The sequence below is a fragment of the Capra hircus genome, chromosome 5 (genome assembly GCF_001704415.2).
Source record: "Capra hircus breed San Clemente chromosome 5, ASM170441v1, whole genome shotgun sequence".
Classification (NCBI taxonomy): domain Eukaryota; kingdom Metazoa; phylum Chordata; class Mammalia; order Artiodactyla; family Bovidae; genus Capra; species Capra hircus.
The window spans coordinates 21,240,844-21,312,932 of NC_030812.1; positions in this window are offsets into that span (position 1 = coordinate 21,240,844).

The window sequence follows — 72,089 nt, forward strand, 5'->3', positions numbered from 1 at the left end:
GCGTTAAATGTAGGAAGATGCCACAGTTATTTTTTTGTAAGTCTGTTCTCCTGTTGATGGATACCTGAGCTATTTCCAGCTTTGGGGATGTTGTGAGTAAAGTCATCATGGACATTATTGCACAAACAGCTTTGTGTCTATATCTTCATTTTTCCTGGATAAATACCTAGGAGAATTCCTAGGCCATAGGATAGAAGAATATTTAATTTTATTAAAAACTACCAAGTTTTTTCCAAAGTAAGATATATCATTTTATAACTCCATGACAGTATTTGAGAGTCCTGATTGCTCCATATCCCTGACATTAGACAGCTTTTTTTTTTCATTTTATCCATTTTTAGGTGTTGTATTATGGTTTTAATTTTTTGCCTCACAGTAATGGAATCCAGACATCCAAGATTATTACAGTACTGGCCTCACACCAATTTTTTCTTCAGATAATTCAGTCCACAGCCACAGTTTTGCTCCTAGGAAAAATTATAAACACAGTATTCAGCAATATTTAAAAAATAGCAAAAGCCCTTTGGTATTTGAGTGAAACAAAGAGTAGATGTAGAAATTCTGCTTGTTTTTAAACTTGTTAGGATGTTAGTCAATCTAATCCACTCATAACCCATAACCTATTGATTTAATCTCAACTGGAAGAAATCTACCTTCAAGAAGCTAAATTAAATCCTAAGCATTTACTGTTTCTGGGGAGGCGAGAGCTACACATATGTTACATCTTAATTTTAATTTTACTTTTTAGTCCCATCATCTTCACCAGGTGGATCCCAAGGTTCCTTGTTGATCTGGCCAAACTAAGGAAGGGAAAGAAAGCAGAGAAAATGATATGAGAAAGGTTTGCAAGAGCCAAGTATAAAAATGTACACCATCACTTCCCCTCATAGTCTGTTAACTAAAACCTGGGCATAGGACTGCAAGGAAGACTGGAAAATGAGATCTAGTTGTTCTCTGGAAGAAGAGAAAATGGGCTGAGACTGAGAAGCATCTCTGGCTCCCTCGACCTAGCCTGCAGGGGCAGGTTATACTCTGCAGTGTCTCACACCCTGAAACTGCTTGCAACTCTGAGAATAGCCAGCAGTTTGCTGCAGTCCGCTGGTCTGGAGTTCTCTGACACGATCTAAACAGTCCTCAGACCTTTACTGGCCCTCCTGGCTGCACCTTTACCACCTGAGCACTTCTACCAGGACCCGAGTGCCTTTTCTGTGGTCTGAGTGCATTTTCTCAAGGCCCACATTTCCTCAGATCCCTGCCTCTTTGGAAACGCTTTATAGAAACCTGCCTGTGGCCAAAGCTGACATAGGCTGAGGTACCACACCAAAGTCAAAATACCTTTGACTCAGAGTTTTAAGCTTTTGTTAAAATCTGGCTCAATATAAGCTTCTGAAAGTGACTAAGGTTAAAATGTTTAACTAGCACATCAAATTCAAAGCCTAGAACCATATGCCTAGCCACATTAGACACTCCATCACTTCTCATGTATGTTTTACTCCCCCGAATTGCTCTTGTTTTATTTTCCAGTGTTTCCATTTAGCATGAAGAAAGATGCAGGATCTTAATGTTGTTCCTCCAAAAGCTACAGTCCTCAGTCCCTCACTGTGCAGCACAGAGCCTACCCCAGCACAAGCTCCAGGATACGGGAATAATGGAAAGCATGCACTGACTAACAGGGATGAAAAAGGGCAAAGCACAGCCATGTTTCCTCCTTACACATTTAACAATCGGATAAACTACTCATATCCCTTGGTATTGAGTGAGTAAAAGGGTTTCAGAGCCTGTGTTATAGTATTTGAGCTCCCATCATATGGGAAAAACATCATTTAAGAAGTGGGTCCCCACCCTTTAAAACAGTAGCCATGTCTGTTTCCCTAGGCCTTATGTCCTCTTAACCTCAACTACTCAGTGGATATCTTCATTTGCACATCCCAAGAGCATCTCAAAAGATGGTCAGAATTTCTCCTACTGGTTCCCCCATTCTCATAGTCATCCAAGCTTGGAAACTTAGAGCCAACTATGATCCTTCTAATTTTAGAAAATGTGATGTAGATACTCTTGCTCAAACTATTTCTCATAGAGGTCATGTTTTTTTACTTCCAATTCTCTAGTTTTGATATTTAGTGCCTCATTAAAACTTTGCAAAAGCCTCCTATCAGATTTGTCCTGCATACCCATTAGCCTGCATATAATTACCAAATTTTATCTTCCTAAAGTATAGCTCGTGGGTCTCTTTCACTTGCAAATTTTAATGACTTCTGCAAAATTGAATATAGACATTTTAATGGACTTTTACTTCTTTTTGGTTATCCAAGAACTTCAAATGCTTAGTTTATATTTGAGGAATTTCCCATCTTAAAAATTCATGTTTCTGTAAGATATGTGACCTGTCTGACACACCCCTGGAGATTTCAATTTAGAAGGTAGTAACATAAAGAGGGAGCATTCATTCTGAAGAGAAGGAAGAGCAGGGTAGGCAGCACTCTCATTTCAGAGACAGCTCCTGTTGTGGTCTACTAACAGCATCCTGTAGCCAACATCAGTGATGAAGTCTGAGCTCTTTTCATAGCAACAAGGGTGGCAGTAGGGTCTGTCATACAGCAGCCTTCTAGCATCTGGCTGTGTATTCTAATTCTCTTATCCTCGTATCCTTCAGTAATTTTACTTTCTGTTTAAAGTACTTCATATTTTTATTCTGTTTTTCTGTTAAAATTTAGTTATATCTTTAGAAATTTTTCTAGTTAACCTAGATAAAGTAGATTTCAGTGTTTGCAGTTGAACACCCTACTTGATATAGTATCTCTACCCTGCTGACATCCCCTTTTAGAATCATTCAATGGCTTTTTATTGCTCTTAGAGTAAAGGTCAAAATGCTTTCAGTAGATCCCAGGACCATGCATGATCTGATCCTAACCTGGCCCTGGATTTTATCTTTTTCTATTCACCCTCTTCATTACCACTCACCTACTTCCTTGATTTTCTTTCTTTCTGTTCACCCTCTTCACTATCAGTCATCTGCCAAATAGACTTTCTTTCAGGTCCTTGAATTAATTAAGAAGATACCTACCCCAGGACCTTTGAACATACTACTTATCTCTTCTGTCTCCTGAATTGGCAGGTGGGATCTTTACCACTAGTGCCGCCTGGGAAGCCCTGCAGCTCTTTTGGGCCTCAGCTTAAATGTAACTTCCTCAGAAGTGTCTTCCTTGACTCCTTAGAGGACATATCATGGTAGTCGCTTCATGGTGTCCAACTCTTTGTGACCCCATGGACTGTGGCTTCTCTATTATCCACTTTCACATCATTTTTTATTTTCCTAAAAGAATGTCTCACAACTAAAACTAATTACTTGTGTAATTTTTTGACTTACTGTTTCTTTTGCACTGAAAATAAGTGGTAGAGAATTGGTCTACTTTATCCATTCACTGTTGCCCTTACAATCCAAGAGAATAGCCAGTATTCAGTAGATGTTCACTAAATACTTTTTGGACGAATGTGCCTAAACTTCAGGATTCCCCACAGTATGACCCTAAACCTCCGTTAACAGTTTAGTTTTTCAAAAGACTAAAACTGGGTAAGTTTTCTCAAACCCGCTTCAGAGTTCTACTATAATAATGTGACTCATAATTACTCTGGTCCTTAGAATATCCTTGACATTTTGTCTGGGTTTGAAAGTCCTGTAACTATCTTTATATGTCAACTTATGAAATTACAGTTTTCTCCAAAAATCCATTTCTGATGTCCTTCACGAGTGGCCATGTGTCCCTTCTTTCTTTAAACTCAAACAGAACAACATAGTTCAACACATTCCTTGTAGAGTGGTGATTTGTCTTCCTGCCTTAAACCTCAGTATGACTGTAGATTTCTTTAGGGCAGAGAATTCTGCCACAGTGCCTAATACAAAGCCATTGTCCAACCAATGCTACCTGAATTTCACATCACAAGAAATAAAGCTAAACATCACTCAGTCCCAGACTTCAAAAGTAATTTAATGAAGTCCAAGATATAAAGCCATTAGCTTCAAGACTGGATTTATATCAGTCATTGACTGTGAACTGAGCCCTTACTTCTTTTGTGAAGGCTCTCCTTTCCTTTTCCTTATTTTTTCTCCCCATGTTTTTTAGAGTATAGACAATGATGGTGCAATTAAATAAGCACTTAACTTAAAGTAAGGAAAGTCTGTATTGGATGTTAGCTTTGTTCCTGACCAGGAGCTGACAGTTCCAACTAGATACTTTAAATTCAATATCTTGCGTTTCTAAAGCAAGATAAAAGAGTTGATACACTCTTTTCATTGACATTTAATGAATTCGTCCCTACATCCTATGAGGATGCTTTAAAAAGATCAAATTGTCTTTACCTCAGAACCAGCTGCCTGTACTTATTAACCTATTTTCTTTTTCAATTATTTCACTGTCTCTCAGGCACTGAAGAAGGAAAATCGGTGTCTCACAGTTAATGAGTACTCAAGTCCTAGAAACTGCTGTTTCATCATTTCTTCTCTTTCCACTTTTACTGTTATCCCTCCTGTTTGAGGTCTTTGCCCATTCAAATCTGAATAGATATGAATAATCTCAGCCAAACTACTATCTATGTATCTGGGGAGAAAATTATAGTATAATCTCTCTAATATCCTAAAACACAGTCTTCATTTGACCACTCCAAATGGAAAAGAACTTAGTGACTGCTCTCTGAGAATAATCTACAACCTGTGCCCTCTAATATGGAAGCCATTGGTCACAGGTGACTATTTAAATTGATTAAACTTAAGTACAATTAATTCAGTTCCTCAGTTGCATTAGTAACCACAATTTCAAGTGCACAGTAGTCAGGTGTGACTAAGGGCTACCATATTACACAGTGCAGATATAGAATATTTCTGTCATAGTAGAAAGTTCTATTGGACAGTGGTTATTTTCTCTAAACAGCTGTTGCACATATGAGTGTCTTTGCAGACACTTGATGACCTTAAACTTGTACTGATATTTGATCGGTGGTATGGTGTCATGGAAAAAAATTTTTTTTTCATTCAGAAAATGTGCTTTTACCTGTTGGCTCCACCACTTCCTAACCACATGACCTTGGGAAAATCACTCTGGTTTCTACATCTGTTCGGTTCAGTTCAGTCACTCAGTCGTGTCTGACTCTTTGTGACTCCATGGACTGCAGCACATCAGGCTTCCCTGTCCATCACCAACTTCCGGAGCCTGCTCAAACTCATGTCCACCGCGTCGGTGATGCCATCCAACCATCTCATCCTCTGTCGTCCCCTTCTCCCCTGCCTTCAATCTTTCCCAGCATCAGGGTCTTTTCCAATGAGTCAATTCTTTGCATCAAGTGGCCAAAGTAACTACATCTATAAAATGGAGTTAAAAATAGTACCAAGACTATTTATTCCACTGAGTTTTTCTAAAGTTTAATGTGTGTGACTGTGAATGTTGTAACACCTAGTACAAATAATGGTGGTAATAGAAGTCATAAATGTTTCTGTTGTTCCCAGTATGATATCATTTGCTTATCATTTTCATGTTGATTTGTGCATTCTACCACCAACAGCCCCATGCACAAAGCACGTTTTCAGTTCAGTTCCGTTCAGTTCAGTCACTGAGTCATGTCTGACTCTTTGCAACCCCATGAACTGCAGCACGCCAGGCCTCCCTGTCCATCAACAACTTCCAGAGTCCACCCAAACCCATGTCCATCGAGTCGGTGATGCCATCCAACCATCTCATCCTCTGTCATCCCCTTCTCCTCCTGCCCTCAATCTTTCCCAGGATCAGGGTCTTTTCCAATGAGTCAGCTCTTTGCATCAGGTGGCCAAAGTATTGGGAGTTTCAGCTTCAACATTAGTCCTTCCAATAAACACCCAGGACTGATCTCCTTTAGGATGGACTGGTTGGATCTCCTTGCAGTCCAATAGAGTCTTCTCCAACACCACAGTTCAAAAGCATTAATTCTTCAGTGCTCAGCATTCTTTATAGTCCAACTCTCACATCCATACATGACTACTGGAAAAACCATAGCCTTGACTAGAAAGACCTTTGTTGTCAAAGTAAGTCTCTGCTTTTTAATATGCTATCTAGGTTGGTCATAACTTTCCTTCCAAGGAGTAAGTGTCTCTTAATTTCATGGCTGCAGTCACCATCTGCAGTGATTTTGGAGCCCAGAAAAATAAAGTTAGCCATCTATTTGCCATGTTTCCACTGTTTCCTCATCTATTTGCCATGAAGTGATTGGAACGGATGCCATGATCTTATATTTATTGAATTTGAATATTAAAATATATCTATAGAGAATATATTAAATGTGTATATCTATGTTTTGTTGTTGTTCAGTCGATAGTCGGGTCCAACTCTTTGCAACCTCACAGACTGCAGCGTGCAGGCTTCCCTGTCCTTCGCTATCTCCCAGAGCTTGCTCAAACTCATGTCCATTGAGTCGGTGATACTGTCTAACCATCTCATCCTCTTTCGTCCCCTTCTAGGGGTACAAACATATTAATACATAACACAAATATATTTGCTGTTTTAAAATTCAGCCAAAATAAAGAATATAAATATTTTAAGTGTAAATGATTGAGAAGCAGTCATAGCTTGGAGTAATGGTTAGTAAAATATTAGTTTTTTTTATCTCTATGATGATAAGAAAATGTACAAGATAACTTATCTGGATAATTCTATCAATTCTTCCCATCTGTCCTTATTCCAAAATTTCTAAACTAACCAATGTGAGGGAAAACTGAACTCAAAATAGTTTGGGGAGGAGTTAACCAAATCTTCAATTCCATGTATCTTAACTTTTCATTTAGATTCATTCTATTCATTAATCTGGAAGGCTCATGATTATTGCCATTTTTCCTTCCTTTTCTGAATTTTGAAAGACTAGACTTAAAGCTGATGGTTAAAAACCCTACAGATTCCTTACCAACTGTTCTTTTTTTGGTTGCAGGGGCTAAAGAAAGTATTAAAACCACTTTCTGTAGGGTCAAAGCAGAAGGACATATTGTATGCATGCAAGTGCTCAAGGAAACATGGGGTCTGCTTCAGCAACATGACTCAACTTTATGGGACTCTTCTGGCAAGCAGAAGAACCCGTGCATACATGACAAGCTGGGATGAAGGCTTGCAGTTGAGAGTAATATTTGGACTGAGTAAAAATCATCTCCTGTGAAAGATTAAGATTGAAATCAACTCTGAGAGAGCCCTCATGGAACTTGGCAAAAGTTTGCCTCACACTCTCTCTCTGACTCAGAGGGCTGGGGAAGGCAAAATGAGAAAGATATATGTTTATGCTCCAGAGAGGGGAGAATGACCTAGATAGCATCCTTCACCTTCAAAGTACAGTACATTGGCTCAGCGTCAAGAATTAGTCTGCTACGCTATCCCTTATCAGAAAACAAAATTTTGAGAATCAAAGAAGGTAGCAATTCTAAGGGTTAATTGAATAGGCTGAAAAAGACTCCAAGGGCAGTAAGATTACAAAACCTCACCTTTTCGTCTTTTGACTTAAACCCTTTTTTCATGAATATCCATTAGGCAGCATGATTTCATGTTTGAGAAGTAAGTACTAACCAGAAGAAGAACAATTAGGCCCTCAAGAAATTCCTAATCTATTGGCTCCAAGGCCACTGATTGAACTCAGAGAGCTATAAATTGCTGCCTTTGTGAACTGGACAAAGTCTGATTGTGTCTGGTGTTACAGTTCCTTCTCAAAGGAAGCTTCCTCTAAAAAAGATTGGGGAATCAGCTTTGAAGGTGGGGGGAAGGGGTTACAATTCAATAGCTACATAGCTTTATGAAAAGAGGAGTACGTATAAATCTTCCCAGAAATGGAGGGAAAAAACGAAACCATCTTTCCTTGTCTCTGGGGAAAATATTCTGTTTAATTCGTAGGAATAAATGACACAGAAGCTGAAATAAAGTTTGGTTTGTCGTAAGTGGTGATCCCAGAAATAATCTCAGGATTGCTTGACATGTTGGTAAATGAATGATTGAGAACCAAATTAGCTAGAGCATGTAGCATCTATGTCTGCTAGATTCTTAACATCAAGTAAACAAAATGTTCAAAGATGAAATTAAGAAGGTGATGGTTTGCAAATGCTTCCCATATTGAAAGGAAATACCAAATATTTTCCTCTGGTAACTGTCTTATAATTTGATATTTTTGGCTACATACACACAAAAAGGACATATATACACACATGTATGTGCATCTATACACATGTAAGTTATGTAGTATGTATGTATATACATATGTACATTTGTGTTTATTACATACTTGACTGTATGTCTTTTGTAGATATTTTAAGTACAGATCATGTAACCAATGCAATACTACTATATATGATTATGATTTCTTAGAGTGGGTAAAATAGCATTTACCTCACCGTGTATCTGAGTTATTTGTTGTTCAGTTGCTAAGTCATTTCTGACTGTACACCAGGCTCCTCTGTCTTCTGCTATCTCCCAGAGTCTGCTCAAATTCATGTCCATAGAGTCACTAATGCTATCTAACCATCTCATCCTCTGCCGCCCCCTTCTTTTGCCTTTAATCTTTCCCATCATTGGGATCTTTTCCAATGAGTTGGCTCTTCACATCAGGTGGCCAAAATACTGGAACTTTAGATTCAGCATCAGTCCTTCCAATGAATATTCAGTTAATTTCCTTTAGGATTGATGGGTTTGATCTCTTTAGAGTTCAAAGGGTAATCAAGAGTCTTCTCCACTGCCACAGTTCAAAAGCATCAATTCTTCAGTGCTCAGCCTTCTTTATGGTATAGCTCTCACAACCATACCTGACTGCTGGAAAAATCATAGCTTTGACTGTAGAGACCTTTATCTGTGAAGTGATGTCTCTGCTTTTTAATATACTACCTAGCTTTGTCATAGCTTTTCTTCCAAGGAGCAAGTGTCTTTTAATTTCATGTCACCATCCACGGTGATTTAGGAGGCCTGGAGAATAATATTTGTCACTGTTTCCATTTTTTCCCTATCTATTTGCCATGAAGTGATAGGACTGAATTCCATGATCTTAGTTTTTTGAATGTTGAATTTCAAGCCAGCATTTTCACTCTTTTCTTCCACCCATCAAAGAGACTCTTGAGTTCTTCCTCACTTTCTGCCATTAGAGTGGTATCATCTGCTTATCTGAAGTGGTTTATATTTTTCCCAGCAATCTTGATTCCAGGTTGTGATTCATCCTACCCAGCATTTGCATGATATACTCTGCATATAAATTAAATAAGTAAGGTGACAAAATACAGCCTTGTCATACTCCTTTCCCAATTTGGAACCAGCTTATTGTTCCATGTCCTACTCTAACTGTTACTTGTTGACCCACATACAAGTTTCTCAGGAGACAAGTAAAGTGGTCTGCTATGCCCACCCCTTTAAGAATTTTCCAGTTTGTTGTGATCCACATAGTCAAAGGCCTTAGCATAGTCGAAAAAACGGAAGTAGATTTTTTTTGGAGTTCCTTTGCTTTCTCCATGATGCAATGAATGTTGTCAATTTGATCTCTGGTTGTTCTGTCTTTTCTAAACCCAACTTGTACATCTGGAATTTCTTGGTGCATGTACTGCTGAAGCGTGGCTTGAAAGATTGTGAGCATAACCTGGTGAGCATGTGGAATGAGTGCAAATGTTCAGTAGTTTAAACACTCTTTGTCATTGCTTTTCTTTGGGATTGGTATGAAACTGACCTTTTCCAGTCCTGTTGTTACCAAGTCCAAGCTCACTCTGTTAGCCATACAGCAGGTTAATGAATCTGAGAGTTGAGGGGTTGAGGCAAGGAAGAGACTTTATTCGGGGAGTTGGCTGACCAAGATGATGTCAGGCTAGTGCCTCAAAATAATCATCTTATTGGAGTTTGGATGCCAAGTTCTTTTATAGATCAGAGATAGGGGGAGTTGAGGAAGCAAAGTAAAAAGGTCATTAATCTTGCAAACATCTCCCAGAATGGCAAGCCTCCAAAGGGGATGTGTTAATTTCTTCCTTTCTGCTATCTACAGGTGGACAGGGTTCTGAACAAAGGCACTTTAGTTTAACAGTCAGGCAGAGGGGCAGAATTCTGAGGCAGGCATTCTGTATGATTATAATAACAAAAGCAACCAAAAGCAAGTCAAAGAAACAGTTCCAACATGGAGTCAGAATTGGCTTTTTCTGTACAACACTGTGGCCTCGCTGAGTTATGTGAGTTACAAAAACAGGCTAAAAATTTACTCTTTTGCCTGAGAAGTGTACAAGTCTTACACTGGAGAAATAGGTAGAATATAAATTAATCACTTAATAAGTCATAGATATTATTAATGTTTCTATGTTTATGTATAATGTACATGTGTGCATATAATGTATACTGTGTACATATAACACACATACATAAAACTGGTTATACATGTATATCTGTGGAGAAGGAAATGGCAACCCACTAGAGTATTCTTGCCTGGAGAATCCCATGGACAGGGGAGCCTGGTGGGCTGCTGTCCATAGGGTCACACAGAGTCAGACATGACTGAAGTGACTTAGCATTCATGCATGTGTGCATTGGAGAAGGAAATGGTAACCCACTCCAGTATCTTGCCTGGAGAACCCCAGGGACAGAGGAGCCTGGTGGGCTGCCATCTATGGGGTCACACAGAGTCCGACAGGACTGAAGCAACTTAGCATGCATAGCATGCGTGTGTCTGTGTGTGTATGCACACAGAGGCATGTTATTAATAAAAGCAATTTTAGCAATTATGGCAAACAAAACTTCTATCCTTGGTATTTCAATTTAGTGCATCGAAAATATTTTTCCCAATAATTTTCTCTAATGAGCCGTATTATCACCACTTGCTTGATTTTTATTTATTTACTTACTGGCCTGTTAGCATCTATTTTCCCTCTTCTGATATGTGGACTGAACTGACCCAAATCCCAACTTTTGGGAATATGACATAAGACAGTCTGTGTTGTTAGCAATGGTGACTGACTCAAATATTGACTCAAATATGGGCCTAGAATTCCACTTGGGACAGTGAATTTCAAGCCCAAGACTTAGGTCTAAGTGTTGATATTATAAGCCATTTTGCCTTCACAAGGAAATAAACTGGAAATGGCATCAGTTTAGGGAAAAGCCGAGCCAAGGGCTGGAGAGATCCCAGGGGCCAGTGTAGACTTCAGAGTGGATGCCCACAGATAAGTGAGGGGAGAAGTCTAAATTTGAAATATAATGTTGTCCAACCAATACAATGTGAACAGTATGGATCATTTACATGCTGTTGGTAAAAGATGGTTTAGAACTGTATCACTTGACTGGGCTTGTCAATATATATCTTAATGCATATTGAGTATGACATAATGACGAGGTAACTGATTTTTTTAAGGCACTTGGAAATAATTGAGTAGTATTGTGTCTATCCTAAACCCTCCTCCCCAGGTAAGGCCCCTTTAATGTCATATAATAAAGCTGTCAATAAAAGCTCAGAACAGTGATACAGTTTCACTTTCTTCCTGTCTAAGCTGTAACAGAGCCTGAGGACACTGAATCTCCCAGGAGGATGCAGGGAGGGATCATCAAAGTCCCTTCTTGCCCTCGGACCTCTCCAGTTGTGGGCAGTGTTAAAGAGGCAGCATTATCAAAACTGCCATGGGGGTTTGGAGCCTTCTCCTTAGGAGGGACATGGTCTTGGAGACGCAATAGAAGCCAATCTGTCATGTAACTGAGGTTTAGGATTTACTGTAGACCGGGGGCTCTAAAGGAGACAGTAAAAGAGAAAGGAGGTTGCCTTTCTGTTGCTTGGTTCCACTTAGCAGGATAGGAAACCATATCAAGAATCAGTGGATGCACTATTTTAGACATATTTGTTTACAAATAATTAAAGTAGATGATGACTAAGTGAAACCACCAAAAGGAATATATTGGAAGCAAGTTTGGATAGCTCATGGAATTTACACAAATATTGAACTAAATCACTGGCATAGTATGAACTAATATAGTTGAAGAAGTCTAATAATGGAAGGTTGTGAAACTTCTGTCTAGAGAACTGACATAAAGATGAATTAGTTGTTGCTTTTCCATTCAGGATTTTAAGTTCTTGGGAGAAAGAACTCGCTTCGCTCCACGTCTATAGAAGGAGGTCACAGTCACCTTGGAGTTAACTTTGGTTATTGGGGATGGTTGCATAGGTGAGAAATTGTAAACAGGGTCAAAATGGCTTAGATTCTAAGGGGTAAAATTTGATTTTAAAGAACAAAAAAGAATGTACATTTGCCTAGAACAATCCTGTATTATATCTGGGAAGCCTGAGAGAAGTGGTAGATAGCTGGATGCATTGCAAAACCAGTTAGAAAGGAACAGCACCTGACCCCCACCCCTCAGCCCCACTTTCCCACTCAGAGTGAAAATGAAAATGCTCATGTATCAGTCTTCAAGTCGCAAATGAATGGAGAGATTCTGAATTGATCACAACTTACTCCATAGGCATTCTTGAGTGGGAAACATATGCAAAGGATAGAAAAGTGTTTAATGAGGAAAATAAAACTTTAGTCCTTGACTGTAAGGTAGAGGTAAAAGAAAGGCACAAGATGTATCAGAGGTTTTGAATCAATTTGGGATTTAGTCAATAAAAAGTTTCTGACTCAGTTATGCTTATGTGGACAGCATCTTAAGACACAGTGCAAGCCAGAGGGATTTTTTACAGACTTCTTGGTAGCATCACCCCCTCAAGATCTTCAGGATCTCTTTGCACTACTCATATGTAGACCTCAAAACTTCAAGTGACTAATTCTGTCTCTCTTGAGACAATAATAGCATAGAAACAAAAAGGGCCTTTTAACATATACTAAGGGAATTCTACTCTGCATTGTATTGGTTGCTTTAGGACTCAGTGAGATAACAAATGAAAAATTCTGGAGATAGCACTGGCTCTCAGCATGTATTAATAACATTTTCTTTTCCTTGACTTTCCCCTGGTACTGTGAAAGAGATGCCCAAGAGAACAGATGTTAATATTCTGTGCCTGGAGTGGTACATTATCTATTATTGCATACTAGAAAATTTGGGAGTAAGTTTATAGGGAAATCTTTCCAGAATTTTCTTACTATGGATCAGTCTTGCAGAATATCTGAGGAATTAATTTCTTTTAAAAAAAAATTACTGGAGTATAGTTGATTTATAACATTGTGTTAGTTTGGGTATAAAGTGAATTAGTTATATATACATATATATCTACTCTTTTTAAAATTCTTTGTCTACATAGGTCATAACAAAGTACTCTGTAGAGTTCCCTATGCTATACAGTAGGTCCTTATTAGTTATCTATTTTATATATAGTAGCCTGAATATGTCAATCCCAAGCTCCCAATTTATCCTTCCCCACCTTCCTTTCTCCTCTAGTAACTATAAACTTAATTTTTATATATGTAACTCTACTTCTGTTTTGTGAATAAGCTCAACTGTATCCATTTTTCTAGATTCCATATATAAGTGAACTCATTTTGTGAATAAGTTCCATTGTATTAATTTTTTTAGATTCCATACTATTACTTATACATGGTATTTATATAATACATCACTTTTATATTGTATTTGTCTTCCTCTGTCTAACTTACATCACTCAGTATGACAGTCTCCAAATCCATCTATGTTGCTGCAAATAGCATTATTTTGTTAATTTTATGGCTGAGTAATATTGTGTATATGTACCATATCTCCTTTATTCACTCTTCTGTTGATGGACGTTTAGGTTGCTTCCATGTCTTGGCTATTATAAACAGTGCTGCAATTAACTTTAGGGTGCATGTCTTTGTTTGAATTATGGTTTTCTCCATATGTGTGCCCTAGAGTGGGATTCTGGATCATATGATAGTTCTTTTTTGTTTTTGTTTTTGTTTTTGTTTTAAGGAACCTCCATACTGTTCTCTCTACTGGCTTTATCAATTTCACATTGCCACCAACAGTGTAGGAAGGTTCCCTGTTTTATCTATATCCTCTCCAGCATTTGTCTTGCTGGGTAGCTCAAACAGTAAAGAATCTGCCTACAATACAGGAGACCTGGGTTCGATTCTTGGGTTGGGAAGATCTCCTGTAGAAGGGCATGGCAACCCACTCCAGTATTTCTTGTCTGGAAAATTCCATGGGCAGAGGAGCCTGGCAGGCTACAGTCCATGGAGTTCTAAAGAACTGGACATGACTGAGCGACTTCCACTTTCTCCAGCATTTCTTGTTTGTGGATTATCGATGATGGCCATTCTGACTGGTGTGAGTTGATACCTAATTATAGTTTTGATTTGTATTTCTCTAGTAAATGGTGATATTGAGCACCTTTTCATGTTCTTTTTCACGATCTGTATGTTTTCTTTGGAGAAATGTCTGTTTAGGTCTTTTGGCTATATTTTGATTGGGTTTGTTTTTGCTTTTATATTGAATTGCATGAACTGTTCATGTATTTTGGAGATTAATACCTTGTTGGTTGCTTTGATTGCAAATATTTTCTCACATTCTGTGGATCATCTTTTTATTTTGTTTATGGTTTCCTTTGCTTTTAAATGTAATTCTCCCATTTGTTTATTTGGTTTTTATTTTTGTTACTCTAGAAGGTGGATCAAAAAAGACACTATTGCAGTTTATCTCAGAAAGTGTTCTTCCTATGTTTCCCTCTAAGTGTTTTATAGTATCCAGCCTTACATTCGGGTCTTTAATTCCAGTTTGAGTTTAATTTTATGCACAGTGTTAGAGAGGGTTCTGATTTCATTCTTTTACATTTAACTGTCCAGTTTTCCCAGCACCACTTATTAAAGAGACTGTCTTTTCTCCATTGTATATTCTTGCCTCCTGTGTCATAGATTAGTTGACCATAGGTGCATGGGTTTTTCTCTGAACATTCTATCCCATTCCATTAATCTATATTTCTATTTTTGTTCCAGTACCAAACTGTTTTAATTACTGAAGCTTTGTAATATAGTCTGAACAATTAATTTCTAGATGTTAAGTACAACTAAGATCATCCCTCATCTTTTGAGGTTGCAAAAAGGTGTTGCACATCAAGCAAGCAGCAAGGTTATACCCTTCTTTAAACACATTCTAAAAGTCCAATGCACTATCCATTGCACCACAGAGCCACCTTAAACACATTTTTAAATGACACTATCCATGTACCAAGAGGCATTCATACTCCTGGATCGTTTGTTAATTTCAACCACTGATGAGATCACTTGAAAGCTAGGAAAGGCAGTGCTGTTGTGTATATTCTGACTGTTTTTAGCTTAAGTGAGAGTACTTGGCTTCTATCAAATAGAAGTTCCTTAGTTGTAAGCAATATTGCAGGGTCTCTTAAGTACTAGAGGTATCCAGATATGCATGTGTATGTGTATAATACACACCTGATGTATACTTAAATTTTTATTAGTAAAATTGAGTGGGATGTGTGTGTGATACATCAATTCTTGAAATGCACTAGGGTAGTTCATCATTTGAAGCCACCCACAAAAATACCCCTTTGTCAAATGATGATTGTAAATATTGATTTTTTAAAATATTGGTTTTTCTAAAATATATAACTGATGCTTCATGTGAACCTATAAAATCTAATATCAGAGGAAGGGCGGCTCCCTAGTGACCATCACTATGCATGCACACACACACACGCACACTCACACACATGCACTCATTCAGTCTCCCAAAATATCCACTAGTAATTGAACTAATGAATGAATTTAAAGCTCAAACAGTTTATGTGGCCACCGGTGAAGAAATTTGCTCTGCTACTTCAAATAAACACAACCAAACACCTGCCAGGGATTGTAGCAGACAAATAATAGCAACACTGTCTCTTGACTATAGACTCTGCCAGGCCTTAAGCTTTTAGGAGCCAAGCAGAAGAAAATCTTCACCAAGCCATGGCTCAGCCCCCAGAAAGCATCTTTGTTATGACAAATGACAGCTTGTATTCGTTTATCCCCACTACTGGTGGGAAGGAAAACAGATCATCCTCACCACTGGAAAATTAAAAATTAAAACTGGAAAGAATCCTATAGATTGTCTCACACAGTGCTTTTCAAATTTTTGAATCTCATGAACCAGAAGTGTTTAAAAAATATAAATAAATTTTTTAGAAGACAAAATAGGGAGAAAGAGGGCAGATACTGACATAGGACTTTTTTTTTGAAAAAAAGTTTTTAAAAATACCGCTGCCCGTTTGAAGATGACAGCTTAGATTAGCATCTCCCTCTATTTTCCTAGAACTCATTGAAAGCAGAAAGGAAACTAGGAAACAATAGCATAAAATATGCCTTTAGTAAAACCAGGAGACAGCTAGAGCCCCAAATTTTGGAGTAGGTGAGGAGTTTCCATTAGCATTGGTAATGGAACAGCAGTGTGACAGAGAACACAGAATCTACAGATCTCACAATATCAGAATGTTTTTCTGAAGTCATTTTCTGATCTTTGCATCATCCGAGTGGGTGTATGTATCAACAGTACTACCTTGCATATCTCAGTTTTGTTTTAAGAGGTAGAGGCAGGCTGAATGATATGCTCCAGTTGAAAATTGTCTGTCTCATGAAACAAAATAGGAGATGGGGGAAGGGAGGGAAATATTACAGTTATCCTCATTGGCTCAAGTATAAACAAACTTTCTCCCCAAATCCTGAGTCTTGGGAAAATTTAGGCAAATTCCAGCTTGTCATTATGAACATCTACAAGTAAATGGTACAGAAAATATACAATAATTTCAAAATTAAGTACTCAAAATATAATATAACCCAGAAATTATTGATAAAAGTATGCTTCAAGAATCAAAAGAAAGTAACAGAAAAACAGGTTAAATTTCTCTCACAAGAAAATTATTTTCATGAGTATGTTAAAGTTGAGGCTAAGAGGGCAAAAGGGCGAGGCTGGAATTAACATATACACATTACTGTATATAAAATAGATACTACTGTCCTTATTGGGCTTTCCTGGTGGCTCAGATGGTAAAGAATTTGCCTGAAATGCAAGAGACCTGGGTTGGGAAGATCCCCTGGAGAAGGGATTGGCTACCCACTCCAGTATTGTTGCCTGGAGAATTCCATGGGTAGAGAAGCCTGGCAAGGCTACAGTCAATGGGATTCAAAGAGTTGGACAAGATGAAGTGACTAATCCTTTCACTTTTCAAAGACCTATTGTATAGCACAGGGAACTCTCAACTCAATATTATGTAATAACCTAAGAAGGAAAATAATCTGAAAAAGATTATCCACACATACACTCATATATATCATGTAAGTTTCAAGTGTACAGCACAGTGTTCTCTGCTGTACACGTGAAACTTACATGATATTATAAATTAACTATACTTCAATAAATTTTTCTAAAATTGAGACTAGGTATGACCATCATTTAAAAAGATACCGAAGTATTAATATTTCTTCTTGCAAAGTAACGATACAAAAAAGGGATGCAATAGCCTAATGGGAATATGCCAATAAAAGATGTGGATGTAAAATATGAGTTAGTATAACTTCAGAAAGAACTGAAGTTAAAAAAATGGAGGCAAGAATAAAGATGAATTTGGAAGATCTGATATATACATGATTAAACACTGAAAAAATATAGTTGTCAACAAAGCAAATATGAAAAATAATTTTAATCTGGCACATGAAAAAGTACCCAGAATTATTAGTTATCAGGAAAAATAAGTTCAAGCCTCAATCAGCTACTTCTATACACATTAGGATGGCTATGATTAAAAGACAGACAACCCCAAATACTGAGCAGGTAGAGTATCCTGACTCTCATACATTGCTGATATGAATGTAAATGACCCAACCACTTTGGAACAAGGTTCAGTAGTTTCCTAGAAAGACAAATATGTATGTTCCTAACACACAGAAATTCTACTACTGGATACTGATCCAATAGAAATGAAAACAAGCGTCCATTAAAATGATTTTTGTTGAAGAATATTTATGCCAGCTTTATTCATAGTAACCAGAGGCTGGAAACAATCCAAATATACCTTTACAAGAAAAAAAGAAAAGATTACAAAGAATATTTATTCTGTGAATAATACTAAGTCATCAAAAGGGATAACTACTAGCATTTCCAGTGTCATAAATGAAATATGACAGATAATGTGCTGAGTCAAAGAATCTGGATGCAAGATAGCACATACTCTGTGATTTAATGTATATGAGTTCTAGAACAGGCAGACCTAACTATATACGTATTTTAATTGAAATAGTAGTTGTCTGTGAGGGCAGGGGAATATAGATTTAAAAAGACATAGGAGAATTTTCCAAGATGATAGAAATATTTTGTATCTTGATGTGATGTGAGTTAAAGAAGTGTATCCATTCGTCAAAATTAAATAGTCATAGTTTGTGGATTCAAATTTATTACATATATGCATTAACTAAAAAATGCATTCATGGGTAATGAATAATGAAGTGGAATTTGGAGAGTGGGTATAAGGACAGAAAAAATAAAAATGATGGAATGTCATTAATTTTGAAGCTGAGAGATAGCTGCAAGGAAATTCATTCAATCATTTGCTTTCTTTATATTGACTTGAATTCTTCCCAAATAGTTGAAATTCTAAAATAAGGAAGAACTTCATTCAAAATATAGAATTAGCATAATGCTCCAAAGAAAGATGCTTTTTTTGGCCTGAATTCTATTTTATCTGTTATTAAAATCATGAGTCGTATTTCCTTTGTTCTTATATTGGCATGTTATTTCTTTGCCAATTATTTTCATTTTAACCATCTAAATTTCTTTAAGTATATTTCTTTACATGCTCTTGAGTTGGACCATTTTGCTTTGTTAGCCAAACTAAAAAATTTTTTCGTGTAACATGTTATAAGCTCACATTACTGATGTGACTGATAGATTGTCTTAGTTCTACAATATTGATTTATTTCTTTATTCTTTATTTTATATTGGAGTATAGTTGTTACTTTTAATGTCTTTTACTTTGCCAGTTTATTCATATTTTTTATTTCTATTGATGCCTAGAAGGTATATACTTTTGCTCTAGTACTTACCTTTATATAATAATTTATATAATACATTTACTCACCTGTTTCTTAGGAAACTTAGTTTTTACTATGAGAAATACTAAAATTAGATTATACCATCTTCTTTCCCCATTTCTCTATGTTTGTTCTCTTTCTTCAGTTTTAATCATTGGTAAAGTTTTAGTTTTGATATTTTATCCCTAAATGTATTAACTTCTACTTGATTTTGAATCTCAAGTTATATACTATTATCAGTTCAGTTCAGTCGTTCAGTTATGTGCAACTCTTTGCGACCCCATGGACTGCAGCACGTCAGGCTTCACTGTCCATCACCAGCTCCTGGAACTTGCTCAAACTGATGTCCATTGAATCAGTGATGCCACCAACCATCTCATCTTCTGTCATCCCCTTCTCCTCCTGCCTTCAATCTTTCCCTGCAACAGGGCCTTTTCCAATGAGTCAGTGCTTCACATCAGGTGGCCAAAGTATTGGAGTTTCAGCTTTAGCATCAGTTCTGCCAATGAATATTCAGGACTGATTTCCTTTAGACTTGACAGGTTGGATCTCCTTGCAGTCCAGGGGACTCTGAAGAGGCTTCTTCAATACCACAGTTCAAAAGCATTAATTCTTTGGTGCACAGCTTTCTTTATAGTCCAACTGTCACATCCATACATGACTACTAGAAAAACCATAGCTTTGACTAGACGGACCTTTGTTGGTAAAGTAATGTCTCTGCTTTTTAATATGCTATCTAGGTTGGTCATAGCTTTTCTTCCAAGGAGCAAGCATCTTTTAAATTCATGGCTGCAGTTTCCATCTGCAGTGATTTTGGAGCCAAAGAAAAGAAAGTCTGTCACTGTTTCCATTGTTTCCCCATCTATTTTCCATGAAGTGTTGGGACTGGAAGCCATGATCTTGGCCTTCTGAATGTTGAGATTTAAGCCAACTTTTCCACTCTCCTCTTTCACTTTCATCAAGAGGCTTTTTAGTTCCTCATTGCTTTTTGCCATAAGGATGGTGTCATTTGAGGTTAAAGATATTTCTCCTGGCAATCTTGATTTCAACTTGGCTTCATCCAGCCTGGCATTTCACATGATGTCTTGAGCATATTAGAAATAAGCAGAGTGACAATATATAGCCTTGACGTACTCCTTTTCCTATTTGGAACCAGTCTGTTGTTCCATGTCCAGTTCTAACTGTTGCTTCTTGACCTGCATACAGATTTCTCAGAAAGCAGGTCAGGTGGTCTGGTATTGCCATATCTTGAAGAATTTTCCACAGTTTGTGGTTATCCACAAAGGCTTTGGCTTAGTCAATAAGGCCGAAGAGATGTTTTTCTGTGATTTCTTGCTTTTCTATGATCCAGTGGTTGTTAGCAATTTGATCTCTGGTTCCTCTGCCTTTTCTAAATCAAACTTGAACATCTGGAAGTTCACAGTTCATGTACTGTTGAAGCCTGGCTGAGAGAATTTTAAGCATTACTTTGCTAGTGTGTGACATGAGTGCAATTGTGCAGTAGTTTGAGCATTCTTTGGCATTGCCTTTCTTTGGGATTGGAATGAAAACTGACCTTTTGAGTCCTGAAGCCACTGCTGAGTTTTCCAATTTGCTGGCATATTGAGTGCAGCACTTTCACAGCATAATCTCTTAGGAATTGAAATAACTCAATTGGAAATCAATCACCTCCACTAGCTTTGCTCATAATGATGCTTCCTAAAGCTCACTTGACATTGCATTCCAGGATGTCTGGCTCTAGGTGAGTGATCACACCATTGTGGTTATCTGGGTCATTAAGACCTTTTTTGTATAGTTCTCTATATTCTTGCCACCTCTTCTTAATATCTTCTGCTTCTTTTAGGTCCCTAACATTTCTGTCCTTTATTGTGCCCATCTTTGCATGAAATTTTCCCTTGATATCTGTAATTTTCTTACAGATACCTCTAGTCTTTCTCATTCTATTATTGTTTTCCTGGTTTTTTTTTTTTTTTTTTTTTTTTTTTTCTGCAGTGATCATTAAGAAAGGCTTTCTTATCTCCTTGCTATTCTCTGGAACTCTACATTCACATGGGTATATCTTTCCTTTTCTCCTTTGCCTTTCAGATCAGTTCAGTTGCTGAGTCATGTCCTACTCTTTGTGACCCCATGAATTGCAGCACGCCAGGCCTCCCTGTCCATCACCAACTACCAGAGTTCACTCAGACTCACATCCATTGAGTCAGTGATGCCATCCAGCCATCTCATCCTCTGTCGTCCCCTTCTCCTCCTGTCCCCAATCCCTCCCAGCATCAGAGTCTTTTCCAATGAGTCAACTCTTCGCATGAGGTGGCCAAAGTCCTGGAGTTTCAGCTTTAGCATCATTCCTTCCAAAGAACACCCAGAGCTGATCTCCTTCAGAATGGACTGGTTGGATTTCCTTGCAGTCCAAGGTACTCTCAAGGGTCTTCTCAAACACCACAGTTCAAAAGCATCAATTCTTCAGCACTCAGCTTTCTTCACAATCCAACTCTCACATCCACACATGACTACTGGAAAAACCATAGCCTTGACTTGATGAACTTTAGTCAGCAAAGTAACATCTCTGCTTGTGAATATACTATCTAGGTTGGTCATAACTTTTCTTCCAAGGAGTAAGCGTCTTTTAATTTCATGGCTGCATTCACCATCTGCAGTGATTTTGGAGCCACAAAAAATAAAGTCTGACACTGTTTCCACTGTTTTCCCATCTATTTCTCATGAAGTGTTGGGACCAGATGCCATGATCTTAGTTTTCTGAATGTTGAGCTTCAAGCCAACTTTTTCACTCTCCTTTTTCACTTTCATCAAGAGGCTCTTTAGTTCCTCTTCACTTTCTACCATAAGGGTGGTATCTCTGCATATCTGAGGTTATTGATATTTCTCCCGGCAATCTTGATTCCAGCTTGTGCTTCTTCCAGCCCAGCATTTCTCATGATGTACTCTGCATATAAGTTAAATAAGCAGGGTGACAATATACAGCCTTGACGTACTCCTTTTCCTATTTGGAACCAGTCTGTTGTTCCATGTCCAGTTCTAACTGTTGCTTCTTGACCTGCATACAGGTTTCTCAAGAGGCAAGTCAGGTGGTCTGGTATTCCCATCTTTCAGAATTTTCCACAGTTGATTGTGATCCACACAGTCAAAGGCTTTGGCATAGTCAACAAAGCAGAAATAGATGCTTTTCTGGAACTCTCTTGGTTTTTCCATGATCCAGCAGATGTTGGCAATTTGATCTCTGGTTCCTCTGCCTTTTCTAAAACCAGCTTGAACATTTGGAAGTTCACGGTTCACATATTGCTGAAGCCTGGCTTGGAGAATTTTGAGCGTTACTTTACTAGTGTGTGACATGAGTGCAATTGTGCAGTAGTTTGAACATTCTTTGGCATTGCCTTTCTTTGGGATTGGAATGAAAACTGACCTTTTCCAGTCCTGTGGCCACTGCTGAGCTTTCCAAATTTGCTGGCATATTGAGTGCAACACTTTCACAGCATCATCTTTCACAATTTTGAATAGCTCAACTGTATTTCCATCACCTCCAGTAGCTTCGTTCATAGTGATGCTTTCTAAGGCCCACTTGACTTTACATTCCAGGATGTCTGGCTCTAGGTGAGTGATCACAGCATCATGATTATCTTAATCATGATTATCTTGAAGATCTTTTCTGTACAGCTCTTCTGTGTATTCTTGCCACCTCTTCTTCATATCTTCTGCTTCTGTTAGGTCCATACCATTTCTGTCCTTTATTGAGACCATCTTTGCATGAAATGTTCCCTTGGTATCTCTCACTTTCTTGAAGAGATCGCTAGTCTTTCCCATTCTGTTGTTTTCCTCTATTTCTTTGCATTGATCGCTGAGGAAGGCTTTCTTATCTCTTCTTGCTATTCTTTGAAACTCTGCATTCAGATGCTTATATCTTTCCTTTTCTCCTTTGCTTTTCACTTCTCTTCTTTTCACAGCTATTTGTAAGCCCTCCCCAGACAGCCATGTTGCTTTTTTGCATTTCTTTCCATAAGGATGGTCTTGATCCCTGTCTCCTGTACAATGTCACAAACCTCTGTCCATAGTTCAACAGGCACTCTATCAGATCTAGTCCCTTAAATCTATTTCTCACTTCCACTGTATAATCATAAGGTATTTGATTTAGGTCATACCTGAATGGCCGAGTGATTTTCCCTACTTTCTTCAATTTAAGTCTGAATTTGTCAATAAGGAGTTCATGACCTGAGCCACAGTCAGCTCCTAGTCTTGTTTTTGCTGACTGTATAGAACTTTTCCATCTTTGGCTGCAAAGAATATAATCACTCTGATTTTGGTGTTGACCACCTGGTGATGTCTATGTGTAGAGTCTTCTCTCGTGTTGTTGGAAGAGGGTTTTTGCTATGACCAGTGCATTTTCTTGGCAAAACTATTAGTTTTTTCCCTGCTTCATTCCAAGGCCAAATCTGCCTGTTACTCCAGGTGTTTCTTGACTTCCTACTTTTGCATTCCAGTCCCCTATAATGAAAAGGATATATTTTCTGGGTGTTAGTTCTAAAAGGTTTATAGGTCTTCATAGAACCATTCAATTTCAGCTTCTTCACCATTACTGGTTGGGGTATAAACTTGGATTACTGTGATACTGAATGGCTTCCCTTGGAAACGAACAGAGATCATTCTGTAGTTTTTGAGATTGCATCCAAGTACTTCATTTCAGACTCTTTGGTTGACCATGATGGCTATTCCATTTCTTCTAAGGAATTCCTGCCCACAGTAATAAATATAATGATCATCTGAGTTAAATTCACCCATTCCAGTCCATTTTAGTTCGCTGATTCCTAGAATGTCAATGTTCACTCTTGCCATCTCTTGTTTGACCACTTCCAATTTGCCTTGATTCATGGACCTGACATTCCAGGTTCCTATGCAACATTGCTCTTACAGCATCGGACCTTGCTTCTATCACCAATCACATCCACAACTGGGTATTGTTTTTGCTTTGGCTCCATCCCTTCATTCTTTCTGGAGTTATTTCTCCACTGATCTCCAGTAGCACATGAGGCACCTACTGACCTGGGGAGTTCCTCTTTCAGTATCCTGTCATTTTGCCTTTTCGTACTGTTCATGGGGTTCTCAAGGCAAGAATACTGAAGGGGTTTGCCGCTACCTTCTCCTTTGCCTTTAGCATCTCTGTTTTTCACAGATATTTGTAAGGCCTCCTCAGACAACCATTTTGCCTTTTTGCATTTCTTTTTCTGGAGGATGGTTTTGATAATTGCCTCCTGTACAATGTCACGAACCTCTATACCTCATTTCAGGCACTCTGTGTATCAGATCTAATGCCCTGAATCTATTTGTCACTTCTACACTATAATCCTAAGGGATTTGATGTAGGTCATACCTGAATGGTCCAGTGGTTTTCCCTATTTTCTTCAATTTAAGTCTGAATTTGGCAATAAGGAGTTCATGATCTGGGCCACAGTCAGCTCTTGGTCTTATTTTTGTTGACTATATAGAGCTTCACCATCTTTGGCTGCAAAGGCTATTATCAATCTGATTTCGGTGTTGACCATCTAGTGATGTCCATGTATGGAGTTGTCTCTTGTGTTTTTGGAAGAGGGTATTTGCTATGACCAGTGCATTCTCTTGGAAAAACTGTTAGCCTTTTCCCTGCATCATTTTTCCCTCCTTCATTTTGTATACTATTAAACTCCCTATTAATAGTTATGAAAATACCAGGGACCTATTCTACTTCTGTTAATTCCTTCCCTTCTTATATTTTTTTAGTTGTGGAATATCTCTTTTCTTAGTGTATTACCTTTATATAGTATTCTGTCAAGATTTTTTTTTTGGTTTTTATTGTATAGTTAATGGCTTTTATTGTATAGTTAAATATATTCAGTTTGAATCCCCATGAACCTTACAATGGAGTATCCCTAGTCATTTTGTTGTGGTAGAAATTCATTCACTAGTAGGTTCCTGAGGAAGAGCTCATGGGAATTATATTCCCAGATGTCTAGCTTGTTCCTAACTTGATTTGATTGGTTATCAATGGCCTTATCTTTGAAGGATATAAAAGTCTGTCTCATATTTCTTTCCTTGATTGTTATAAAAAATATTCTGTTGCTTTCTTAACCTAAACATGTATTTTCCCTTGTTTTGTTTTTATTGAGGTAAAATTCACTCTTTTCAGTGTATAGTTCTAAAGCTTCCAGATGCCTTCAGGTAGGTGTCAGAGTTTACCTGCTTGTGGTTGTACTACTGAGGTCCTCACTTCCTTACTGTCTATGAACTAAGGGTTGTTCTCAGCTTCTAAAGTCTGTCTGCACTCCTTGACTCATGCCATCTCCCTCTCAAGGCCAGAAGTGGTGGGTTGAGTCCTCCTTGTGCTTTGATTCTCTCTGGCCTCCCTTTTACCTCATTTATCCTGCCTCTTTTGCTGCATTTCTCTGGCTGACTCTTCTGCCTGCCTTCCTCATCTTTTTTCCAAGGACTTATTTGATTAAATTGGGCCTACCCAGGTAATCCACACAGTTCTCTTTTTAAAGTCAATTGATTAGTAACTTTAATTATTTCTGCAAAGTCTATCCACAACAGTACCTAAAAATAGTGTTTAAATAGGATATCTTTATGACACGAATGAGAATTTTAGGGAGACATCTTTAGAGTTCTACCTAACATACTTACATAACAAAAATTCACTGGATTTCACTCATAAGGAACATATAAATTAAACATATACTGAGATACCATTCTTCACTACTGCATAAACAAATATCAAATAGTATAATATAGTGATGAAGAAGAGGGGTACCAGAACTTGGATATATTGTGAGAAGGAGTTATAAGTGATAAGACAGCTACAGAGGTAACATGGCAAAATCTATCAAAATTAAACACACCGATGCCTATTTATTCAGAAATTCAGCTTCTGGAAAAGTTTCTATAAATATCACATAAATATAATATGACCTATGTACAAAGCTGGTTACTGCACCTTGATTTTTGTAGCAAAATACACAATGAAACCTAAAGATCCAAGGGATTTAATAAGTCAGTGTAACTTGATATCAATACAATGCAGTACCTAGAATTCAATAAAATGCATACAAACAATGATGAATCTCTTCATATACTATTATGTGATAACAAGCAGTATATATTATTTTAAAAAGACATTCTAGAACAGTGGATATTGTATGAAACCAAGAGGAGAAGTAGAATTACACGTATCTATTGGATGCTTTCATGGAAGAGAAATTGGTGGCAACTGGTAGCAAGGGTGGGACCTTTTGGAATGCTTTTGAACCTTGGATCACATAAGTGCACAATATCTTCAATAATTAAATGAATAAACTTTGTAAAGTTCTTTCTACTATCATTTCTTAAAGGCAATATTTTTTTACTGGAGAAGCTATTTAATGATCACTTACTGTGTCCTAAGCAGTCTGCAGAAGATTTTGAGGGCATCATGTCTTTCCATCTTTAGAGTGGCATATATGGTTAGTTCTATTCTCCTATTTTACAGAGCCCAATCTGCAGTCACATGCTGAGTCTCTTGTGTTACACCTCCCGCAGAGACTCCTTAAAAGACTTCAGTGACAATGAATGTTCCATGAAGTGATTTTCTTGAAGCAGTCCCTCATGGATTAAGGCAGGTTTCATGCTAGAAAGTTTGTCTCAAATATGCTCTCCTTACACTCTCCATACATTTGTCCAGAGTTAGCCCCACGGAGCCACCATGAAAGTTCTAATTGATCCCTCTTGATTATGACAGCTCTTCAGACATTCTCTTTCTATGTCACACTCTCCAAGATTCTCTCTCTCTTACAAGATTTCAGTTTTGTTTTGGTGTTTTTTTTCCCACCTGCATAACAGATAATTTTCAGAGTGCTCCACTCCAGTTTGTCAGTGTTTTTGATAGAATATTTTTCCAGGGCATATTGACTAGCAGAAAGTAGACAGGAATTATTACATTGCTGAGCATCATCCTATTAACATAGAATAAAATAGATTATCTTTATGACAAGAGAATCAGGCTGCTAATTTGTATAGAACAGACAAGCATATACAACCTTTAATTATTTTTCACATTTGCAACTCATAGATTTCCCATCTCTGAGAAAGAAATGGAGAAAGAGAAGAGAATGAAGATTCTTTGCCTTATGGACATGATGTTAATATTATACCTATTCCAATTAGATTAATTCTTTATTGGGACTAGTTAGTTCCAATTCCAATTAGTTTCCAATTAGTTAGAGTCAGCTTATTTTAAAAAAAAAGAATCTAAATTTAGAAAAATGTAGTGGAAAAATTAGGGGGAAGTTAAAAATGAAAAAAGAAATATCAGAAAAAGCTAAAAATGCATGCCAGTGTGAATTCAGGTAGTTGTTTTCATTAATGAAATATCCAGTGAAGTTTCAGGATTTTCATAGTAAATATTTGAAATACTTGATTAGTATCTGGATTTCAGACCACTAAAAAATTACATCAGTAAATTATATAAATAGCTAACATTTATAGAAGCTCATTGTAAAGCAGTAACTATGAGGGCTTCAGTGAATTACATTATTTTGTTTCACAAAAATCATGTAATATAGATACTGTATTATTAATACCTCCATTTTTGAAGGTAAGGAAACAGAGGCCTGGGGTTACCCTGCAGCAGTTAACTAAGCTGCTCAAGATCACAGAACAAATTATCAATGAAACTGATATTCAAAACCAACAAGTTCAGTTTTGAAGTAAATGACATATGGATAATTATATAACCAATCTGTACAGGGCCAAGTTTGCTTGAGTTTATTCTCAAAATAGGTAAAAATATAAAAATTTGGGAATATGCAGAATCAATAGTAGCTATAGACAAAAGAAAAGTTGCATTAGAAATAGAAATTCAGTCATAGAAAGGAAACAGTGGGTGCAGTGGTAGGCTTTCAAATCCTACAGTCTAGGTTTGAATTCAACTCTGCTACTCACCAGAAGTGAGGCTGTGGGCAGATGACCGACCCTGGGGGAGCTCAGTGTCTTTGTCTGTGAAATGAAGGTAATAATATCTCCTTCAAAGGACTCTTACCAAGAACAAATGCAATAATGTATGCAAATCACTTCCCAGTGCCAGACACATAGTATGCACTTAATAAATGATGGCTATTATATTATTATTATAGTCAAGTTTGAGTCATGACACCGGAGGAAACTTATGCCTAGTAAATTCAATTTTCTCCCTCAGTGAAGTTGCTCATGTCCCTAACCTTCAGTAGTGTCTAATTCAGGAATGTATGCTCAATAATTAATCATATATTATATTTTATTGCATTAGCTAATGTTGCTTTCCGCTTTTAGCTGTTTCAAAACTTCTTGGGGAATTTGTCATTTTTTTCATTAACTGAATGAAATTGTAAAATAAGAAATCTAGAGAATACTTTCCTTCCTAGTATTTCTAAATTAAAGGGTACTTTTCCTTCCATGGCAGAACATTTATCTTTTATTACAAAGTCCATCAAAATGTCTCTAACAATGTCAGTTTCTATAACTGGAGAACAAATATAGTTTAGGGTCAAATTTAGCAGAGTATGTAACTAAAAGCCTGGGAGAGAACGTTTATCAATGCAGAGTCATTAGTACATGTAAAGGAAATAATTTTGTTGAAAATGAAGTTATTATTTACTTAGCTTTTAGTACTCATTCATTTTTCACACTATTTGCAGCACTGTTAATTGTTAACATCGTTAGGCACAATCCTCAGAATGTTTTCAAGTTTCCAAGGATTTATCTCTCCCAGAGAAGTCTTTCCAGGCACAAATGACAAAGGACCCTGCTGCTACTGCTGCTGCTGCTGCTGCTGCTGCTGCTGCTGCTGCTGCTAAGTCACTTCAGTCTTGTCCAACTCTGAGCGAGCCCATGGACGGCAGCCCACCAGGCTCCTCCATCCCTGGGATTCTCCAGGCAAGAATACTGGAGTGGGTTGCAATTTCCTTCTCCAATGCATGCATGCATGCTAAGTCGCATCAGTGGTGTCCGACTCTGTGAGACCCTGTGGACAGCAGCCCACCAGGCTCCTCCGTCCACAGGATTCTCCAGGCAAGAATACTAGAGTCGATTGCCATTTCCTTCTTGTGACTCAGACAGTAAAGTATCTGACCGCGATGCAGGCGACCAGGGTTCGATCTCTGGGCTGGGAAGATCCCCTGGAGAAGGAAATGGAAACCCACTCCAGTATTCTTGCCTGGAAAATTCCATGGACAGAGGAGCCTGGTAAGTTACAGTTCATGGTGTCGCAAAGAGTCGGACACAACTGAGCGACTTCACTTTCTTTCTTTCTTTCTTTCTTTCTTTCTTTCTTTCTTTCTTTCTTTCTTTCTTTCTTTCTTTCTTTTCTCCAAGACCAAGGACCCTAGAAATGATCAATTCATAGACAAGTTTCATTCAAGTAGAAAATTTATATAATCATATTTAATGTTTTTTAAGTTATAACACAACACAGTTTTATTCATGGAAACTATATCATTAGATAGTGTGGTCAAAATTAAACCATATCCAGTAACTTCTCTGCATTAAACCGGATTCAGTTCCATACACTTTAGTAGCTTAGTCATGTTCAATCATGTCCAACTCTTCCCAACCCCATGAACTGCAGCACGCCAGGCTTCCGTGTTCATCACCAACTCGCAGAGTTTACTCAAACTCATGTCTGTTGAGTTGGTGACACCATCCAACCATCTCATCCTCTGTCGTCCCCTTCTCCTCCTGCCCTCAATTTTTCCCAGCATCAGGGTCTTTTCCAATGAGTCACCTCTTCGCATCAGGTGGCTAAAGCATTAGAGTTTCAGCTTCATCAGTCCCTCCAATGAACACCCAGGACTGATCTCCTTTAGAATGGATTGGTTGGATCTCCTTGCAGTCCAAGGGACTCTCAAGAGTCTTCTCCAACACCACAGTTCAAAAGCATCAATTCCTCATTCCTCAACACTCAGCTTTTTTTACAGTCCAACTCTGACATCCATACATGACTACTGTAAAAACCATAGCTTTGACTAGATGGACCTTTGTTGGCAAAGTAATGTCCCTGCTTTTTAATATGCTGTCTAGGTTGGTCATAACTTTCCTTCCAAGGAGCAAGCGTCTTTTAATTTCAAGGCTGCAGTCACAATCTGCAGTGATTTGGGAGTCCCCCAAAATAAAGTCAGCCACTGTTACCACTATTTCCCCATCTATTTGCCATGAAATGATGGGACCAGATGCCATGATCTTTGCTTTCCAAATGTTGAGTTTTAAGCCAACTTTTTCACTCTCCTCTTTCACTTTCATCAAGAGGCTTTTTAGTTGTTCACTTTCTGCAATACTGGTGTTATCATCTGCATATCTGAGGTTATTGATATTTCTCCCAGCAATCTTGATTCCAGCTTGTGCTTCATCCAGTCCCATGTTTCTCATAATGTACTCTGCATAGAAGTTAAATAAGCAGGGTGACAATATACAGCCTTGACATACTCCTTTTCCTATTTGGAACCAGTCTGTTGTTCCATGTCCAGTTCTAACTGTTGCTTCCTGGCCTGCATACAAATTTATCAAGTGGCAGGTCTGGTGGTCTGATATTCCCATGTCTCTCAGAATTTTCCACAGTTTATTGTGATCACACAGTCAAAGGCTTTGACATAGTCAATAAAGGAGAAATAGATATTTTTCTGGAACTCTCTTGCTTTTTTGATGATCCAGCGGATGTTGGCAATTTGATCTCTGGTTCCTCTGCCTTTTCTAATTCCAGCTTGAACATCCAGAAGTTCACGTTTCACATTTTGCTGAAGCCTGTCTTGGAGAATTTTTGGCATTATTTTGATTACTTAGATCTCTTTGATCTAGCAATACATCATTGCAGTTGTGCAGTAGTTTGACCATTCTTTGGTATTGCCTTTCTTTGGAATTGGAATGAAAACTGACCTTTTCCAGTCCCATGGCCACGGCTGAGTTTTTCAAATTTGCTGGCATATTGAGTACAGCACTTTCACAGCATCATCTTTCAAGATTGGAAATAACTCCACTTGAATTCCATCACCTCCACTAGCTTTGTTCGTAGTAATGCTTCCTAAGGCTCACTTGACTTCACATTCCAGGATGTCTGGCTCTAGGTGACTGATCACACAATCGTGATTATCTGGGTCATGAAGATCTTTTTTGTATAGTTCTTCTGTGTATTCTTGCCACCTCTTCTTAATATCTTCTGGTTCTGTTAGGTCCATACCATTTCTGGCCTTTATTGTACCCATCTTTGCGTGAAATGTTCCCTTGGTATCTCTAATCTCTTGAAGAGATCTCTAGTCTTTCCCATGCTATTATTTTGCTCTATTTCTTGGCACTGATCACTGAGGAAGGCTTTGTATCTCTCCTTGCTATCTTTGGAACTCTGCATTCAAATAGGTATATCTTTCCTTTTCTCCTTTGCTTTTGGCTTCTCTTCTTTTCACAGCTATTTGAAAGGCTTCCTCAGACAGCCATTTTGCCTTTTTGCATTTCTTTTTCTTGGGGTTGGTCTTGTCTCCTGCACAGTGTCACGAACCTCTGTCTATAGGCACTGTCCATAGGAATCTCTGTCATCAGGCACTGTCTATCAGATCTAGTCCCTTAAATCTATTTCTCACCTCCACTGTATAATCATCAGGGATTTGATTTAGGTTATACGTGAATGGCTGAGTGGTTTTCCCTACTTTTTTCAATTTAAGTCTGAATTTGGCAATAAGGAGTTCATTACCTGAGCCACAGTCAGCTCCTAGTCTTGTTTTTGCTGACTGTATAGAGTTTCTCCATCTTTGGCTGCAAAGAATATAATCAATCTGATTTCGGTGTTGGCCATCTGCTGATGTCCATGTGTAGAATCTTCTCTTGTGTTGTTGGAAGAGGGTGTTTGCTATGACCAGTACGTTCTCTTGGCAATACTCTATTAGCCTTTGCCCTGCTTCATTCTGTACTCCAAGGCCAAATCTGCCTGTTACTCCAGGTGTTTCTTGACTTCCTACTTTTGCATTCCAGTCCCCTATAATGAAAAGGACATCTTTTCTGGGTGTTAGTTTTAAAAGGTTTTGTAGGTGTTTATAGAATCATTCAACTTCAGCTTCTTCAGCATTTCTGGTTGGGGCATAGACTTGGATTACTGTGATATTGAATGGTTTGCCTTGGAAACGAACAGAGATCATTCTGTCGTTTTTGAGATTGCATCCAAGTACAGCACTCTTTTGTTGACTATGATGGCTACTCCATTTCTTCTAAGGGATTCCTGCCCACAGTAGTAGATATAATAGTCATCTGATTTAAATTCACCCATTCCAGTCCATTTTAGTTTGCTGATTCCTAGAATGTCGACGTTCACTCTTGCCATCTCCTGTTTGACCACTTCCAATTTGCCTTGATTCATGGACCTGACATTCCAGGTTCCTATGCAATATTGCTCCTACAGCATTGGACCTTGCTTCTATCACCAGTCACACCCACAATTGGGTGTTGTTTTTGCTTTGGCTCTGTCTCTTTATTCTTTCTGATGTTATTTCTCCACTGATCTCCCATAGCATATTGGGCACTTACCGACCTGGGGAGTTCATCTTTCAGTGTCCTATATTTTTGCCTTTTTTTTTTTCTTTTTTACTGTTCATGGGGTTCTCAAGCAAGAATCCTGAAGTGGTTTGCCATTCCCTTCTCCAGTGGACCACATTTTGTCAGAACTCTCCACCATGACTGGTCTGTCTTGGGTGGCTCCACACAGCATGGCTTAGTTTCATTGAGTTAGACAAGGCTGTGGTCCATGTGATCAGATTGGCTAGTTTTCTGTGATTGTGGTTTCCATCTGTCTGCTGTCTGATGCCCTCTCTCAGCCCCTACTGTCTTACTGGGGTTTCTCTTACCTTGGACGTGGGCTATCTCTTCATGGCTGCTCCAGCAAAGCACAGCCGCTGCTCCTTACCTTGGACGTGGCGTGTCTCCTCAACAGCCGATCGTAGATCGTAGATCATCTAAAGTCATACAAGACTTTTACTTGTATGACCCTTCTTTTCATTCCAGTCTTGGCTCAAACACCTTTGCCTCAGAGATCCCTACCTTGATCATCCAGTCTAATAAACTCAGTATCCTGCTCCATTCAAACACAGGAAAAACTCTTAGTTACAAAAATTAATATTTGAAATCATCTTATTTATTTGTTTGTAAGTTTCTCATCTGCCTGCCTTAATAAAATATAAACAATTTGAGAGCAGTAAAGGTGTCTCTTTTGATCAGTGCCTAAACCTCAGGGCCTGTTGGACTAGCTGGTTCATAGTATATTCTCAAACTATAGTGGTGCAATTAATAAAATATGAGGGATTTAAATTGCAGTTTTCTGTGTGTTCAAATGAGCACAATAGCCTGATGGCTCCACCTACTCTGTAATTAGACTGTGTAGGTTTTCAGACTCTAGCTCTACCATTTAAACTGTTCTTTATTATGTTCATCTGCCAGACAATACCTATCTCACAGGGTCATTGAAAAGATTTCCTGCAATCATGAATGTTAAGTACTAATGTATAATAAGCTGTAAAGTTAATATCATCTATGATTATGTATTTCTTTTGTGTCACAAAGTCTTGTTGTTTTAAAAATTTTATTATACACAAATCTTAAATAAAATTGTTAAGATTTTCCTGGTTAATGAGCATGCTTTTTACTATTATCAATTCATGTTTGGTTTATCCTAGGAATGGCAAAAGATACTGCTGCTGCTGCTGCTAAGTCGCTTCAATCGTGTCCGACTCTGTGCGACCCCATAGACAGCAGCCCACCAGGCTCTCCCGTCCCTGGGATTCTCCAGGCGAGAACACTGGAGTGGGTTGCCATTTCCTTCTCCAATGCATGAAAGTGAAAAGTGAAAGTGAAGTCGCTCAGTCGTGTCTGACCCTCAGCGACCCCATGGACTGCAGCCTACCAGGCTCCTCCATCCATGGGATTTCCCAGGCAAGAGTACTGGAGTGGGCTGCCATTGCCTTCTCCAGGCAAACACACTACCGTCCTCTTTTCTCTTGACAACTGTCATATTCTAGAGGGGCTCATCCACTTCTTGGATGTAACTTTCCTGTTTTTGTGCCAATGATTCTTGCTGCTCCATTCATATACCAATTATGTAAATTATTCCATGGAGTAGTATTGTGCTAGAAACTAGAGATATGATCCCAAGCTGTTTAAGAGGAGATGAATATTTGTGTTTACACATTAAGAAATTATATAATTGCAATCTAAGATTAAGTTCTGTGAAGGAAACATGAAGGGACTATGAAGGTATATCATAGCAAGATCCAATTTAGTTAATAGGAAAGAAATGGTAATAGAACTGAAATGAAAGACAAAGTACATGTTAGCTGAACAGAAACCAGAATGGACTATGTTATATAGAAAAGGAAATTTGCAAAGTTCCTAAGAAATAAAGTACATTTCCCAGGTGGCTCAGTGGTAACAGAATCCTCCTGCCAATGCAGAAGACACAGAAGACACTGGTTTGATTCTTGGGTTGGGAAGATCCCCTAGAGAAGGATATGGCAACCCATTCCAATATCCTTGCCTGGAGAATCCCATGGACAGAGGAGCCTGGTGGGCTACAGTACATAGGGTCACAGAGTCAGGCTCAACTGAGCACACATGCCTGGCCTAGTCTAAGAAATAAAAGAATTGAAAATTTAAAGGAAAAGAAAAATATTTGATGGTACTATAATGAGGTGGGAGCAGAGGGTTAGGGAAGAGGTTATAGAGAAGACTGAGCCCAAGTTCTGAGTATTTTGTGGGCAGTTCAGTTCAGTCACTCAGTCGTGTCCAACTCTTTGTGACCCCATAGACTGCAGCACTCCAGGCCTCCCTGTCCATCACCAACTCCTGGGAGCTTACTCAAACTCATGTTCATTGAGTCAGTGATGCCATCCAACCATCTCATCCTCTGTCATCCCCTTCTCCACTCACCTTCAATCTTTCCCAGGATCAGGGTCTTTTCAAAGAGTCAGTTCTTCGCATCAAGTGGCCAACAGATTGGAGTTTCAGCTTCAACATCAGTCCTTCCAATGATTACTCAGGCCTGATCTCCTTTAGGATGGACTGGCTGGATCTCCTTGCAGTCCAAGGGGCTCTCAAGAGTCTTCTCCAACATCTCAGTTCAAAAGCATCAATTCTTTGGTGCTCAGCTTTCTTTATACTCCAACTCTCACATCCATACATGACTACTGGAAAAACCATAGCCTTGACTAGACGGACCTTTGTTGGCAAAGTAACGTCTCTGTTTTTTAAGATGCTGTCTAGGTGGTCACAGCTTTTCTTCCAAGGAGAAAGCGTGTTTTAATTTCGTGGCTCCAGCAACGATTTGCAGTGCTTTTGGAGCCCCCCAAAATAAGATCTGTCACTGTTTCCACTGTGTCCCTGTCTATTTGCCATGATGTGATAGGACCAGATGCCATGATCTTCGTTTTTTGAATGTTAAGTTTTAGGCCACTTTTTCACTCTCCACTTTCACTTTCATTAAGAGGTTCTTTAGTTCCTCTTAGCCTTCTGCCATAAGAGTGGTGTCATCTGCATATCTGAAGTTACTGATATTTCTCCCAGCAATCTTAATTCCAGCTTGTGCATCATCCAGCCTGGCATTTTGCATGATGTACTCTGCATATAAGTTAAATAAGCAGGGTGATAATATATAGCCTTGACATACTCCTTTTCCTATTTGGAACCAGTCTGTTGTTCCACGTCCAGTTCTAACTGCTGCTTCTTGACCTGCATACAGATTTCTCAAGAGGCAGGTCAGGTGGTCTGGTATTCCATTTCTTTCAGAATTTCCAGTTTGTCATGATCCACACAAAGACTTTGGGATAGTCAATAAAGCAGAACTAGATATTTTTCTGGAACTCTCTTGCTTTTTCAATGATCCAGCAGATGTTGGCAATTTGATCTCTGGTTCCTTTGCCTTTTCTAAATCTAGCTTGAACATCTGATGTTCTCAGTTCATGTACTGTTGAAGCCTGGCTTGGAGAATTTTGAGCATTACTTTACTAGTGTGTGAGTTGAGTGCAGCTGTGCAGTGGTTTGAGCATCCTTTGGCATTGCCTTTCTTTGGGACTGGAATGAAAACTGACCTTTTCCAGTCCTGTAGCCACTGCCAAGTTTTCCAAATTTGTTGGCATATTGAGTGCAACACTTTCACAGCATCATCTTTCAGGATTTGAAATAGCTCAACTGAATTCCATTACCTCCACTAACTTTGTTCATAGTGACGCTTCCTAAGGCCCACTTGACTTCACATTCCAGGATGTCTGGCTCTAGGTGAGTGATCACACCATCATGATCACACCATTCATCTGGGTCATGAAGATCATTTTTGAACAGTTCTTCTGTGTATTCTTGCCACCTCTTCTTAGTACCTTCTGCTTCTGTTAGATCCATGTCATTTCTGTCTTTTATAGAGCCCATCTTTGCATGAAATATCCCCTTGGTATCTCTAATTTTCTTGCTGCAGTCTCTAATCTTTCCCATTCTATTGCTTTCAATTTAGTTCAGTTGCTCAGTCGTGTCCGACTCTTTGTGATCCCATGAATCACAGCACTCCAGGCCTCCCTGTTTATCACCAGCTCCCGGAGTTTACTCAGACTCACATCCATCGAGTCAGTGATGCCATCCAGCCATCTCATCCTCTGTCGTCCCCTTCTCCTCCTGCCCCCAATCCCTCCCAGCATCAGAGTCTTTTCCAATGAGTCAACACTTCGCATGAGGTGGCCAAAGTACTGAAGTTTCAGCTTCAGCATCATTCCCTCCAAAGAAATCCCAGGGCTGATCTCCTTCAGAATGGACTGGTTGGATCTCCTTGCAGTCCAAGGGACTTTCAAGAGTCTTCTCCAACACCACAGTTCGAAAGCATCAATTCTTCAGCGCTCAGCCTTCTTCACAGTCCGACTCTCACATCCATACATGACTACTGGAAAAACCATAGCCTTGACTAGACGGACCTTGGTCGGCAAAGTAATGTCTCTGCTTTTGAATATACTGTCTAGGTTGGTGATAACTTTTCTTCCAAGGAATAAGCATCTTTTAATTTCATGGCTGCAATCACCATCTGCAGTGATTTTGGAGCCCCAAAAAATAAAGTCTGACACTGTTTCCACTGTTTCACCATCTATTTCCCATGAAGTGATGGGACCAGATGCCATGATCTTCATTTTCTGAATGTTGAGCTTCAAGCCAACTTTTTCACTCTCCTCTTTCCCTTTCATCAAGAGGCTTTTTAGTTCCTCTTCACTTTCTGCCATAAGGGTGGTGTCATCTGCATATCTGAGGTGATTGATATTTCTCCCGGCAATCTTGATTCCAGCTTGTGTTTCTTCCAGTCCAGCATTTCTCATGATGTACTCTGCATATAAGTTAAATAAGCAGGGTGACAATATACAGCCTTGACGTACTCCTTTTCCTATTTGGAACCAGTCTGTTGTTCCATGTCCAGTTCTAACTGTTGCTTCCTGACCTGCATACAGATTTCTCAAGCGGCAGTTCTGGTGGTCTGGTATTCCCATCACTTTCAGAATTTTCCACAGTTTCTTGTGATCCACACAGTCAAAGGCTTTGGCATAGTCAATAAAACAGAAATAGATGTTTTTCTGGAACTCTCTTGGTTTTTCCATGATCCAGCAGATGTTGGCAATTTGATCTCTGGTTCCTCTGCCTTTTCTAAAACCAGCTTGAACATCAGGGAGTTCACGGTTCACGTATTGCTGAAGCCTGGCTTGGAGAATTTTGAGCATTACTTTACTAGCATGTGAGATGAGTGCAATTGTGTGGTAGTTTGAGCATTCTTTGGCATTGCCTTTCTGTGGAATTGGAATGAAAACTGACCTTTTCCAGTTCTGTGGCCACTGCTGAGTTTTCCAAATTTCTGGCATATTGAGTACAGCACTTTCACAGCATCATCTTTCAGGATTTGAAACAGCTCAACTGGAATTCCACTCTATTTCTTTGCCAAGGAAGGCTTTCTTATCTCTTCTTGCTATTCTTTTGGAACTCTGCATTCAAATGGGTATATCTTTCCTTTTCTCCTTTGCCTTTTGCTTCTCTTCTTTTCATAACTATTTGTAAGGCCTCCTCAGACAACCATTTTGCCTTTTTGTATTTCTTTTTCTTAGGGATGATTTTGTGGACAATGTTATGCATTTGAGATGCTGTCTTTTAAGCAGTGGAAATCCATGAAGATTTTATGGAGATGAGTGTTCAGATCATATGTGCTCATTTGGAAGGTCACCTTGTCTATGTTGTTGAAGATGCTGAAGAATCAAGGCAGAGGAGGGAAGCTCACTAGTCTCTGGCAGAAAAATACTGGCTTAGGTCAAGGAAGAATGATGTGAGAAGGAAGGGAATGGGTTCAAGAAATATTCAAGACACTTTCAGTCTTGAAATATCATAGGTTAGCATGAAGCTTGTTGAGTGTCAAAGGCCTATAATTAAATAATTATGATACTGAAAAATCACTGAGCTAAAATCACTAATTTGTCAATCCACAAATAGTTCTTATAGTAATTGACTGTTAGGTAGAGCAAGACTATGGAAGCCCTCATTAACTCCAGCTAAAACAGGTGTGGGATGGTCACATTAGTAACTGACCTCTTCGAAAATGTTTTAACTTAAATCTAGAATATGTATTCTGATTGGTACTTTTTTCTAGATATGAAATACGATTATGTCTGAAAACTATTGCTTTCCAACTTATATATAAATAAATTACCATCGCTGTTCTGTAAGTTGAATGTGTATTCTCTAGCTGTGAGAAACAGGATGACAGTTCAACAAACAGTGCGTCAACACTGCCTGTATGCCAGCCACTGCGATATGCAGTAGCAATACAGAGATCAAAAGACACGTCTCTGCTAAGGGATGCAGCAGATGCGCCTTCATCCTGGCGCTTGTAATGGTTTATTATCCTAAACTCACTTTAGGGAACAGCTAACTCTGCTGGCTAACTATTCCCAGGATGACATTCTGATAGCAGTTGTGCTAACAATCAAAGTCACATTTGTTGACTATTCTCCAAAACTTACGTGAACAAAATAAAAGATAAGTACTCAACAACTACGGCGAGTTCCTTGAGAATAGGTGCTGTGTCCATGTTATTCAATACTGCATTTTCAAAATTTAGCTTATTGTCTGGGACATGGTGCTTATGTGTTAAATTCATGAATGGCAGAAAAATAAATATCTGAATTCTTCTCTATGAGACAATAATTTGTAACTCCTAATTCTGAAAGGGGTCATTAGGATACCTACATATTCAAAATCATATCTTTAACAAGCTTAATAGGTAAGAACTGCCCTTTACCTTTCTTCCAGAGAAAATTTCCTTCTGTGTTCTTTTCAGGCCAAAACTCTGGGTTCTTAAGTGGGAGTTAATTGAAATTATCAGCAAATACAAAAAACAAAAGCGGAAGGAGAAAACATCCTGTTCATTGGTTTTGCTAAGGCCTACTTCTGTGTAGGAATTAACTTTCTATCTGGGTAAGACTTTAAGTCAGGCCTAAGCTTTCACGAAACTATCCCTCTCCTAGGTCTGGTATTTAAGTCAATTCATTGGCAAAAGTATGTAGCTACTCTGACTGCTGGAAAACAAAAATGAATAAAATGTGTCTTGAACTCAAATACGTCACAGTTTGTTTGGGGAAGACTGAAAAGTAAACAAGCAGTTATAATGCACTGGGCTAAAGGTTTTGATACAATAAAAGAAGGGAATGCCATCAGAGCCCTGGAAACGTGTGTATTAGTCAACTCAAACCACCACAAACAAAGTACTATAGACTGGATGGATTAAACAACAAAAACTACTTTTGTCACAGCTCTAGAGGCTGGGAAAATCCAAGATCCAGGTTCTGGCAGAGTTCAGATTCTCTTCCTGATTTGCAGTCTGCTGACTTGTCTGTGTGTCCTCACATGATAGAGAGAGAGAGAGAGACTTCAGGTCTTTCTTCCTCTTCTTAACACTACAGTCTGTTGGGTTAGAGCTTCACCCTATGACCTCAGTCCCTCCTTATAAACCCTATCCCCCTCCTTATAAACCTAGTGGGAGACAGGGTTTCAACAAAAGAATTTTAGAGGAACACAGTTCAGACCATAACAAGGCACCTAAGGCAGAAGGAGACGATAGACACCATGGAGAAAAGGGGTCAGCTCTTTTCTGACCTCTTTGGGAATCAGCTCCAGATAGAAATAAAGCCCCTTGGGGCTTTCCAAAACATGTCCCTGCTCTAATCCACACTCTCTTCTGCAAGTGTAAGTTTTTGTTTATGTCTGACACCATCTAGAATGTGTTTGGATATTTAAAAAAAAAAAAAAAAAGCAAAAGGTTCACTGAAAACTGAACAAACCCACATTTTGAAATATAAACTGTATGTAGTTTACTAAACAACTTTCTAAACATACATTAGTCCTACACATTAGTCAGGGAAATGGCTAGAACCTTTCAGTTAGAGGGGACAGTGCAAGCACATATGGGAGCAAGAAATTAAATGATGAGCATCAGCGTCATTTGAAATGTGAATCAGAGAATGAGGCCATTGTTGGGGCCCAGAGGTCTCAATTCAAGAGTCACCAGCTTGTCAGAATGAATGAGCTCATCAAGGTAGTGCATACAGATAAAGGAAATGTCAAGGGATTAAGTCCTGGGTGGCACATGGACAGGGCGAGTTTGATTAAAGCAAGAGGAGGGTCCAGCAAAGGAGAGTGGGGATGATTGACCAGTAAGGTAGCCGGGAAGAAAACCCCTGTGTGTGTCCTAGACACCAAGTGACTCCTGTTTTAAGAAGAAGGGAGTGATCAAGTGTATTGAATACTGCTGATAGATCTAGTAAGATGAGTTGAAGACTGTTTAGATTAGCAAAATGGAGGTTGTCACTAGCATCTTGGACCAAACGGTTTGCCTGCATTCATGGAGTAAAGGCCTGGCTGAAGTGGGCTTAACAAAGAATGAGGTAAGCATTGGCCAAAGCAGACATAGACAAGCCTTCAGGGAACTGAGCTCTGAAGGGAAAATGAGGAGGGGCATATTGTTTGGGGTCAGCTCCAGATAAAAGGATTTCCCTGGTGGCTCAGATAGTAAAGCGTCTGTCTACAATGTGGGAGACCTGGGTTCGATCCCTGGGTTGGGAAGATCTGCTGGAGAAGGAAATGGCAATCCACTCCAGTACTCTTGCCTGGAAAATCCCATGCACAGAGGAGCCTGATAGGTTACAGTCCATGGGGTCACAAAGAGTGGGACACAATTGAGTGACTTCACTTCACTTCACTTTCCAGATAAAAATAAAGCCCACTGGGGGTTCCCAGGGCATTACCATGCTGTAAAATGCACTCTGTTCTACGAGTGTAAGTTTGTCTGTATATCCAACACCACCTAGAATGTGATTGGATATTTAAAAAAAAAAAAGAAAAAAGGTTAACTGAAAACAACCAAACAAACCCACATTATGGACTGTGAACTATATATAGTTTACTAAGCAGCTTTCTAAATATACATATTTGCCTGATAGAAAATTACATTTTTGGTTTTGGTTTTGATTTCCAGTTTCTCCTCTGTATAAAAATAAGTAAACTCCTTAGCTGTATCTCTGGCTCTTTTAAAATCTAATTTTTTAATATTTGGAGGCTTCAGTCTATCTCTTTCAATTATTTTCCCCCTTTCGAATTAAAACGGTCATTTTTTACAATAATTGCCACTTTTTTCCATTTTTGTTTTTAATTGACTCTTGATAATTCTTATCACTTTGGATATTAGGCAGATGTTAAACTAAATACTGCATCTTCATCAAGCTTATAACCTATTATTTTTATTTTCCATTTATATGTGCATGTATGCTGAGTCACTTCAGTCGTGTCCAGTTCTTTGTGACCCTATGGATTGTAGCCGGCGAGGCTCTTCTGTCCATGGGAATCTCCAGGGGAGAATACTGGAGTGGGTTGCCATGCCCTCCTCCAGGGGATCTTCCTGACCCAGGGGCTGAACTCATGTCTCTTACATCTCCTGCATTGGCAGGCAGGCTCTTTACCACTAGCACCACCTGGGAAGCACTTCCATTCATATGCTCTCTGATAAATCATGAGTTTCCCTCCGTATGGCTTGCTATGGTCTGCATGTAATTCTTGCGACTTTATGACTTTTTATTTCCAAGTGTGGCAGAGACATCTGAAGGTGACCCCCAATGATCTACAGTGGTGTGTGATTCTTTCCCCTCAGGTGCCAGAGAAACTTGTGACTTGCTTCTATTCAATAGAGTATGACAAAAGTGATAGGCTGTCATGCCTGTGATTGTTGCTGTCTGACTAGAAAGATTCTCCTGATGCCCTTGAATAAGCCAGTAGCCATGATGTGAACTGGCTGTGGAGAGGTCCACAGGGCAAGGAACTGCGGGTGGCTCCTAGCATCTGAGAGTGGCTCCAGCCATAGGCGGAAAGAAGCCAGAGCCCTCAGTTACACAGTCACAAGGAAATGAATTCTGTCAATGACCAAATTGAACTTGGAAGTGGATCTTCCTTGATCAGACATGCTTGTGAAGACCATGATATGAGGAACCAATTAAAACATGTCCAGACTTTCCTGCAGAAACTGTGAGATAAAAGATGTGTGATGGAAGATGGCAGAGGAATAGGATGCGGAGACCACTTTATCCCCAACAAATTCATCAAAAGAACATTTAAACGCTGAGTAAATTCCACAAAACAACTTCTGAATGCCGGCAGAGGACATCAGGCACCCAGAAAAGCAGCTCATTGTCTTCAAAAACAGGTAGGAAAAAATATAAAAGAGAAAAAAAGAGACAAAAGAGGTAGGGAGGGAGCTCCGTCCTGGGAAGGGAGTCTTAAAAAGAGAGAAGTTTCCAAACACCAGGAAACACTCTCACTGCCAAGTCTGGCGAGCCTTGGAAGCACAGAGGGCAACATAACAGGGAGGAAATAAATAAATAATTAAAACCCACAGATTAGGAGCCCAACGGTAACTCCCCCAGCAGAGAAGCAGCGCAGACGCCTGCATCCGCCACTAGCAAGCAGGGGCTGGGCAGGGAGGCGCGGGCTGCATTGCTTTTTAAGGATTGGGCCCAAATGCCCCGAGTGTAACCAGAGCAAAGTAACTTGGGCTAGCAAACCAGACTGTGGGATAGCTATCATGCGAAAAGCTCTAACCTAAGACACCGCCAGGACCACACACAGAACAAAGGACAGAACAGAATTAGGCGGCTGCAGACCATCCCCCTCCAGTGACAGGCAGCCAGAGCCGGAAGGGCTGGAAGGGGGCAATAGCAGCCCCAGAGAGACATTAACTACCAAACTGCAAGCAGGCTTCTTTGCTGACTAAGCCTTCTCGGGGCTCTGGACGGTCACCATCTGTCGCCGGTTGTACACTCAGAAGACTGAGCAGCAGGTAGCAGAGAGGCGATAAGTCGCAGCGACTGCGCTCGCCAAACACCTGAGCTACTCGGACCTGGGAAGGGCACAAAATGCAGGCCCACCTGAATCTGTGCCTCTGAGGACTGCCTGAGTGCCTGAGCCTGAGTGGCTTAGACCTGGGAGGGGCATGGAGCCCAGGGCCGGCCTCAGACAGTTCCTGGCGGAGCAACCTAGAGCCTGAGCTGTGCGCGCTGTGAGCGGGGGTGGGACCAGTGTGGCTGAGACACTGTGAGCACACGCCAGTGTTATTTGATTGCAGCATCCCTCCCTCCCCACAGCGCGACTGAACAAGTGAGCCTATAAAAAGTGTCCACCACTGCTCACCCCCACCCCCCACCCCCATGTCAGGGCAGAAATCAGACACTGAAGAGACCAGCAAACAGAAGAAGCTAAAACAGAGGGAGCCGCCTTGGAAGTGACAGGTGCAATAGATTAAAACCCTGTCATTAGTACCGACTACATAGGAAGGGGCCTATAGATCTTGAGAAATATAAGCCGGACCAAGAAACTATCCGAAAATGAACTGACCCCACGCTGCCCACAACAACACCAGAGAAAGTCCTAGATATATCTTTACTATTTTTAAGATCACTCTTTTTTTGTTTGGTTTTTCTCCTTTTCTTTTTCTTCTTTTTTTAAACATTTTTAAAATTTTAAGTCCTCTATTTCTCCTTTAATTTTCATTTTTATAACCTACTATTACTTTTAAAAAGATCCTATTTTAAAAGCAAACTTCATATATATATTTTAATAATTCTTATGATTTTTTTTCTTCTTTTCTTTAAAATTGTATTTTTGAAAATCCAACCTCTACTCTAAATATTTAATCTTTGTTTTTTGGTATTTGTTATCAATTTTGTATCTTTAAAAACCCAATCTTCAGTACCCATTTTTACTTGAGAGTGAGATTACTGGCTTGACTGCTCTCTCCTCCTTTGGACTCTCCTTTTTCTCCACCAGGTCACCTCTGTCTCCTCCCTCCCCTTCTCTTCTCTGCCCAACTCTGTGAATCTCTGTGTGTTCCAGACAATAGAGAACACTTAGGGAACTAGTTACTGGCTGGATCTGTCTCTCTCCTTTTCATTGCCCTCTTTTATCCTCCTGGACACTTCTGTTTCCTTCCTCCCTCTCCTCTTCTCTGTACAACTCTGTGAACATCTCTAAGCAGTCCAGACTGTGGAGTGCACATAAGGAAATGATTACTGGCTAGCTTGCTCTCTCCTCTTTTGATCCCACTTCATCTCATTCCAGTCACCTCTAACTACCCCCTCCCTCTTCTCTTCTCCATGTAACTCACTGAGCCTCTCTGGGTGTCCTTCAATGTGGAGAAACTTTTCATCTTTAACCTAGATGTTTTATCATCAGTGCTGTATAGATGGAGAAGTCTTGAGGCTACTGTAAAAATAAAACTGAAAACCAGAAGCAGGAGGCTTAAGTCCAAATCCTGAGAACATCAGAGAACTCCTGAATCCAGGGAACATTAATAGATAGGAGCTCATCAAATGCCTCCATACCTACACTGAAACCAAGCACCACCCAAGGGCCTGCAAGTTCCAGAGCAAGACATACCACACAAATTCTCCAGCAACACAGGAACACACCCCTGAGCTTCAATATAGAGGCAGTTCAAAGTTACTCCAAAACCACTGACGTCTCATAACCCATTACTGGTCACTTCATTGCACTCCAGAGAGAAGAAATCCAGCTCCACCCACCAGAACTCCAACACAAGCCTCCCAAACCAAGAAACCTTGACAAGCCACTGATACAACCCCACCCACAGTGAGGAAACTCCACAATAATGAGAACTCCACAAACTGCCAGAATACATAAAGGTCACCCCAAACACAGCAATATAAACAAGATGAAGAGACAGAGGAATACCCAGCAGGTAAAGGAACAGGATAAATGCCCACCAAACCAAACCAAAGAGGAAGAGATAGGGAATCTACCTGATAAATAACTCCAAATAATGATAGTGAAAATGATCCAAAATCTTGAAATCAAAATGGAATCACAGATAAATAGCCTGAAGACAAGGATTGAGAAGATGCAAGAAAGGTTTAACAAGGGCCTAGAAGAAATAAAAGAGTCAATATATAATGAATAATGCAATAAATGAGATCAAAAACACTCTGGAGGCAACAAATAGTAGAATAACAGAGGCAGAAGATAGAATTAGTGAAATAGAAGATAGAATGGTAGAAATAAATGAATCAGAAAGGAAAAAAGAAAAACGAATTAAAAGAAATGAGGACAATCTCAGAGACCTCCAGGACAATATGAAACGCTCCAACATTCGAATTATAGGAGTCCCAAAAGAAGCAGATGAAAAGAAAGACCATGAGAAAATACTTGAGGAGATAATAGTTGAAAACTTCCCTAAAATGGGGAAGAAATAATCACCCAAGTCCAAGAAACCCAGAGAGTCCCAAACAGGATAAACCCAAGGCGAAACACCCCAAGACACATATTAATCAAATTAACAAAGATCAAACACAAAGAACAAATATTAAAAGCAGCAAGGGAAAAACAACAAATAACACACAAGGGGATTCCCAGAAGGATAACAGCTGATCTTTCAATAGAAACTCTTCAGGCCAGGAGGGAACGGCAAGACATACTCAAAGTGATGAAAGAAGACAACCTACAGCTCAGATTACTGTACTCAGCAAGGATCTCATTCAAATATGAAGGAGAAATCAAAAGCTTTACAGACAAGCAAAAGCTGAGAGAATTCAGCACCACCAAACCAGCTCTCCAACAAATGCCAAAGGATATTCTCTAGACAGGAAACACAAAAAGGGTGTATAAACCCGAACCCAAAACAATAAACTAAATGGCAATGGAATCATACTTATCAATAATTACCTTAAATGTAAATGGGTCGAATGCCCTAACCAAAAGACAAAGACTGACTGAATGGATACAAAAACAAGACCCCTATATATGTTGTCTACAAGAGACCCACCTCAAAACAACGGACACATACAGACTGAAAGTGAAGGGCTGGAAAAAGATATTCCACCCAAATAGAGACTGAAAGAAAGCAGGAGTAGCAATACTCATATCAGATAAAATAGACTTTAAAACAAAGGCTGTGAAAAGAGACAAAGAAGGCCACTGCATAATGATCAAAGGATCAATCCAAGAAGAAGATATAACAATTATAAATATATATGCACCCAATATAGGAGCACCGCAATATGTAAGACAAATGCTAACAAGTATGAAAGGGGAAATTAACAATAACACAATAATAGTGGGAGACTTTAATACCCCCCTCACACGCATGGATAGATCAACTAAACAGAAAATTAACAAGGAAACACAAACTTTAAATGATACAATAGACCAGTTAGACCTAACTGATATCTACAGGACATTTCACCCCAAAACAATGAATTTCAACTTTTTCTCAAGTGTTCCCGGAACCTTCTCCAGGATAGATCACATCCTGGGCCATAAATCTAGCCTTGATAAATTTTTTAAAAATGAAATCATTCCAAGCATCTTTTCTGACCACAATGCAGTAAGATTAGATCTCAATTACAGGAGAAAAAGTATTAAAAATTCCAACATATGGAGGCTGAACAACATGCCTATGAATAACCAACAAATCACAGAAGAAATCAAAAAAGAAATCAAAATATGCATAGAAATGAATGAAAATGAAAACACAACAACCCAAAACCTGTGGGACACTATAAAAGCACTGCTAATGCGAAGAACTGACTCATTGGAAAAGACTTTGATGCTGGGAGGGATTGGGGGCAGGAGGAGAAGGGGATGACCGAGAATGAGATGGCTGGATGGCATCACTGACTCGATGGACGTGAATCTGAGTGAACTCGGGGAGTTGGTGATGGACAGGGAGGTCTGGTGTGCTGCGATTCATGGGGTCGCAAAGAGTCGGACACAAATAAGCGACTGAACTGAACTGAACTGAAGGGGAAAGGTCATAGCAGTACAGGCATACCTCAAGAAACAAGAAAAGTCAAATAAATAACCTAACTCTACACCTAAAGCAACTAAAAAAGGAAGAAATGGAGAACCCCAGGGTTAGTACAAGGAAAGAAATCTTAGAAATTAGGGCAGAAATAAATGCAAAAAAAAAAAAAAAAAAAGAGAGAGAGAGCGACCATAGCAAAAATCAACAAAGCCAAAAGCTGGTCCTTTGAAAGGATAAATAAAATTGACAAACCATTAGCCAGACTCATCAAGAAACAAAGAGAGAAAAATGAAATCAATAAAATTAGAAATGAAAACGGAGAGCAACATGGAAATACAAAGGATCATGAGACTACTATCAGCAATTATATGCCAATAAAATGGACAACGTGGAAGAAATGGACAAATTCTTAGAAAAGTACAACTTTCCAAAACTGAACCAGGAAGAAATAGAAAATCTTAACAGACCCATCACAAGCACGGAAATTGAAACTGTAATCAGAAATCTTCCAGCAAACAAAAGCCCAGGTCCAGATGGCTTCACAGCTGAATTCTACCAAAAATTTAGAGAAGAGCTAACACCTATCCTACTGAAACTCTTCCAGAAAATTGCAGAGGAAGGTAAACTTCCAAACTCATTCTATGAGGCCACCATCACCCTAACACCAAAACCTGACAAAGATGCTACAAAAAAAGAAAACGACAGGCCAATATCACTGATGAACATAGATAGATGCAAAAATCCTTAACAAAATTCTAGCAATCAGAATCCAACAACACATTAAAAAGATCATACACCATGACCAAGTGGGCTTTATCCCAGGGATACAAGGATTCTTCAATATCCACAAATCAATCAATGTAATTCACTGCATTAACAAATTGAAAAAATAAAAGCCATATGATTATCTCAATAGATGCAGAGAAAGCCTTTGACAAAATTCAACATCCATTTATCATAAAAACTCTCCATAAAGCAGGAATAGAAGGAACATACCTCAACATAATAAAAGCTATATATGACAAACCCACAGCAAACATTATCCTCAATGGTGAAAAATTGAAAGCATTTCCCCTAAAATCAGGAACAAGATAAGGGTGCCCACTTTCACCACTACTATTCACCATAGTTCTGGAAGTTTTGGCCACAGCAATCAAAGCAGAAAAAGAAATAAAAGGAATTCAAACTGGAAAAGAAGAAGTAAAACTCTCACTGTTTGCAGATGACATGATCCTCTACATAGAAAACCCTAAAGACTCCAACAGAAAATTACTAGAGCTAATCAATGAATATAGTAAAGTTGCAGGATATAAAATCAACACACAGAAATCCCTTGCATTCCTATACACTAATAATGAGAAAGTAGAAAAAGAAAGTAAGGAAACAATTCCATTCACCATTGCAACGAAAAGAATAAAATACTTAGGAATATATCTACCTAAAGAAACTAAAGACCTATATATAGAAAACTATAAAACACTGGTGAAAGAAATCAAAGAGGACACTAACAAAATGGAGAAATAGACTGTGTTTATGGTGATCGGAAGAATCAATATAGTGAAAATGAGTATACTAGCCAAAGCAATCTACAGATTCAATGCAATCCCTATCAAGCTACCAGCGGTATTTTTCACAGAGCTAGAACAAATAATTTCAAGATTTGTATGGAAATACAAAAAACCTCAAATAGCCAAAACAATCTTGAGAAAGAAGAATGGAACTGGAGGAATCAACCTGCCTGACTTCAGGCTCTACTACAAAGCCACAGTCATCAAGACAGTATGGTACTGGCACAAAGACAGAAATACAGATCAATGCAACAAAATAGAAAGCCCAGAGATAAATCCACACACCTATGGACACCTTATCTTTGACAAAGGAGGCAAGAATATACAATGGATTACAGACAATCTCTTTAACAAGTGGTGCTGGGAAAACTGGTCAAGCACTTGTAAAAGAATGAAACTAGAACATTTTCTAACACCATACACAAAAATAAACTCAAAATGGATTAAAGATCTAAGCATAAGACCAGAAACTATAAAACTCCTAGAGGAGAACATAGGCAAAACACTCTCTGACATAAATCACAGCAGGATCCTCTATGACCCATCTCCCAGAATATTGGAAATAAAAGCAAAAATAAACAAATGGGATCTAATTAAAATGAAAAGCCTCTGCACAACAAAGGAAACTATAAGCAAGGTGAAAATACAGCCTTCAGAATGGGAGAAAATAATAGCAAATGAAGCAACGGACAAAGAACTAATCTCAAAAATATACAAGCAACTCCTGCAGCTCAATTCCAGAAAAATAAACGACCCAATCAAAAAATGGGCCAAAGAACTAAACAGACCTTTCTCCAAAGAAGACATACAGATGGCTAACAAACACATGAAAAGATGCTCAACATCACTCATTATCAGAGAAATGCAAATCAAAACCACAGTGAGGTACCATTTCACACCAGTCAGAATGGCAGTGATCCAAAAGTCTACAAGCAATAAATACTGGAGAGGGTGTGGAGAAAAGGGAACCCTCTTACACTGTTGATGGGAATGCAAACTAGTACAGCCACTATGGAGAATAGTGTGGAGATTCCTTAAAAAACTGGAAATAGAACTGCCATATGACCCAGCAATCCCACTACTGGGCATACACACCAAGGAAACCAGAATTGAAAGAGACACATGTACCCCAATGTTCATCGCAGCACTGTTTATAATAGCCAGGACATGGAAGCAACCTAGATGTCCATCAGCAGAAGAATGGATAAGAAAGCTGTGGTACATACACACAATGGAGTATTACTCAGCCATTAAAAAGAATATATTTGAATCAGTTCTAATGAGGTGGATGAAACTCACCGATTATACAGAGTGAAGTAAGCCAGAAAGAAAAACACCAATACACTATACTAACACATATATATGGAATTTAGAAAGATGGTACTGATAACCCTGTATGTGAGACAGCAAAAGAGACACAGATGTATAGAACAGACTTATGGACTCTGTGGGAGAGGGAAAGGGTGGGATGATTTGGGAGAATGGCATTAAAACATGTATAATATCATGTAAGAAATGAATCACCAGGCTAGGTTCCATGCAGGACACAGGATGCCTGGAACTGGTGCACTGGGATGACCCAGAAAGATGGTATGGGGAGGGAGGTGGGAGGGGGGTTCAGGATTGGGAACTCATGTACACCCGTGGCGGATTCATGTTGCTGTATGGCAAAACCAATACAGTATTGTAAAGTAAAATAAAGTAAAAAAAAGATGTGTGATGTTTTAAGCCTCTACGTTTGAGGTAATTTGCTATGAAGCCATAGAAAGCAAATACACAAATCTTTCTGTGTTTATTTTTTATTAAGAGTATGTCTCTTTTTATGTACACACCACTGGCTGTTTTTCAGACATAATCTGCTCATTTCTGTCATTAAGGAATAGTTTCAAAATTTTGAATTTACTGTATCTAGAATTGCATCAAATTATTTCTGTTATTATATTTTAAATTATTCATTTATAATACTTTCTTGTCTCTTTTTTAACTCATTTATTTTATAGTAGGCAGCATTAGCACCCTTTTGTTTGCTTAAAAATGACATATTCTATTTTCATCTTTTTAATGGTTTCTCTTACTGTTTATACTTATAATTATTTAACTCTATTTATTTCTTAATGCTACCAGTATATGCATGTTCCTCACAAGTATTTTAGTGTACTGCAATACAAATTTGGTTTCCCCTCTTCTATTACCTGAAATTTTAATTAGCAAAAGTTGTACCACCACAACTTTATACACTTCTAAAGTAATCTCCTGAACTCTTTTCCTGGAATGTGTTTTGAGTGTTTTTGGCAAAGCCTAGGAGATCTTATATACCTAAGACTATTTTCAGCGTACCTTCACTTTGGAACAAAAGGATAATTTTGATGGTAACAAATTTGGTTCCTGACTTCTTTTCCTTTAAAACTAAACTGTTGTTCCATTATTGTCTAGATTTCATTGCTTCTGAAGAGAGATCTGATTGACTCCAATAATTCTTATTCTTTCATAGGTAGTCTGCTTTTCTTTTGAAAGCTGATAGACTTTCTTTGGACTTTGATATTTTCTAATGTCCCTCTAATGTATTCAGATTTAGGTTTTGTCATTTGTCCTTTCTAGCACTCCAGAAACTCTCTCAATTAACATCTTTAATCTTATTAATTCTGAATTTATCTCCAGAATTTCCAAATATTTTCAAAATATCTCATTTTAGTTTTTCTCTTCTTCAGTTCCTATTTTTCTGATGTTGGTACTGCTATTCCTTCTAGCAATATTTTTAGCTCTCTTTGATCCTTTCCTGCTGTGTTTCAATCTTCCAATTCATCATTTCCTTTTCCAGTTAAGTTTACCTTCTTCTTAAAGTCTCATCTATTGGTGTCTCTATTTCAACTATTATAGTGTTCATATACAACTGTTGTACTTACTTTTTTGTGATTTTTTGACTTGTTTATTATTGCTATTATCATCCTTTATATTCTTTAATACATTTGCTATAATGACTAAATTTTTGGTCTATCTCTTTCCGTAACTGCTTCAGAAAGTATGTTAATTCTACTTTAGATGGTATAGAAATACATGTTATTCACGTTTTGCCTTTCTTTTATAATAGTATTATTTATCAAGACTCAATTTATTTTGTCTTAAGACTTCACATTTAGCTCTTCTTTTTGTATCCTTAATGTTGGGGAGGGACCTAAGCCTAATACTGAGCAAACTTTTTAGTCTGTGATGGTAGCAGTCAGTTTAGAAAGTTGAGAGATGATGAAGCCTAATGCAAAGAACTCCTAGCACCACATACCCTCTCCCCCAGGGAAATCCTCAAGCCTCAGCTTTACCTTTAAAGGCTTCGGGAGAAGTAGTGTGGTGAGATGAAACCTCCCTAGGTTATAACCTATCAGCCTAGGAGGTTTGGAAGGCAGGGAATATAAAAGGAAATGCCCAGGCAGTTTTTAATTTTGCAACTTTTTTTTAACCAACTCCTTGCCTTGGAGTGATTTACAGTACCCATATACCCTTTGGACACCAGCAGCAGCAGAGTGGTCCATGGGGATATGAGATTATGATTTAGTCAATAATCATGACAGGTTTCTTGTGCCAGACACCAAGAAGCAAAAGCAGATCCTCCAATCAGAGGTTTATCTGTGGCCTGAAACTGCCTTCTCCTCCTCCACTTTTGCCATTGTCTCTCATCTTCCACCAATACCTTCAAAAAGTACCATCTCAAACAGCTTTCAGAGCTGGCTTCTATGGATATCCAGAAGCTTGTACCACCTCACCAATTTCATTGCATTTCTTTTTTCTCCATGCTGTCTCAGGTCTGTCCTTATATCATCTATGAGCTTCAGCAGAGAGAAGACATTTTTATCAAAAAGAGAAAATCTTCTACGTTCAATAAAACTGGTGTACTACCAATATCATGAGGCTCATAAACTCAAATATTTAAGGGTATTAAACACCAAACGCCTTTCAGTAGCTCTAGCCATGTGGGATGCCATTGTTAGTTAACTCATTTATGCAATGATTTAATGAAACTGAGCATATATACTCACTCCCAATAACCTTTATGAGAACCAACAAGCCCTAGAAAATGGTGATATTACTTATGTGTTCAGTTAGTCAAAAAACATTCATTGAGCAATTTTCTGTACAAGTCTCTAGGCTATGGAAACAGAAGTAATTAAGATGAAGTACTTGTCTTCAAGATATCTTCACTGAAAGAAGTGTAAGTGGGATAAACAGTCTTAAATAATTAAATGCATTCATAGGGCTTGTACAAAGTCCTAACAGAATGTAAAGAATGGAGCTTCTGACTTACCAGGGGAACATACAAAGAATTCCCAGAGACACATCATCTGATAATGTGGCACACCGTGAAGATCACAAGTTTCTAGACTCTCAGCAAGCTTTTTACTATCAACTACTCCCAGACCTCTACACAAGACTCTTCCTGTGTTTACAGACAAAAAAAAACAAACAAACAAACAAACAAAAAAAACGAAAGAACCTGATCTGGTACTGCCTGAGTCTAGTCACTTCACTGGACCGGCCATAAGGAGATACCTCACATCCAAGGTCAGTGACACCCCAATAAGATGTTAGGCATTGGAGCAGCTGTGAGGAGATACATGGGGTATCTCCTTATGGCCAGTCCAGCGAAGTGCAGCTGCCACTTGTGACCTTGGATGTGCAGTATCTCCTCTCCGCCACTCGCCTCTCCAGCACCGTGTAGCCACTGCTCACCCCTCTATGTTTGAGTGTCTTCTGTGGAGGAATGGGTCAGCAGTAGACTGCCACAGGGACGGGGCTCTGCGTGCTACAGATGTGGGTATGGCATAAGCCCACTGCAGAGATCACCATTAACCCCACCATAGAGCTGCCAGAACTTACACAGGACTGGGAAATAGACTCTTGGAGGGGACAAACAGGACCTTGTGCACCAGGACCCAGGAGAAAGGAGCAGTGACCCCGCAAGGGACTGACCCAGATTTGCTTGTGGGTGTCCAGAAGTCTCCAGCGGAGGCATGGGTCAGTGGTGGCCTGCTGCCGGGTTGGGGGCACTGAGTGTAACAGTGCATGCATGGGATCTTTTGAGGGAGGTCACCATTATCTTCATCACCTCCACCACAGTTTGGCCCCAGGTAAATAACACGGAGGGAACACAGCTCCACCCATCAACAGAAAATTGGATGAAAGATTTACCAAGCATGGCCCCACCCATCAGAACAAGACCCAGTTTCCCCCTCAGTCAGTCTCTCCCATCAGGAAGCTTCCATAAGCCTCTTATCCTACTACATCATAGGGCAGACAGACTGAAAACCAAAATCACAGAAAACTAACCAATCTAACCACAATCACAGCTTTGTCTAACTCAATGGAACTATGAGCCATGCCGTGTAGGGCCACCCAAGACAGATGGGTCATGGTGGAGAGTTCTGACAAAATGTGGTCCACTGGAGAAGGGAATGGCAAACCAATTCAGTATTCTTGTCTTGGGAACCCCATGAACAGTATGAAAAGGCAAAATGATAGTATACTGAAAGAGGAACTCCCCAGGTTGGTAGGTGCCCAAAATGCTACTGGAAAAATAACTCCAGAAAGAATGAAGAGATGCAGTCAAAGCAAAAACAACACCCAGTTGTGGATATGACTGGTGATGGATGTAAGGTCCAACGCTGTAAGAGGTATATTGCATGGGAGCCTGGAATGTTAGGTCTATGAATCAAGGCAAATTGGAAGTGGTAAATAGGAGATGGCAAGAGTGACCATTAACATTTTAGGAATCAGCAAACTAAAATGGACTGGAATGGGTGAATTTAACTCAGATGACCGTTATATCTATCACTGTGGGCAAGAATCCCTTAGAAGAAATGGAGTAGCCATCATAGTCAAAAAAAGAGTCTGAAATGAAGTACTTAGATACGATGTCAAAAACAAAGGAATTATCTCTGTTTCCAAGGCAAACCATTCAATATCACGGTAATCCAAGTCTTATGCCCTGACCACTAATGCTGAAGAAGCTGAAGTTGAACAGTTCTATGAAGACCTACAAGACCTTCTAGAATTAACCACCCCCCCAAAATGTCCTTTTCATTATAGGGGACTGGAATGCAAAAGAGGACGTCAAAAAACAGCTGGAGTAATGGGCAAATTTGGCTTTAGAGTACAGAATGAAGCAGTGCAAAGGCAGACAGAGTTTTGCCAAGAGAACCCACTGGTCACAGCAAACACTCTCTTCCAACAACACGAGAGAAGACTCTACACAGGGACATCACCAGACGGTCACACTGAAATCAGATTGATTATATTCTTTGCAGCCAAAGATGGAGAAGCTCTATACAGTCAGCAAAAATAAGACCAGGAGCTGACTCTGGCTCAGATCATGAATTCTTTATTGCCAAATTCAGACTTAAATTGAAGAAAGTAGGGAAAACCACTAGACCATTCACATATGACCTAAATCAAAACCCTTATGATTATACAGTGAAAGTGAGAAATAGATTTAAGGGACTAGATCTGATAGACAGAGTGCCAGATGAACTATGGACGGAGGTTCATGACATTGTTCAGGAGACAAGGATTAAGACCATCCCCATGGAAAAGAAATGCAAAAAAGCAAAATGGCTGTCTGAGGCGGCCTTACAAATATCTGTGAAAAGAAGAGAAGTGAAAGACAAGGGAGAAAAGGAAAGATATTCCCATTTGAATGCAGAGTTCCAAAGAATAGCAAGGAGAGATAAGAAAGCCTTACTCAGTGAACAGTGCAAAGAAATATAGGAAAATAATAGAATGGGAAAGACTGGAGATCTATTCAAGAAAATTAGAGATACCAAGGGAACATTTCATGCAAAGATGGGCTCAATAAACGACAAAATGGTATGGACCTAACAGAAGCAGAAGATATTAAGAAGAGGTGGCAACAATACATAGAACTGTACAAAAAAGATCTTCACGACCCAGATAATCATGATGCTGTGATCACTCACATAGAGCCAGACATCCTGGAATGTAAAGTCAAGTTGGTCTTAAGAAGCATCACTTCGAACAAAGCTAGTAGAGGTGATGGAATTCCAGTTGAGTTATTTCAAATCCTAAAAGATAATGCTGTGAAAGTGCTGCACTCAGTATGCCAGCAAATTTGAAAAACTCAGCCGTAGCCATGGTACTGGAAAAGGTCAGTCTTCATTCCAATCCCAAAGAAAGGCAATGCCAAAGAATGCTCAACTCATCTCACATGCTAGTAAAGTAATGCTCAAAATTCTCCAAGCTAGGCTGCAACAGTACATGAACTGTGAACTTCCACATATTCAAGCTGGCTTTAGAAAAAGAAGGAGAATCAGAGATCAAATTACCAACATCTGCTGGATCATGGAAAAAGCAAGAGAGTTCCAGAAAACATCTACTTCTGCTTTAGTGACTACGCCAAATCTTTTGACTGTGTGGATCACAATAAACTGGAAATTCTGAAAGAGATAGGAATACCAGGCCACCTGACCTGCCTCTTGAGAAATCTGTATGCAGGTCAGGAAGCAACAGTTAGAACACTACATGGAACAACAGACTGGTTCCAAATCAGTATGTCAAGGAGTACATCAAGGCTGTATATTGTCACCCTGCTTATTCAACTTATATGCAGAGTACATCATGAGAAATGCTGGGCTGTATGAAGCACAAACTGGAATCAAGATTGCCAGGAGAAATATCAATAACCTCAGATATGCAGATGACACCACCCTAATAGCAGGAAGTGAAGAACTAAAGAGCCTCTTGATGAAAGTGAAAGAGGAGAGTGAAAAAGTTGGCTTAAAGCTCAACATTCAGAAAACAAAGATCATGTCATCTGATCCCATCATTTCATGGAAAATAGATGGGGAAACGGTGATTTTATTTTTGGGGGCTCCAGAATCAATGCAGATGGTGACTGCAGCCCTGAAATTAAAAGACGCTTGCTCCTTGGAAGAAAAGCTGTGACCAACCTAGTTCAGCTCAGTTCAGTCACTCAGTCGTGTCCGACTCTTTACGACCCCATGAATCACAGCACGCCAGGCTTCCCTGTCCATCACCATCTCCCGGAGTTCACTCAGACTCACGTCCATCGAGTCCGTGATGCCATCCAGCCATCTCATCCTCTGTCGTCCCCTTTTCCTCCTGCCCCCGATCTCTCCCAGCATCAGAGTCTTTTCCAATGAGTCAACTCTTCGCATGAGGTGTCCAAAGTACTGGAGCTTCAGCTTTAGCATCATTCCTTCCAAAGAACACCCAGGGCTGATCTCATTCAGAATGGACTGGTTGGATCTCCTTGCAGTCCAAGGGACTTTCAAGAGTCTTCTCCAACAGCACAGTTCAAAAGCATCAATTCTTCGGTGCTCAGCCTTCTTCACAATCCAACTCTCACATCCATACATGACCACAGAAAAAACCATAGCCTTGACTAGGCGGACCTTAGTCGGCAAAGTAATGTCTCTGCTTTTGAATATGCTATCTAGGTTGGTCATAACTTTTCTTCCAAGGAGTAAGCGTCTTTTAATTTCATGGCTGCAGTCACCATCTGCTGTGATTTTGGAGCCTAAAAAATAAAGTCTGACACTGTTTCTACTGTTTCCCCATCTATTTCCCATGAAGTGATGGGACCAGATGCCATGATCTTCATTTTCTGAATGTTGAGCTTTAAGCCAACTTTTTCACTCTCCTCTTTCACTTTCATCAAGAGGCTTTTTAGCTTCTCTTCACTTTCTGCCATAAGGATGGTGTCATCTGCATATCTGAGATTCTTGATATTTCTCCCGGCAATCTTGATTCCAGCTTGTGTTTCCTCCAGTCCAGCATTTCTCATGATGTACTCTGCATAGAAGTTAAATAAGCAGGGTGACAATATACAGCCTTGACGGTTGGAACCAGTCTGTTGTTCCATGTCCAGTTCTAACTGTTGCTTCCTGACCTGCATACAGATTTCTCAAGAGGCAGGTTAGGTGGTCTGGTATTCCCATTTCTTTCAGAATTTTCCACCGACGAACCTAGATAGTATATTAAAAAGCAGAGACATTATTTTGCCAACAAGGGTCCGTCTAGTCAAAGCTATGATTTTTCCAGTGGTCATGTATCAATGTGAGAATTGAACTATAAAGAAAGCTGAGCACCAACGAATTGATGCTTTCAAACTGTGGTGTTGGAGATGAATCTTGAGTGTCCCTTGGACTGCAAGGAGATCCAACCAGTCCATCCTAAAGGAGATCAGTCCTGGGTGTTCATTGGAAGGACTTGATGCTGAAGCTGAAACTCCAGTACTTTGGCCACCTCATGTGAAGAATTGACTCATTGGAAAAGACCCTGATGCTGGGAGAGATTGGGGCAGGAGAAGAAGGGGACGACAGAGGATAAAGTGGCTGGATGGCTTCATCAACCCGATGGACATGAGTTTGAGTAAGCTCCAGAAGTTGGTGATGGACAAGGAGGCCTGGTATGTTGCAGTCCATGGGGTTGCAAAGAGTCGGACACGACTGAGCGACTGAGCGGAACTGAATTAAGTCTAGTCAGTCATCTGCTAAAGCTGTTTGGCATATACACTGGTTCATGGCATATACACTGGGTCTAGACTGTTGTAATTTGGGTTGTGCGGGAAGCCAGGAGTTTCTTCTTCAGAGGGGAGTTGCTTGCACATATACCCAGGGGTGAATGCCTGTGCTTTGAAACTCCTGGTCATATGTGCATTCCAGGTGAGGATGTGAAAACTGTGAGAAGTTTACCACCTTCTCATTGCTATTTAATTTTTTAATTGTGTCCTATATCTAGAACCACTGAATAAATCAAATCTGTGATCAGAGTTAGAAGTCACCACTCTTGAACCTCCAGCACGTGCCTTAGTATCAAATCCACTGAGTCCTAGAGCAATGAGGCAGGGTTATCTCACCTCTCCCATTCCTTACTTGGACTCTATATGTAAAGACTGCGCTCATAAAATGTTCCAATTATTTATTTAGCTAAAGTATATTTGGTGCCACTGTTCCCTAAGTATGGAGTAGATGCTGGGGATATAGAAATAACCAACACCAAGATTCCCTACTTCTTGGCATTTATAGTTTATGCGGCAGACTTTGAGCAAATAATTTAAAATATAATGAATGCTCTGAAAGGGAGGTACAGAGTACTGTGGAAGTGTCAAAAGAGCATTTTAAAAGGCAGCTTCCTGTGAAGAACCAATGTGGGAAACTGAGATTTCACATTAAAATCAATAGGGATAAAACTGTGTGCTTAATTTTTTAGAGGTCTTGTCATGAACCGCCATGCTTCTTAAACCAGAATACCCGGGAGGCATATAGAAAGCCACAGGATAAACACAATGCATATCTGGGGCTTGAGTTTCACTTAAAGATTTGGGAAAACAAACATATTTTGTATTAAAACAAATATAGATATATTATGGAGTAGACTGTATGCATGTTAAAGATAAAAGATGAAACTTCAAAGAAATTTCACACTTGCTGTGATTCCCTTTGAACTATACTCGCAGACTCCCTAGGGGTGTGTATTCATTCTCTTCTGCCTTCAGGGATACTTTATTTTTAAAAAGATGTTTAGCAAGCAGTCGAAAGAGCACAGAGTCAAACATATTTGCATTTGGGGCCTGGTGCCATTGAGAAGAGCTGGGTAGTCTTCATTAAGCTAGGTAACCTCTGTGGCTCAGTTCCCTTGGAGATAACACAGAAATAATGTCTACCTCAACATTTCTGGTAAAGATAAAATCAAGCAGCAAATGGAAAAATTTCAGGCGCTGTTTGCTACCAAATAGGCACTCAATAAATGTTAGCTACTTCTTCCCAGTATCAGTGAAATAAATAGTTCCCTAACATTCTCATTGCTTAAACTCAGCACAGCCAGAATCACAGAAGGAACAACCAAAGAAAGCAGGTTTTAGAAAGCCCCGTGTTATGTTCCCATCTGTTTATCCATTAGCATAATAGCTACTGTAATAACAACTAACAAATGTGAGTGTATGTGTGGTGAATCTGAAATGCTTATAAACTGTAATTTAAGGAAACAAAACAAACAAACCTACCCATTTTCCATATGTTGGTATATTTTTGCTCTCTTGCTATTTTTAACCATTTTTGTATTGATTATAAAAAAATTTTTTTAAATGAAAGGACTGCATTCACTGCTTTTCCAAATGGAGAATAGGGTGAAACAGGATCAGAGTTCCCGGTGAATTGTAAATCAGGATACAATTAAGTGTAATTATAATTATGACTATAAGGATATGCTAGTAAAGGACTCATTGGTTCTCAATATTCACTTTTTCTTAAACTCACTTTTAACTGATCTTGCTCTCTCCTTCAATGCCCTGTGTGCACGCATGCTAAGTTGCTTCAGTCATGTCCAACTCTTTGTGATTCTATGAACTGTAGCCAGCCAGGCTCCTCTGACCATGTGATTCTCTAGGCAAGAGTACTGGAGTGGATCACCATGCCCTTTTCTGGGGGATCTCCCCAACCCAGGGATTGAACCTGGGTCTCCTGCATTACAAGTGGGTTCTTTACCATTAGCCCCACCTGGGAAGCCCACCTTCAGTGACCTAAGTTCTAATAATGAGACAAACTAAAAAGTTTAGGGAAATTAATTATGGATAAGAGAGGAAAGTCTGACGATAGCTTGATATTTTTCAAATAAGAAGATAGATATAAGATTCATTTTTTTTCCCCAAAATATTTCATATCTCAAATGGAATTGAATGTGTTAATACTGAAGCAGAACAATTAGTTTTCACTTGTTTCATGCAATGAGACAAAGGGAAAAGAAAATACATCAGGGTTGTGTTGTTCCTCAAATCTCTATTTGTTACTTAAAATATATTATTGTATAATTAAAATCTATGATGTGAACTTCAGTTGTCAAGTAAAGGCCTGCTTATCAGGATTTGTGGTGAAGCAAATTAGAGGAGGTTCATTGGGAACATGGTGGGTCTAAGCCATTGCCAATGTTGACGGTTAAGTTTAGTTCACTAAGTATTAATCACACAGGGCTCATCACCGGCATCAGAGAAGGTCCAAAGAAGTGATTTCCCAGTGTAGATGAACATGAGTGCTTGCCAAGCTCTAAATGATACAAAGTGAAGCTTCAGTTCCTCATAGTCCTTGAGATTGAAATAATAGAATTATGGTCTTTCCAGGGTCTAAAGAATAAAGAATTTTAGTTGCCTGAAGGCAAGACAGTAAATAATTGGCTTTGAATTATTATTAGTGGGCAGATGTCTGATGTTTCCTTAAGGTCTGGGATAGTGGCTACTCCATGTTGCTGTTTACTTGTAGTACTGAACTACTCTAACAGCTATATGTGGGACAGAAATCATTGTCCACTTAACTAAATGAGCAATTATAGCAAATACATTAACTTCTGACCCCAACTTAGCCAGTGTAAACAAAAACTATTGCCAGCTTTTTCCTCATTACAGTGTCAAGTGGCCAGCCTTCTCTGCTCAAGTTTTCCTTCTGCGGCGGCCTCATAGGAAGGGGTCATCTTCGTCTTACCATAAGCCACACCAACTTCAGTATTTGCAGTGGATCTTGCATTCTTGCAGCAAAGATCTGGCTCCTCCCCCATCTGGAAAGCTTCCCACCAAGGCCTCAGAACCAAGGAGAAAGGCAGAACTTTCTTTGTTGAGAGTGAGATTCCATAGCTGTTTTCTCCATCCATTCTTTTTCATGGATATGTAAAGAGCCAAGTTCTTTTACAGGACCTTTTCGCTTTCTGGAAGCTCTTAAATTCACTTGGCATCTTCAGAAATCTCAAATGAAGACTAGAAGTTACACTGCGTTGCTTACTGTGTGCTGTGCTTAGTCACTCAGTCATGTCCAGCTGTCTGACCACCAGGCTCCTCTGTCCATGGGATTCTCCAGGCAAGAATACTGGAGTGGGGTGCCATGCCCTCCTCCAGGGTTTCTTCCCAAACCATGGATTGAACCCAGGTCTTGTGCATTGTAGGAGGATTCTTTAAGCTACCAAGGAAGTTACATATCTTTAATAATGCTAAGACTCGTTTAACACACCTTTCTTTTCTGAATAAAAATACTGAAGAGATCTTTTCATTATTCTGTACCTGTAAGTATTTCTTAAAGTGAAATTTATCTCCACAGATAAAAGATAAGCATGCTCTAATTCTGAGCCTTTGGAAGACTTAGTTTAAAAATCAGTTAGGATTCTTTAATTGTAAACAACAGAAACTGACTTTAGGTAGCATAAGCTAAAAAGAAATTCAGGAATCTAACAAAAATAAAACTGAACAGCAAAGCATTAGAAATAATGACAGACAGGCAACTCACTGAGTTAGAAAGCAGCTGGATATGTCATCTCACCAATAGAAAGAAATCAGGATCTGTTAGGAAGCGAGAATGAATGATTGGTTAATCATACATATTCTGCTTTTTCAGAGAGTACAATATTCCTGACAAATTGCGTTATAGATTTTTTCCATCCTCAATCATTCCACAGAATTGGTGCTGAATAGTTATTGATATTAATAATGATCAAGATTTCTTAAGAATAAACCATTAAGTGCAGTTTTTCACCAGAATTGGGATTTTGGATGTCTGTGGTATGTCATATAACCTCTCTTTCAGGAAGTCGCTACTTTCTTTATGAGAGTGATACTACCAAGTAACAATTATTACGAAGAGAACTGAGAACTGTTGCTTTCTCACAACCATAGGAATAAGTCAATTAAAACCAAGATTTTCATCACAGATATTTATAAGAATAGTGAATTAAATGAACGCCTATCTGTGACTTTAACTTGGTGTGTGTGCTCAGTCACTCAGTTGTGTCTGACCCTTTGTGACCCCATGGACTGTAGACCACCAGGCTCCTCTGACCATGGAATTTTTCAGACAAGAATACGATAGTGGGTTTCCATTTTCTACTCCAAGGGACCTTCCCAACCCAGGGATCGAACCCACTTCTGTATCTGCTGCATTGGCAGGCGGATTCTTTACCACTGAACCACCTGGGAAGCCCTGATTTTAACTCAGAGACTTGATACAAAATTTCATCAAAACTTCTGAAGTGAATAACCGGTAACATGCATAAATCCAGAAGCATAACATGTAACGGCATCCTTTCTTTAGGCAACCTAGTTCTCTATTCTTGTAGTAACAACCCACCTTCTTCCCTGAGTGCCCGTAGTCTCCAGGCTTTGAAATTCTCCAGAAGTAATTGGCACCTGCCTACATTTTTGATTACACTTGCTTTGTGTCCCAGATGAAGGCTTCTCCTTTTCACTTACATTTTTCTTCTCATTTATTTTGTCTTTAGGAAAGAGCTCTAGAGAACAGCACAACTGAAATTATGTCCAGTTAGTTTACAGTTCTCATGTTGTTCTTATTCTGCATTAGCAGTAATAAATCTTTGAGTCTTTGTCCTCATGCAGTTTGATCTCAGAGGCATGTAGAACAGTAACTTTGTTTTAAGGTGAGTTAGGGCTGTATTGATTGATTTAGTTTAATTTGAACATCAATCCAACTGTCACCTTGTTGTGAAGAAACTTTTGAGAGGTATGAACCAAGAAATTGTGTCAAGAGTCAAGGATTTAATCAGATATAACTTTAGAGAGAATTTTACAGCCCTGAAATTTCAGTGATGAGCCACTCATCTTACAAGGTGATCATGCAGATTACCTGATATGATTTATTCACTTATTCAACACATTATTATTCAGGCTCCTAGTGTGTGCATGCTCAGTTGTATATAACTCTTTGCAAACCTATGGACTGTTGTATTCCCCAGGCTCCTCTGCTCATGGGATTCTCCATGCAAGAATACTGGAGTGGGTTGTTATTTTCTTCTCCAGGGGATCTTCCCAACCCAGGGATCCAACTCATGTCTCCTGTGTCTCCTGCATTGGCAGGTGGGTTCTTTAGCCCTGACTCACCTAGGAAGCCCCATTCAAGCTCCTCAGTTCAGTTCAGTTCAGTTCAGTTCAGTCACTCAGTCGTATCCAACTCTTTGCGACCCCATGAATCACAGCATAACAGGCCTCCCTGTCCATCACCAACTCCCAGAGTTCAATCAGACTCACATCCATCGAGTCAGTGATGTCATCCAGACATCTCATCCTCTGTCATCCCCTTCTCCTCCTGCCCCCAATCCCTCCCAGCATCAGAGTATTTTCCAATGAGTCAACTCTTCGAATGAGGTGGCCAAAGTACTGGAGTTTGAGCTTCAGCATCATTCCCTCCAAAGAAATCCCAGGGCTAATCTCCTTCAGAATGGACTGGTTGGATCTCCTTGCAGTCCAAGGGACTCTCAAGAGTCGTCTCCAACACCACAGTTCAAAAGCATCAATTCTTCGGTGCTCAGCCTTCTTCACAGTCCAACTCTCACATCCATACATGACTACTGGAAAAACCATAGCCTTGTCTAGACGGACCTTTGTTGGCAAAGTAATGTCTCTGCTTTTCAATATGCTATCTAGGTTGGTCATAACTTTTCTTCCAAGGAGTAAGTGTCTTTTAATTTCATGGCTGCAGTCACCATCTGCAGTGATTTTGGAGCCTAAAAAATAAAGTCTGACACTGTTTCCACTGTTTTCCTATCTATTTCCCATGAGGTGATGGGACCGGATGCCATGGTCTTCATTTTCTGAATGTTGAGCTCCAAGCCAGCTTTTTCACTCTCCTCTTTCACTTTCATCCATATCCTTTTTAGTTCCTCTTCACTTTCTGCCGTAAGGGTGGTGTCATCTGCATATCTGAGGTGATTGATATTTCTCCCGGCAATCTTGATTCCAGCTAGTGTTTCTTCCAGCCCAGCATTTCTCATGATGTACTCTGCATATAAGTTAAATAAGCAGGGTGACAATATACAGCCTCAACATACTCCTTTTCCTATTTGGAACCAGTCTGTTGTTCCATGTCCACTTCTAACTGTTGCTTCCTGACCTGTATTTAGGTTTCTCAAGAGGCAGGTCAGGTATTCCCATTTCTTTCAGAATTTTCCACAGTTTCTTGTGATCCACACAGTCAAAGGCTTTGGCATAGTCAATAAAACAGAAATAGATGTTTTTCTGGAACTCTTTTGCTTTTTCCATGATCCAGTGGATGTTAGCAATTTGATCTCTGGTTCCTCTGCCTTTTCTAAAATCAGCTTGAACATCTGAAAGTCCACAGTTCACGTATTGCGGAAGCCTGGCTTGGAGAATTTTGAGCATTACTTTACTAGCATGTGAGATGAGTGCAATTGTGTGGTAGTTTGAGCATTCTGTGGCATTGCCTTTCACTAAGCAGCAATCCCATGCTAGGCACTGGGAACATGGAAGTAAGTAAAACAGACAGATCTTGTCCCATGAAGCTTACATTTTATTAAGAGAAGAAACATTAAACATATAAATATAAATAGGATAATTTCAGATAATGGGTTACTTTATGAAAATAAGACAGAATACAGGAAAGGGGTGATGATACCTAATTTAAATAGGATAGTTAAAGAAGACATCTCTCAGTAGATAACATTTGGGTAGAGACATGAATGATGGGAAGATGCTGGTCAGGGAAAGGGCTAGGGGGACTGTTTTCTGGGCAGAAAAAAAAAGGGCTAGTGAAAAGCTTAGGAGAAAGGGCTTGACATATTGCAAGATTATTTGCCTCGAGCAGGATGGGCAAGACAATGAGCAATAATGAGGGAGAGGTAAGCAGAAACCAGACACTGAAGGATAATGAGAAATTTGGATTTTATTCTGATCATGATAGAAAACCACTGAAAGATTTCAGTAAGGGAAATAATAAGGTCGAAATATTAAGATCGTGTGTTCTGCCACTTTAGAATTGGTTGTAGAAAAGGAGAGTGGAAACTGAGAAACAAATTAGTGTGCTTTTGCCCCAATATAGATTACCCAGGGAACTGAAAGTAATGCCATGAAAAGAGTGAGAAGTGGTAAAGCTCAGGGTAAGAAATGAGAATTAGAAATAAATAGCCCCTGATATACACATAACAAGTGCCAAGTCCAGCCAGCCAGCTATCTGTCTATCGTATTTTCTAAGTATTTATCTTCTTACCCCCATCTATATAATTATTTGTTGTTATAGATATTCAGTAAATGTGAGTGGAATCTGAATCACAAAAATTGTATGAAATACAGATTCCACCATTTTTTTTTACATGTAATCCTTCAACCTTATAAAAACTTTAGTCAACCACATAAGGTATAAATCTTTCTAAAGACTTCCAAGAGAATCTGTATTTGAACAGCAACTGGGAAATAGCTATAACTGAACTTCATTTTTAAAAAGTAATTTACCTGCAGGATGTACAGGGTTAGTGGTCTCGCTGTCCTGCCACGCAGTCGTGCCCAGCTCTTTGCAGCCCCTTGAACTGTAGCCCGCACTGCTTCTCTGCCCATGGAATTGTCCAGGCAAAAATACTGGAGTGTGGTGCCGCTTCCTACTGCAGGGTATTTGCCCAACCCAGGAATCAAACTCCCATCTCTTGTGTCTCTTCAAGTGGTAGGTGGATTCTTTATCCCTGGTGCCACCTGGGTAAAGAATGTATAGCGTTAGTGGTCTAATCATTAGCTTAAATTTGTTTCTTTCTGCCAGGCTTTCTTTAATTTATTTTTAGGATTAACATTTTGGAAAAGAAACGTGGAGACCTACTTAGGAAAGATGAGAGAAAAAATTTTTAAATAGTGGTAATTTACAAGAAGAAAAAACTATGATTGAAAAACCTAAAGACAATTTGTCATCAGGTTCGCCGTCTAGATGTACATATATAGAAAGAGAGAGAATGAAAAAATTGATGGTCATGAACAACAAACACTTGGCACTTTGAAATACCTTCTATTTCTGAGATCGAGAACGGGAGGCTGGGAATGAGCAAGTGTGAAATGACTGAGAAATAAGCAGAAGGTGACAACTACGAAAAGATTAATAGGTTTCTATACTGATAAGCTGGGGAGATTTTTGTTGAGAAAACATGTAGTCGCTGGAGGAATTTTATTCATCTACACAATTTCAGGCTTTCTGGATTCAGAGAATATAATGCTTGCAAATCATTTGAACCATAAGATAACATTTTAATGAGGATTACATGATTTCACTGGAAGGGAAAATGTTCTAAATCCATCCACTCAAAATTGACGGCTTTTATTTAAGACTGTCTGACACGTCCTAAAGTCTGAATATAATGCCAAGCAGGCAAAGCCAGGTCCAGTTTTGTCAGATTTCTTCCCGAACTGCGTTGTTTGGTGGTAGAAACCTGGATGTTTGTTGTAGTTCCCCTTCTTCACATTAGGGCAAGGAGTCTAAAGCATTGGAAGTAATGATATCAGAAATGATCTTTCACACTTTGTTCCCAGCCTGAGCCCCATGGGCAAAAACTGTTCCCATGCTGCCTGCGTAGCATTTCCCAGGCTGCCTATCAGACTGTGAAAGCTTTTCCAGAAGAGAGAGCATAAGTGAAGAGCATTGCCCGATGAGTACACACAGAAGAAGTCACATCAAGGATGAAACCAGAGCAACATTCAGCTGCAGAAAGGAACCAAGCGTGGCTGGAAGGAGCCAGTCATGACTGTGGGGGTGAATATAAAAATCACCAAGCTATACTCAGCGGCAATGCATAGCAGAAACTAAGAGCCCGGCCTTTGGGACCAGATTGCCCACCCCTCCCCGGCTCTGCCTCTGAGTAGCTGTGTGACCTTGGGCCAGTAGCTTAACACCTCAGTCTCTTGATTCCCCACCAATGTAATGAAGACAGTAGTAGGCCCTACCTCACAGGCTACTGTGAGAGTTAAATGAATTAGTGTGTTAAACTGATTTAAAACTGTACCAGGCAAGTAATGAGCCCTTAGTAAATATGTAGTTTTCATTTTAAAAACTCAGAAGTGCTGTAGGAATGAATTAGAAAAGTAGGCGAGGTAAAGTTTGAAGTGATATTCACAGTCTTTATCCTTACTCAAGGACATCCTTAGTAGGGCTACACACACACACAGTCTATCCAATCATGAGGAATAAGTGAGGTGGTGTGAAGAATACACTTAAGGAGTAGCCTGGTATGTTTCAACCTAAAAACAATAACCAGAGATTAAAGAATGCAGTTACGACTCCAGAGGAAAAGTAAAAGTGGGCCTTCCTTCAGGGCATGCTATTGATATTTCATGAGAATTTGATAAGGCAGAGCATTAGAGAGTGAGTGCTAAATTTGTACAGGGTAATAAAGACTTCAGAAGGTAATAAGAATTTTGGACCCTGCACACATAAGAGGCTTAGTAATTACTTAAATGAAAGGATGCTGCCATTTCCATAATCACAATTCAAATCTGGGAGTCAGTTATGGTCGATAACGTCATTGATGCTATTCCATCTAGCTAAGAGCTTTTAACATGAAACAACTTATAGCAGTTTCCTGTATTGTGTTCATTTCATCATCATTTCCATAACATGTTTTAGCCTCGTATTTAAAACATTTTAAATACTAGAGCTTCCACATGGAAAAGCTTTGTGGTCCAAATATAATGTGAAGAATATGAATGCAAGTAACACAGAAAACTTAATGAAAACAGGGTAGGACTTAAGATAGTGATTTTTTTTTTTTATATACTTCTGGAAGATGGTCACATGCAAAATTATAATGTCTTTTCATCTTCAGGTGACTCTGGCAATTTATGCTAAGTATATTAAGATACAGTAAGACACACTAACACTAAAATACTACTGTATTCTTGAAATTGTTCTAAGTAATCCTCACCAAAATTACGTGACAAGATCATTACTCTCATGCGTTACTATATCAGTAATCCATGCCCAATGCCTCTTCATAGGAATTATGTAGGTAATAGGAAGATAATTCCCCAATAATTTACTGTGTCAGGGGTCCCCAGGTTTGATGATTCCCTATAAGGACTCATAAGACTCAGCCTATAGTCACACTCACAGCAAAGATTTATTATAGTTAAAGGACAGAAAGCCAAACTCAGCTAAAGGGACCAGCACACAGGGTAAAGTTCAGAGGAAACAAGACACAAGCTATTATACCAAGAGCCATCTCCCAGCAGAGCCACAAAGAATGCAACTGCTTAATTTCATCATTCAAAGAGCTGCAACAATGTGTGTGAAATGTTATCTACTAAGAAAGCTTGTTAGAGACTTAGTGCCTGGGATTTTCCTGGAGACTGGTCGCATGGGCACCCTTTGCATAGCATGTGCCAAAATTGCAGACTTCTGAGAGGAAAGCAGGTGCTTAGCATGAACCCACAGTGAGCCTCACTTACCATTTAGAGAAAGTTTTATGTCATTGTAGGGAGCTATTTGCCAGTCAAGTTGCTAGACACCAGCCCAGGAACAATTTTGCAACCAGAACTTTCTAAGGATAGCAGTCTCAGGCTCTCTTCTGCACAGGTACCAAGATAAATTTTGGGACCAGTTTTTAAGAGTAAGGAGAAGGGAATTTAGCTTTCCTGACAACTCTGAACTTGACTTAACCTAATGAAACTGTCAGGAATGGTAGCACAGCTCCACTATATAGGTCACTGCCAACTGACAAGTGTATAGACTCTGCTAACACATTTTATCACTGCCACCCAGCCATTCTTTTTCCTTTTTTTTTTTTTTTTTTTTTTGCCTCTAAGGAACCATTACTCACCATGACCCATTTTAAGAGAAGAATCTGATGGAGCACTTATAAACATCAGAATCCTATGTACCAAAATTATGTCTACCTACTTCTACTAAAGGGCATCTTCACAAATATCAAAATGAAGAGGCAAATTTCTGTAAAAGAGATTCAGGAATCTTAAAGAAATTACAATCAATTCTTCTTTTTTTTCAAAATCTTAAGTTCCAAAGTGGGAGACAAGAAATGTAGGGGGCATTTTTGACACTCCCCTTTCTGACACTTTTATTGTTAAGTATTAATAAAAGTGTGCCAATGTCAGTTCCTGAAACATTTCCCAAATCGTCTACTGCTTTCTCTATCCACTCTGTGCCTCCTGTCCAAGCTACCATTGTTGGTGGGTGCTATAGTGGAAGAGACTCCTAACTGACCTTTGTGTACCCCATTTTGATCCTGCCCTAGCCATTTTCTATCTTATAGGCACAGTGATCTTTTAAAACCATGACTATCTCAGGTTTACTTTCAATGTCTTTCCAGATATTGATAACAAAAATCACCCACATCATTATCGGTGTCTGCATTATCTGGTCCAGGCCAACCTTAGTAGCCTGACTCCATGCCTTGATGTCACGTGCTTTCTGAGTTGCAGCTGTAGAGGCCTCATACAACCAAGGCTCTGCTCACCAGCTGTTCTTGCACCGCTGCCTTCTTTTTTAGTTGGTTTCTACTCATGTTCTTAGTCTTGACTCATAGTATTACCTCCTTGAGGGTTTCTTTCGTAACTGTTAACTTTCCTCCAAAGTACATTCATGAACGCACACAGCACAGACATTCTTGTTTCGTATTCTTCCGCTAGAGTATTCTGTGGCATCTTGCAATTCTCCTTCCCCCGGGGCACAGTGGTAAAGAATCCACCTGCTGGTACAGGAAATGTGGGTTCAATCCCTGGGTAGGGAAGATCTCCTGGAGAGGAAATGGCAACCCACTGCAGTATTCTTCCCTGAAAAATTCCATGGACAGAAGAAGCTGGCAGGCTACAGTCCGTGGGGTTGAAAAGAGTCGGACACGCCTGAGCTACTGGGCATGCCCACTTCAATTCTCCTTCACAGATATATCAGAACTATAATTGATTATCTTTATAATGATATGCATGTTGTATGTATTTCTAGAATATTAGCTACCTGAAGAAAGCAGGTATTCCTTTCATCTTGTTTATCGCTCTATCCCGTGTCTATCACTGTGCCTTACACTTACTAAATGCTAAATAAATACAGATTGAATGAATGACTCCATCAATATCTCTTTATTCTCTGTGCTTCACAGTCTTTAACATGTCACTAAACATAATCAAAATGGACCTAACAAGTATAGATGGATTACTTGCTATGTGCAACCTCATGAGATTCCAAGTTTATACTCAGAATGCCATGTTTTCTATTTGTTGTTGTTTTGTTTCAGTTTTGTATTTATAAAGAAAAGACTTCTCAGAGATACCAAAAAGAGATGATAGAATGTAATGATCATGAAAAAAAGGGAGGAGTACTTTTTTTATTACCTACATCCTGCTATGTGCAAAGTCTAAAGTATGTTTTTTTCCACATTTCCTACTGAATGTTTAGATGAGTTTTATCTGTCTTTCTCAATGAGCCACTTCTGCCGCCTGAACCAGATGTCTAGTATGCACCTGTGGGTCTTTCTTATTTCCCATCTCAAAGGACATAAAAGACATAATTATTTCCTTTGATTATCAATCACGATCTCATTTCATTTGTGACTTACTCATAAATGTTGAACTATGAATGTTGCCTTTGTTTCCCTGTCTGTATCGTCTTCCTGCCTATTCATTTTGAAGACCAAGGCATTTACAAACCTCTTCCTATTATCTTGGATAGGGCTGAATTAGAAATTTTTTGAGTGTTGTCTTTATACAAGTGTAATTCATAAATCAAAATATTACTAACTGCAAAGCAACAAGTTTTCATGTGTTGAAATTAAAATAGTCCATTATTGTTCTCCAGAAAAGCATAACCAAATGATATTTATCTGGGGTCTTCCCTGGTGGCTCAGATGGTAAAGAATCTGCCTGCAGTGTGGGAGACCCAGGTTCGATCCCTGGGTTGGGAAGATCGCCTGGAGGAGGGCATGGCAACCCTCTCCAGTATTCTTGCCTGGAGAATCCCCAACCACAGAGGAGCCTGGCAGGCTACAGTCCCTGGGGTCGCAAAGAGTTGGACACAACTGACCGACTAACACACAATCACAACATATATCTATATAGATATATCTATCATATCTGTATATATCATATCTGTATTTATATAGATATCTAGGTGGGTAATACACAAATAAATAGATTTAAACAGTTTATTGTAGGAAATAGGCACACACAATTATAGAGAAATCTCCACAATCTGGGGTAGGCAAGCTGAAAATCCTGGAGTTCAAGGAGTGTCCTTCCAGTATGGTCAAGAAAAGACCATAGTCCCAGCTCAAAGACAGGCTGAGAGAGAGCAAATTCTTCCTTACTCTACCTTTTTGCTCCATTCAGGCCATCAATGGTGTCCATCCACGTAGAGAAGGACCATCTTCT